This window comes from Pelobates fuscus, chromosome 4 (genome assembly GCF_036172605.1).
Source record: "Pelobates fuscus isolate aPelFus1 chromosome 4, aPelFus1.pri, whole genome shotgun sequence".
Taxonomy (NCBI): domain Eukaryota; kingdom Metazoa; phylum Chordata; class Amphibia; order Anura; family Pelobatidae; genus Pelobates; species Pelobates fuscus.
Window position 1 is genome coordinate 382,832,169 of NC_086320.1, and position 72,089 is coordinate 382,904,257.

The 72,089-nt window shown below is 43.2% G+C and overlaps 2 protein-coding genes across 2 annotated transcripts; one reads left to right on the forward strand and one right to left on the reverse strand.

Annotated features, from left to right (window-relative positions):
- The first annotated feature begins 2,474 nt into the window (after positions 1–2,474).
- Positions 2,475–13,996, forward strand: CCDC12 (coiled-coil domain containing 12). The gene is made up of 7 exons (XM_063450856.1): positions 2,475–2,596; positions 9,842–9,903; positions 11,251–11,330; positions 11,549–11,610; positions 12,053–12,087; positions 12,649–12,725; positions 13,014–13,996. The coding sequence occupies exons 1-7, from the start codon at positions 2,519–2,521 to the stop codon at positions 13,106–13,108; spliced, it is 489 nt and encodes a 162-aa protein (XP_063306926.1). The 5' UTR covers positions 2,475–2,518; the 3' UTR covers positions 13,109–13,996.
- A 4,274-nt stretch (positions 13,997–18,270) lies between these two features.
- On the reverse strand, positions 18,271–51,315 carry LOC134609232 (cyclic nucleotide-binding domain-containing protein 2-like). Its single transcript, XM_063452846.1, has 14 exons — positions 51,249–51,315; positions 38,995–39,144; positions 38,566–38,643; positions 30,381–30,544; positions 29,642–29,798; positions 29,054–29,205; positions 26,186–26,324; positions 24,192–24,303; positions 23,854–23,938; positions 23,616–23,757; positions 21,292–21,357; positions 20,518–20,678; positions 19,439–19,643; positions 18,271–18,538 (listed from the first exon to the last, which is right to left on the reverse strand). The coding sequence occupies exons 1-14, from the start codon at positions 51,294–51,296 to the stop codon at positions 18,398–18,400; spliced, it is 1,800 nt and encodes a 599-aa protein (XP_063308916.1). The 5' UTR covers positions 51,297–51,315; the 3' UTR covers positions 18,271–18,397.
- Between the last annotated feature and the right edge of the window lie 20,774 nt (positions 51,316–72,089).

Genomic DNA, 72,089 nt, shown 5'->3' on the forward strand with positions numbered 1-72,089 from the left:
AGTGGTAGGTGGAGTCCTACTGATTTTACTGTTGTGTCTACTCCTACCGTGTCTTATACCCTTAGTAGTTAGGTCTGTGCAAAGCCTGATAGGAAGTATAGCAGAGAGGAAGGCTGCCGCACAGATAATGGCGATATATAAGTATAAGGCTCTAGATCAAGGAGAACCAATGCAGGAAGATGAGTGTTAAAAGATTCACATCATAGGATAAGTCTGGTCTGTTTCAAGGTAACTTGCGGTGTAAGCAAAACTAAGGTTAAGTGATGCCTCAAGTAATTGTAAAATATCAAGAGGCATCAAAGGGGGGAATGTGGTGGAATCTCGGTAAAAATAAATTTAGTAGGCCGAGATTACCACGTGGCATGTGTACGTGCATATGCTGACGTATCGATCAGTTGGATGCACGAGGCAAGATACGATCAGTAGTGTACGGAGCATGTGCAAGAATACAGGATATAGTATTCCCCTCCTCCATTGTGCTGGACAAGCCATGCGGTCAAACAGGAAGTTAATTCTTATTTGTGTTGATTGGTTAAGAGAATGTGCGGGTGGAGCTTAATATGGGAGGAGTTATATGCCTATATAAGGAGCCTGCACTATTGTCCGGGGCTCAGACTTTGCTGTATTTTGGTGACATTAGTCCCTCTGAGTCCCGATCGGTGATCCAATAAAGAATCTCTTCCTTCCTGAAGAAACCTGTGTCCATCTCTCTGTGCTTGGCTTCCGTCAGTTTCTCCGGTATCACTCTCTGCACTCTATTTCGTTCCCCTGGTTCTATGTGGTTCCTCTCTGCACTCTATTACTGTCCCCTGGTTCTATGTGGTTCCTCTCTGCATTCTATTACTTTCCCCTGGTTCTATGTGGTTCCTCTCTGCACTCTATTACTTTCCCCTGGTTCTATGTGGTTCCTCTCTGCACTCTATTACTTTCCCCTGGTTCTATGTGGCTCCTCTCTGCACTCTATTACTTCCCCCTGGTTCTATGTGGTTCATCTCTGCACTCTATTACTTTCCCCTGGTTCTATGTGGTTCCTCTCAGCACTCTATTACTTTCCCCTGGTTCTGTGTGGTTCCTCTCGGCACTCTATTACTTTCCCCTGGTTCTATGTGGCTCCTCTCTGCACTCTATTACTTTCCCCTGGTTCTATGTGGCTTCTCTCTGCATTCTATTACTTTCCCCGGTTCTATTTAATTCCTCTTGGCACTCTATTACATTCCCCTGGTTCTATGTGGCTCCTGTCTGCACTCTATTACTTTCCCCTGGTTCTATGTGGCTCCTCTCTGCACTCTATTTCTTTCCCCTGGTTCTATGTGGTTCCTCTCTGCACTCTATTACTTTCCCCTGGTTCTGTGTGGTTCCTCTCTGCACTCTATTACTTTCCCCTGGTTCTGTGTGGTTCCTCTCTGCACTCTATTACTTTCCCCTGGTTCTGTGTGGTTCCTCTCTGCACTCTATTACTTTCCCCTGGTTCTGTGGTTCCTCTCTGCACTCTATTACTTTCCCCTGGTTTTATGTGGCTCCTCTCTGCACTCTATTACTTTCCCCTAGTTCTATGTGGCTTCTCTCTGCATTCTATTACTTTCCCCTGGTTCTATGTGGCTTCTCTCGGCACTCTATTACTTTCCCCTGGTTCTATATGTTTCCTCTCTGCACTCTATTACTTTCCCCTGGGTCTATGTGGCTTCTCTCGGCATTCTATTACTTTCCCCTGGTTCTGTGTGGTTCCTCTCTGCATTCCATTACTTCCCCCTGGTTCTCTGTGGCTCCTCTCTGCAATCTATTACTTTCCCCTGGTTCTATGTGGCTCCTCTCTGCACTCTATTACTTTCCCCTGGTTCTATGTGGTTCCTCTCTGCACTCTATTACTTTCCCCTGGTTCTATGTGGTTCCTCTCTGCACTCTATTACTTTCCCCTGGTTCTGTGTGGTTCCTCTCTGCACTCTATTACTTTCCCCTGGTTCTATGTGGCTCCTCTTGGCACTCTATTACTTTTCCCTGGTTCTATGTGGTTCCTCTCGGCACTATATTACTTCCCCCTGGTTCTATGTGGTTCCTCTCTGCACTCTATTACTTTCCCCTGGTTCTATGTGGCTTCTCTCGGCATTCTATTACTTTCCCCTGGTTCTATGTGGTTCCTCTCTGCACTCTATTACTTTCCCCTGGTTCCATGTGGCTTCTCTCGGCATTCTATTACTTTCCCCTGGTTCTGCGTGGTTCCTCTCTGCATTCTATTACTTTCCCCTGGTTCTATGTGGTTCCTCTCTGCACTCTATTATTTCCCCCTGGTTATATGTGGTTCCTCTCTGTTCTCTATTACTTTCCCCTGGTTCTGTGTGGTGCCTTGCTCTGTGCTCGTCGCTCTGTTACTTTCCCCTTCTTGTCTGTAACTAATGGCAACGCAGTCCTTCCTCCGCTCGGCATTCTGCTTTTCCAGTCTGAATCTAGTGACGTCACGTTCCTGTCAGATTCCGGCCTGTGATTGGCTGGGCTGTCAGAGCTCGCGGAGCATTGTGGGAAGATGGAGAGCAGCGTGGGGAAACTGGAGGAAGCGGCGCTCAAACGGAAAGAGAGACTGAACGAGCTGAGAAAGAAACGGGTGAGGGGCCCCTGGGGGGGCCACAGATAGGGGCAGCAATGGGGTCACTGCTGGGGGTGGAGGGGGCAGTAATGGGGTCACTGCTGGGGGTGGAGGGGGCAGTAATGGGGTCACTGCTGGGGGTGGAGGGGGCAGTAATGGGGTCACTGCTGGGGGTGGAGGGGGCAGTAATGGGGTCACTGCTGGGGGTGGAGGGGGCAGTAATGGGGTCACTGCTGGGGGTGGAGGGGGCAGTAATGGGGTCACTGCTGGGGGGGAGGGGGCAGTAATGGGGTCACTGGAGGGGGCAGTAATGGGGTCACTGCTGGGGGTGGAGGGGGCAGTAATGGGGTCACTGCTGGGGGTGGAGGGGGCAGTAATGGGGTCACTGCTGGGGGTGGAGGGGGCAGTAATGGGGTCACTGCTGGGGGTGGAGGGGGCAGTAATGGGGTCACTGCTGGGGGTGGAGGGGGCAGTAATGGGGTCACTGCTGGGGTTGGAGGGGGCAGTAATGGGGTCACTGCTGGGGGGGAGGGGGCAGTAATGGGGTCACTGCTTGGGGTGGAGGGGGCAGTAATGGGGTCACTGCTGGGTGTGGAGGGGGCAGTAATGGGGTCACTGCTGGGGGTAGAGGGGGCAGTGAGGGGGCAGTAATGGGGTCACTGCTGGGGGTGGAAGGGGCAGTAATGGGGTCACTGCTGGGGGTGGAGGGGGCAGTAATGGGGTCACTGCTGGGGGTGGAAGGGGCAGTAATGGGGTAACTGCTGGGGGTGGAGGGGGCAGTTATGGGGTAACTGCTGGGGGTGGAGGGGGCAGTAATGGGGTCACTGGCGGGGTGGAGGGGGCAGTAATGGGGTCACTGCTGGGGGTAGAGGGGGCAGTAATGGGGTCACTGCTGGGGGTGGAGGGGGCAGTAATGGGGTCACTGCTGGGGGTGGAGGGGGCAGTAATGGGGTCACTGCTGGGGGTGGAGGGGGCAGTAATGGGGTCACTGCTGGGGGTGGAGGGGGCAGTAATGGGGTCACGGAGGTGTGGAGGGGGCAGTAATGGGGTCACCGGGGGGTGGAGGGGGCAGTAATGGGGTCACTGCTGGGGGTGGAGGGGGCAGTAATGGGGTCACGGGGGGGTGGAGGGGGCAGTAATGGGGTCACTGCGGGGGGTGGAGGGGGCAGTAATGGGGTCACTGCTGGGGGGGAGGGGGCAGTAATGGGGTCACTGCTGGGGGTGGAGGGGGCAGTAATGGGGTCACTGCTGGGTGTGGAGGGGGCAGTAATGGGGTCACTGCTGGGGGTAGAGGGGGCAGTAATGGGGTCACTGCTGGGGGTGGAAGGGGCAGTAATGGGGTCACTGCTGGGGGTGGAGGGGCCAGTAATGGGGTCACTGGCGGGGTGGAGGGGGCAGTAATGGGGTCACTGCTGGGGGTGGAGGGGGCAGTAATGGGGTCACTGCTGGGGGTGGAAGGGGCAGTAATGGGGTAACTGCTGGGGGTGGAGGGGGCAGTTATGGGGTAACTGCTGGGGGTGGAGGGGGCAGTAATGGGGTCACTGCTGGGGGTAGAGGGGGCAGTAATGGGGTCACTGCTGGGGGTGGAGGGGGCAGTAATGGGGTCACTGCTGGGGGTGGAGGGGGCAGTAATGGGGTCACTGCTGGGGGTGGAGGGGGCAGTAATGGGGTCACTGCTGGGGGTGGAGGGGGCAGTAATGGGGTCACTGCTGGGGGTGGAGGGGGCAGTAATGGGGTCACTGCTGGGGGTGGAGGGGGCAGTAATGGGGTCACTGCTGGGGGTGGAGGGGGCAGTAATGGGGTCACTGCTGGGGGTGGAGGGGGCAGTAATGGGGTCACTGCTGGGGGTGGAGGGGGCAGTAATGGGGTCACTGCTGGGGGTGGAGGGGGCAGTAATGGGGTCACTGCTGGGGGTGGAGGGGGCAGTAATGGGGTCACTGCTGGGGGTGGAGGGGGCAGTAATGGGGTCACTGCTGGGGGCGGAGGGGGCAGTAATGGGGTCACTGCTGGGGGCGGAGGGGGCAGTAATGGGGTCACTGCTGGGGGCGGAGGGGGCAGTAATGGGGTCACTGCTGGGGGCGGAGGGGGCAGTAATGGGGTCACTGCTGGGGGCGGAGGGGGCAGTAATGGGGTCACTGCTGGGGGCGGAGGGGGCAGTAATGGGGTCACTGCTGGGGGCGGAGGGGGCAGTAATGGGGTCACTGCTGGGGGCGGAGGGGGCAGTAATGGGGTCACTGCTGGGGGCGGAGGGGGCAGTAATGGGGTCACTGCTGGGGGCGGAGGGGGCAGTAATGGGGTCACTGCTGGGGGCGGAGGGGGCAGTAATGGGGTCACTGCTGGGGGCGGAGGGGGCAGTAATGGGGTCACTGCTGGGGGCGGAGGGGGCAGTAATGGGGTCACTGCTGGGGGCGGAGGGGGCAGTAATGGGGTCACTGCTGGGGGCGGAGGGGGCAGTAATGGGGTCACTGCTGGGGGCGGAGGGGGCAGTAATGGGGTCACTGCTGGGGGCGGAGGGGGCAGTAATGGGGTCACTGCTGGGGGCGGAGGGGGCAGTAATGGGGTCACTGCTGGGGGCGGAGGGGGCAGTAATGGGGTCACTGCTGGGGGCGGAGGGGGCAGTAATGGGGTCACTGCTGGGGGCGGAGGGGGCAGTAATGGGGTCACTGCTGGGGGCGGAGGGGGCAGTAATGGGGTCACTGCTGGGGGCGGAGGGGGCAGTAATGGGGTCACTGCTGGGGGCGGAGGGGGCAGTAATGGGGTCACTGCTGGGGGCGGAGGGGGCAGTAATGGGGTCACTGCTGGGGGCGGAGGGGGCAGTAATGGGGTCACTGCTGGGGGCGGAGGGGGCAGTAATGGGGTCACTGCTGGGGGCGGAGGGGGCAGTAATGGGGTCACTGCTGGGGGCGGAGGGGGCAGTAATGGGGTCACTGCTGGGGGCGGAGGGGGCAGTAATGGGGTCACTGCTGGGGGCGGAGGGGGCAGTAATGGGGTCACTGCTGGGGGCGGAGGGGGCAGTAATGGGGTCACTGCTGGGGGCGGAGGGGGCAGTAATGGGGTCACTGCTGGGGGCGGAGGGGGCAGTAATGGGGTCACTGCTGGGGGCGGAGGGGGCAGTAATGGGGTCACTGCTGGGGGCGGAGGGGGCAGTAATGGGGTCACTGCTGGGGGCGGAGGGGGCAGTAATGGGGTCACTGCTGGGGGCGGAGGGGGCAGTAATGGGGTCACTGCTGGGGGCGGAGGGGGCAGTAATGGGGTCACTGCTGGGGGCGGAGGGGGCAGTAATGGGGTCACTGCTGGGGGCGGAGGGGGCAGTAATGGGGTCACTGCTGGGGGCGGAGGGGGCAGTAATGGGGTCACTGCTGGGGGCGGAGGGGGCAGTAATGGGGTCACTGCTGGGGGCGGAGGGGGCAGTAATGGGGTCACTGCTGGGGGCGGAGGGGGCAGTAATGGGGTCACTGCTGGGGGCGGAGGGGGCAGTAATGGGGTCACTGCTGGGGGCGGAGGGGGCAGTAATGGGGTCACTGCTGGGGGCGGAGGGGGCAGTAATGGGGTCACTGCTGGGGGCGGAGGGGGCAGTAATGGGGTCCCTGCTGGGGGCGGAGGGGGCAGTAATGGGGTCCCTGCTGGGGGCGGAGGGGGCAGTAATGGGGTCCCTGCTGGGGGCGGAGGGGGCAGTAATGGGGTCCCTGCTGGGGGCGGAGGGGGCAGTAATGGGGTCCCTGCTGGGGGCGGAGGGGGCAGTAATGGGGTCCCTGCTGGGGGCGGAGGGGGCAGTAATGGGGTCCCTGCTGGGGGTGGAGGGGATAGTAATGGGGTCCCTGCTGGGGGTGGAGGGGATAGTAATGGGTAACATTTTGGCTCAGTCGGACCCTCCGCCGTGGTGGAACGTGTTGGCTCAGATCATTTTACTTATCAAGTTGCTGGGCTGTATCTGATTGGTTTCTGAGTGACTGTCTCTCGTTTTATTCTATAAAAGCTGCAGCTGGTGACATTATATTTTCTAATCAGTCTTACAATCTGTGACTTCATATATATTTTTACTTATTGCCAGCTGGTGTATGCTGTGATATGAATTATTTTATTACAGATAATACTGTAGTTATGCAGATTATAAAACCTCTGCTTACCGTAGAGCTAGCAATCTAATATTCATTGCTTTACGGCTGTTCTTACTATATTACGATATTATTTTATTTATATAGCGTATGGGGAAAGTTCAGTGTCTCCATGCAGAGCAGCACTTTCCTGATTATTGCTGACAATATGCGATTATGTCTCCATATTTATCATTCTGCCGGTTGTCTCGCTGTTTAAATCTTCATCCTGTTTATTAATGTTGGGTTGTTTTATTCTTTTAGTTTTTGATTCTGTGCACATGTTCCTACCTCCCCCGACAAGCTGCACAGTTATCCCGTATCGGAGAATTAATATTCTGTGCTCAGCGCAACGACTGCATTTTTGGTCAGACGGCTGTGCCTGTAGTTGGAACTGGCCTCGTCTGCTCTGGGTCTCCAGGGAGAGGTTTTTTGACGAGCTTGCAGATCTGTTTTTGCTGGGGTACATCTCGTTCCCCAGCTCAACCCTGATACAAATAGATTTTCCTTTCTGGCACTTGCGCCTTTGAGGTTGCAGGAGCTGTTTATATTTGGTGCACGGGAGGAAGTGTGCAGAAAGTGATAGCGTTCCCAGCTCATTGTCTGCTTGCTCTCTGTATAACACGTTACATGATCACTGCTGCTGTTAAACAGAGAGCGAACATCAGTTTATTCCGGAGACACGGCTATCTCTTTCCTTCCGCCAAGTCCGTCATTGTTCGTCTTGGCAGCACACTCTGCAGTGAAGGATCTTTGAATATTTCGCAGTTAATTTTTATTTGCTGCCGGGCCCTTCAAGGTTATAGGACAGTTTACCTGCCACAGGAGAGCGGCAATCGTACCATAACCACAACATGCACTTTTTCCTGTTGTGTTGTAGCTGATATATCAAGCTGGACAGTGTGTTCATCCTCTGTGTAAATGTTTACAAATTCCTGCTATTTTTCTATAATGTGAGCGTAATCCTCATTAATCTTTTTATTTGCAATAGTTTGCCTCTAATTTGCTGTTTTTTGGGTTTTTTTACGCAGCAGAATATGTTGGTGTCGTATTAATGATGATATTTATAATAAGGTAATCAGGGTGTTACAGCCATCACATGAAATATAACTTAATATAGGGGCTCCCAAAGGTAGATCCCCAGATGTTTTAGAACTACAACTCCCATGATGCTTTGCATGACAGACATGGTGGGAGTTGTAGTTCTACGTGGACACAATCTATGGCTCAAAGCATCAATAAGAAAGCCCCTTTCTATACTAAGTACTGGGGAAGTATGTTTCTGTAAACTGTAAGTGTCCCAGGAAATTTACTAAACTTTGATCTTGCCAAACTTGCCCTGAAACGACTATAATTCGGCCAAGTTCACTGTTTGCATGTATTAAATCCTACACAGTTTGTCTCGAGGAAGTTGCAGGGGGTCCCCCTCCCATGTTTTGTTGAGCCACAGAGCTTTGGGAATGTTACCCCCCCTCCTGTGCCCCATTTATCTGCAGATTCAAGGTAGGGCTACCTACCTCTTGTACCGTCTATTTGGGCAGAGTCGAGGATGGGCAACCCCCCTCCCGTACCACGTATAGCTGCAGAGTTGAGGGTGGGCTGCTCCCCTCCTGTGCCACGTTTAATTGAGGAGGTGAGTGTGCACCGGCCCTCTCTCTCATGCCACGTATAGCTGCAGAGTTGAGGGTGGACTGCTCCCCTCCTGTGCCACGTTTAATTGAGGAGGTGAGTGTGCACCGGCCCTCCCTCTCATGCCACGTTTAGTTGCAGCGTTGAGGGTGAGCTGCTCCCCTCCTGTGCCACGTTTAGTTGAGGAGGTGACTGTGCACCGGCCCTCCCTCTCATGCCACGTTTAGTTGCAGAGTTGAGGGTGGACTGCTCCCCTCCTGTGCCACGTTTAATTGAGGAGGTGACTGTGCACCGACCCTCCCTCTCATGCCACGTTTAGTTGCAGAGTTGAGGGTGGACTGCTCCCCTCCTGTGCCACGTTTAGTTGAGGAGGTGACTGTGCACCGGCCCTCCCTCTCATGCCACGTTTAGTTGCAGAGTTGAGGGTGGACTGCTCCCCTCCTGTGCCACGTTTAATTGAGGAGGTGACTGTGCACCGGCCCTCCCTCTCATGCCACGTTTAGTTGCAGAGTTGAGGGTGGACTGCTCCCCTCCTGTGCCACGTTTAATTGAGGAGGTGACTGTGCACCGGCCCTCCCTCTCATGCCACGTTTAGTTGCAGAGTTGAGGGTGGACTGCTCCCCTCCTGTGCCACGTTTAATTGAGGAGGTGAGTGTGCACCGGCCCTCCCTCTCATGCCACGTTTAGTTGCAGCGTTGAGGGTGGGCTGCTCCCCTCCTGTGCCACGTTTAGTTGAGGAGGTGACTGTGCACCGGCCCTCCCTCTCATGCCACGTTTAGTTGCAGAGTTGAGGGTGGGCTGCTCCCCTCCTGTGCCACGTTTAGTTGAGGAGGTGACTGTGCACCGGCCCTCCCTCTCATGCCACGTTTAGTTGCAGAGTTGAGGGTGGACTGCTCCCCTCCTGTGCCACGTTTAGTTGAGGAGGTGACTGTGCACCGGCCCTCCCTCTCATGCCACGTTTAGTTGCAGAGATAAGGGTGGTTGTTTATCATTTTGGTGGATATTGAGCATGTTACCATAACTCGTGAACTGGTGTGAGGTTTAGTAGGCTGAAACTCCATTTATTGAGTGCTATATGTTGAATATAGCTTTGAATGCTCTGTGTAGCAAGGTTACATAGAGCAATGTAGGTTGTAGTCTCAAACTCTGTTTACATATGCGGTAGCCCTGCCTTAAACCAGTCTTCCCAGGAATCCAGGCCAATTGCTTCTCTGAACAAATAATCTAACCCTTTCACTGCTGTGCATGACCATAAATGTTTAGCTTAATCTATTTAAACCATTCTGACTGCTATGGGTTTGTTTTAAATTGGCACTATAACCACTGCACAGCCCAGAGAGGATAGTTACTGAACCGGTTACATCTATTCGTCTGCAGTGGCCTTGCCTCGCCGAGGAACCGGTTTTAGAAATGCCACCCATTGCAGGTCCATGGAGGTGTAGAGTCTAACCACACATCTGGGGCTTGAGGGCTTGTTGTGCTGTGTGGCAGACACGCTGTATTTTTGTTTCTGATGCCATTTCTCTGAATTTCCTTTTAGGTAAAAGATGACGACGAGCCGGAGAATAAGGTACTGATCGGGGAAGAGGAGGAAAAGCACAAGTAAGATCCATTCATCTGATTTTCTTCAGTAAAAAGTGTTTTTCAGTAATGCTAATTTCACACAGTGTCCGTTTAGTTACATTACTGGCAGATCCATAGATTACATTTAATCAGATTTAATCCGCCACCAGAAGCACTGATGGATAAATCACCGTTCTGGCCTCCCATTCATGTGGTTGCACAATGAATTCCTTCCAATGTTGGGGTGTGGGCATCCCGTGACCTGTCGAGTGCACAGTGCAATCATATTGACTGCGGAGGTATTTATAATTACAATATCTCCTGGTATATGCTCACATTTAAATGTGTGTTGGTGGCTTACAAATGATAAAAATAATGTTATCCCATAGATGAAGCCGCATGACGCATTGACACATGCAATGACTGTCTATTGATTGTATTTCACTTTCCATGAGGGTTCCTGTTTGAGATTTTTGGCCAAACGACAGCTCCCATAATGCCTTGCCTACCTTTACACTCTCACGCATCACAAAGAAAAGACAGTTGTCCCTTTAAGATCTCTAGTGGTGTTGTGTCCTCTTTTCTCTTCTGTAGGTTTTACCAGGTTAACACAGTTTTATCGCTAATTGATTTTGAGCAGTTTTTTGTAACACTAAATCAATTCATTGCTTGCCGCTCCTAAAAAATCATTATTTACTCAGCCCTTGACTAAATAAAGCTTGCTAATCAGTTTAGCCTTTAGAAATGTCAGTGTGATAAGGATACGCATTGACAGGGCTGCAGGCCAGGCTCGCAGTGAGAACTTACCTGTAAGTGACCTAGTCGTGGTCAAAATACTCACCTTGGGCACAGCTGGCTGGACACCTAGAATTCTACATTACACTGCCATCTACCTGTGAACAGTTGGCATTGCTGCTTCCAGTGTGAGAGCTGGTATATCATAATAAAAATACACAGGCACATAGCAGTCAAAATACTCTGAAAACTTGCTTTCTGGGAGCTTTTAAAAGTAATTAAACGAATGCCTTGCTTTTTTGTTTCTAATGACATGTTCCTGCCCCTAGTGTAACGTTACGTTACACTAATACTAATTATATTGTGCAGATATTCTGCCTCACTTGCTACACCGGTAACCACCAGAAAATGCAATACTGTAAAATGGAATCGTAAATTGAGAAATTTTACAGAAAACCTGCTGATTATTCTGCGATAATTGGTGAATCTCCTCATACTGGTTAATACATGTAAACACTGATGTGAGTTGCACTTTGTCTGTTTATATTTATTTGGTTGTCTTTTTCTCTTTATGGGGAATTCAGAAATGAGATTGTTATTGAAGTTCTTTCACTGACCTCTAGAATCGTTAATCCTCTTGTCCTTTGCCAGGGAGCTGAAACTGAGGAATTATACCCCCCAGGATGACGAACTCAAACAGCGACAGGTGCCGCAAGCTAAACCAATCTCAGGTGAGTGGCACTCCCAGTAAGGACACTTTATACAGCCACTTGACCAAGTCATTTTCATGCTGATTGATAATGTGATGTCAGTGTAAGGTGTTCATGTTATATATCATTGAGCGAGACTGGCCTGTTAATTCTAATGTAGAGCAAGTATGGGGATGGAATGTTAGATCCGGTCCTGACATCATCTTGTCTTATTTGTGTTGTCTCTTTCTGCCCTCTAGTGGAGGAGAAGGTGAAGGAGCAGCTTGAAGCAGCCAAGCCAGAGCCGATAATCGAGGAAGTTGTAAGTCTGTGTAGTTTGTATTGAACATGAATTACTAGCAGTTTGGGGGCAATCGCCCGACAGACCAATGGAATGATCTGGCTGATTATTCCAAAATTAGTATAACTTTGTTTTTGTTTAAGGAAGTGGCCATTTAAATTAATTACCACTTGTTGTTGGGTTTAAAATTTACTTAATCCTGCTTCAGGGAAGCATCCAGTTAACTATTTTGTATACTTTGACCGTATTACCCTAACTGCTAGGACCTGCGTGTCCAATCTCCATACCACACCTATTGCATGTTGCCTAATGTTTCTTAATCCGTTCAATAAACCGCTTTGAACACTAAATATTGACTTAATCCATTTAAAACTGGGTCTATTTTCCTTCATGACTGTTACTGAGCCCTGTCTGCTGCCACCGTCTATGTGTATTTAGGCTTTCTCTGTGTTTTATTATACAGGACCTGGCTAATCTTGCTCCAAGGAAGCCGGACTGGTGAGTTGCCGAACGAACATACAGACATATTATCTACACGTACTGTGTGGCTGTAACATCTGCCAATATTCAGAAAGGCTCACAGAGGGCATTTTTATTTAATGTCCATCAGCAATTGAAAATAGCATACAGTACTGAATCTCCAGACTCTGGATTAGCGATGGCTTTGGTTTTTGTAAAATGTTTAATTTCTTTAATTCTGTCAGTGAGTGTATATGTTGGTGCTTTTTGTTTGTTCTGTAAATGAAACTGTAAGGGTACATATGGCTCATCAGAATGTTCATTAGTGTCCAGTGTGGAACCTCCTCTGTCTGGTCACAACATACAACGTTCTCATACTGCCAACAAAAAGGCATATCACACAATTAGAAATACTTCTGTACATTTTATAACGTGATAACAAAATGCATTGCAAAAAATACAGACAGAATTAAGAGCAGAATTGTTTTATTGAAAATTTTTTATTTTATTTGTCTTCATAAATCCACATAAAATTGTATTGAGCGAGTTCTAAAGAAAATCGCTGTTGAATGTTTGCCGTGACCTCTGCATTATTTCCAGGGATCTTAAGAGAGATGTTGCCAAGAAGCTGGAAAAGTTGGAGAAGAGAACCCAACGAGCAATTGCTGAATTAATACGTGAGTGAAGACAGAGAATGTTTTTAGATTTCAAACACTGCAGGGAATCTGATAGGAGAACAATTCCTGACAGTTTGGGTTTAGATCTGTTCCGGGTAGCTTCTTATATTTAACAAGCTGTGAATCCTCACAATCCTTTTTTGGAAACCTTCGTATTAATGATGAGATTGGTAAACGCTGTATGTTTTATAGCTTCTGATAAGGTTTGTAACTTCTTCCCTATCTCTTAGTGTATCGTGGTAAACGTGCTAGATTCTGCTAGTTACCGACCATTCTTTGTCTTGGCAGGTGAAAGGTTAAAAGGACAGGAGGAGAATCTGGCAACAGCGGTGGAATCGGGCATCAGCAGTGGAATCAGGCAGGAAAATTCGGACTCTGACTGATGATGTTATGAAATGCGTGAAATGTATTGCGGTGGCTTTTGGAAGGGGATGGCACAGCAACAAAAAACCTTCAACACGCTGACCTTTAACCTCCTCTAATGTTTAGGGAAAACACCAGCCTATATTTCGATGGCGTGGGAGGCCCATAGCTGCTGTATAAATGAATTCTGAGACTTGTTTATAGAATGGATGACCCTTCCAGATGGGTTGGATCAGCCAGTCATAGATTCACATTATTTTGGGAGGTATAGTTCCAGCACAGCTGGGCAGCTGTTGGTTAGGGTGCACACTGTAAATGTTAGTGAATTACAATAAACGTGGGCAGTGTGGCTTTTTTTTTTTTTTTTTTTTTATAATAAATGCACATTTTTATTTTTATAAACTGTGGTTGGAATATTTGCTGTGTATCACAATGTCACTAAGAGATCTGGTAGTAACAATGTCTCGTGTCCGTTGTCCTCTCTTCCCCACTTCACTGATTCATTCACTAGTCCCTCAGAAGAGGCGCTTGGACCAAATGTTAATGTTTCAAGATCAACGTTTTGTTCTTTTAATCTGCTCCACTAATATTACCGTTTGGTGAGATTTAAAGCGGCAGTATTGACATATTTGAGAAGCCTAAACTTTCGATTGAAATATAAAATGCATTGCAAACCGTAGCAGATTTTGCTGTTGCTACTCATATGTGTTATATATATTATTAATAAAGCCTTAACACAGTGAACGTGTGAGCATTTCCTATGTGTTGCCTTCAAGCTTGGACCGTTCCGGCGCACCGTGTGTTAAAACATAAATTCATCCCTTTCTAATCATCTACAAGTGACATTTTTTTTCTCCTCTCAATTCAAAGTACTAATCCACACCTATAAAGCACTGAACGATTCTAACCCCTCCTATATCTCTTCACAGATCCATAGTATGCCCCTTCTCGGTCTCTCCACTCTGCCCACGACCTTCTCCTGTTCGCTGCTCGCACCCGTAGGGCTAACTCACACTTGCAGGACTTCTTGCGGGCGGCTCCTTTCCTTTGGAATAGCCTGCTAACCACCATCACACTCTCCTCTAGTCTGCAATTGTTTAAGAAGTCCCTCATAGCCCATCTCTTTAGGAAAGATTATGGCCTCCCAGAGTAACCTCTACCTCACATACCTGTCCCTTGCTCTCGCCTAAAGGGCAGCACTCTACCCTCTCCTCCAGCTCTACTCCACTCCTACCTTATTTGATTGCTATTTCCTGTCCTGTTGTTTTATACCCCACCCCCTATAGACTGTAAGCTCGTTTGAGCAGGGTCCTCTTCAACCTATCGTTTCTGTAAGTTTTTTTGTAATTGTCCTATTTATAGCTAAATCCCCCCTCTCATAATATTGTACAGCGCTACGGAATCTGTTGGTGCTATATAAATGGCAATAATCATTTATACCCACCCTTTTGGACAATTTCACATGTCTTACAGTTTGTACCTGTCCTGTTTTATTATTTCTCGATGATGTTTGTAATATGCTTATACAGTAAAACAAATTCTGAGAATGAAAATGTAAATAGAATAAATACAGCATTGTTTAATTAAGTGCTGTAATTAAACAGGATAACAGCGCTTTATTTGCCTGACGGCGGGAGGAATTAAGGCACTAGACTTTCAGTCTCCATACAGTCGTTTTCTTTTTGGACAAGCTGCAAGCAGCAGTAAAGGTGGCCAAACACAGAATCCTGGTTAAAGGGACACTATAGTCACCATAAAGTCAGCTGCCTATAGTCAGCTGCCTAAAATGCATCCAAACATTCAGTATCTCCTCCCTCTGCATGCAGACACTGAACTTTCCTCATAGAGATTCATTGATTCAATTCATCTCTATGAGGAGATGCTGATTGGCCAGGGACATTTGGCTTGTTCTAGCTCTGCCCCTGATCTACCTCCTTCATAGTCTTAGCCAAACCTATGGGGAAGCATTGTGATTTGCCCAGAACAATACTTCTGATGATGTCAGCAGACAGCTTGCTATTCTGAGGCAGACAGGGGCAGAACCAGCAGCTTCAGGCTTGAATACAGTTAGATTTTGCTATATTTATGGAGGCATAAGAGGGCCCAGGGGGGGCTAGATGGTGGTGTTAACACTAAAGGCTCAGGAATATGCCAGTAAAAGTGACGTTTTTTGCATTTTTCACGCACAAACAGCACTTACACGGACGATATTATTGCTGTGATACTTTTTACTGTTTTGAAACACAAATATTCAGCGAAGTCTCCCGAGTACAACAGTACCCCTCATGTACAGGTTTTATGGTGTTTTCAAAAGTTACAGCGTCAAATATAAGGCTTGTATTTCATTTTTTTCACATTAAAATTCGCCTGATTGGTTACGGTGCCTTTGAGACCCTATGGTAGCCCAAGAAAGAAAATTACCCCTATGATGGCATACCATTTGCAATAGTAGACAACCCAAGATATTGCAAATGGGGTCTGTCCAGTCTTTTTTTAGTAGCTACTTAGTCACAAACACTGGCCAAAATTGGCGTTTTTTGCATTTTTCACACACAAACAAATACTAAAGCTAACTTTGGCCAGTGTTTGTGACCAAATGGCTACTAAAAAAGACTGGACATACCCCATTTGCAATACCTTGGGTTGTCTACTATTGCAAATGGTATGCCATTATGGGTGTAAATTTAATTCCTGGGCTACTATACAGTCTCAAAGGCAACGTAACCAATCTGGCGAATTTCAATTTTCAAATGTAACGTGCCATATTTGACCCTGTAACATCCCAAAACACCATAAAACCTGTACATAGGGGGTACTGTTTTACACGTGAGACTTTGCTGTCACAAGCCATCCAATCACAGTGCTCTGTGTCATTTTACACAGCGTGGGAAAGTTCTTTGGAATTTTCCCACGCTGTGTAAAATGACACAGAGCACTGTGATTGGATGGATTTCAAGCCATCCAATCACAGTGCTCTGTGTCATTTTACACAGCGTGGGAAAGTTCTTTGGAATTTTTCCATGCTGTGTAAAATGACAAAGAGCACTCTGATTGGCTTAAACCCACCAATCAGAGTGTTCTTAGCCTAATTGCAGGGCGGGGCAAGGCTTTATAAGCCTTCCCCCGCCCTGCGGAGCTCAGTCTGCGCGGAGCCCTCCATGGGTGAAGATGGATTATTTTTTTTTTGCGCTCGGGTTTTTTCTTTTTCGTCTGGGTTTTTTTTTTGCGCTCGGGTTTTTTTTATTTTAAGTTCGACAGGTATAATGGCTTTTTATTTGGCCTTTTTGGGGGCTGAAAAATGAAGATTTTAGAAAAAAGAAGATGTCGAATGGTAAGTTTAATTTTACTTTACAGGGTAGTAATTTTATTCCCCCCTCACTATTTTTTAGGGTGAGGGGGGTAGGTAGGGGCTTTTTTATTTGGGTGGGTGACTAGGGGCTTGGGGACCCCTAGTCGCCTTTGATGGGGGGAGAGGGGTTATTTGATTTAGGGCCCCCACCCTCCACCCAGGGGTGGGGGCCGGGGGGGAGGACAGTAGGTGTCCCCCCCCTCCCTCATTATCATTATGGCCCCCACCCGCCGCCGCCCAGGGGTGGGGGCCGGAGAGGGGGAGGACAGTAGGTCCCCCCTCGTTATCTTTATGGCCCCCACCCGCCGCCCAGGGGTGGGGGCCAGAGAGGGGGAGGACAGTAGGTCCCCCCCTCGCTATCTTTATGGCCCCCACCCGCCGCCCCGGGGGGGGAGGACAGTAGGTCCCCCCCCTCGTTATCTTTATGGCCCCCACCCGCAGACGTATGCATGCCTAGCCAGCACTGTGTACACTAACAGGCATGGCAGACGTATGTATGCCTAGCCAACACTGTGTACACTAACAGGCATGGCAGACGTATGCATGCCTAGCCAACATTGTGTACACTAACAGGCATGGCAGACGTATGCATGCCTAGCCAACACTGTGTACACTAACAGGCATGGCAGACGTATGCATGCCTAGCCAACACTGTGTACACTAACAGGCATGGCAGACGTATGCATGCTTAGCCAGCACTGTGTACACTAACAGGCATGGCAGACGTATGCATGCCTAGCCAACACTGTGTACACTAACAGGCATGGCAGACGTATGCATGCCTAGCCAACACTGTGTACACTAACAGGCATGGCAGACGTATGCATGCTTAGCCAGCACTGTGTACACTAACAGGCATGGCAGACGTATGCATGCCTAGCCAACACTGTGTACACTAACAGGCATGGCAGACGTATGCATGCCTAGCCAGCACTGTGTACACTAACAGGCATGGCAGACGTATGCATGCCTAGCCAGCACTGTGTACACTAACAGGCATGGCAGACGTATGCATGCCTAGCCAACACTGTGTACACTAACAGGCATGGCAGACGTATGCATGCCTAGCCAGCACTGTGTACACTAACAGGCATGGCAGACGTATGCATGCCTAGCCAGCACTGTGTACACTAACAGGCATGGCAGACGTATGCATGCCTAGCCAGCACTGTGTACACTAACAGGCATGGCAGACGTATGCATGCCTAGCCAGCACTGTGTACACTAACAGGCATGGCAGACGTATGCATGCCTAGCCAGCACTGTGTACACTAACAGGCATGGCAGACGTATGCATGCCTAGCCAGCATTGTGTACACTAACAGGCATGGCAGACATATGCATGCCTAGCCAGCACTGTGTACACTAACAGGCTGGGTCAGTTGTCTGTCCTATCTGAAAGGAACACGTCAAGTACCATAACCACAGAGTGCATTGTATTTTACTAGACAATACTGCCATCTGCTGGAGATTAAATGAGATTCATCTTAAAGTACTAGAAACTTAGTGACCTGCCGGCAATACCATCTAGGGAGCATAATGCAATTGTATCATATAAGTCACAATTTTTGTATGTTTTTTGGTTTTTTTTTGTATCTTTTTACATTTCTTGTACACCTAACAGAGCAGGTGTGTGAATAAAGTCAAATATCAATATTTAATTGAAAAAAATTATATTTTAAATTTACTTCAATAGGCAACCCTATTTTTAGTATAAAGCCAACACATTTTTCCATCATTATATTTGATGCAGTTTTCCTGTAGGTGAAAGTTTTATAATTTGGTAAAGTGCTATATAAAGGCTGGTCACATTACACAGTGATGGGTCTTTCAATAAAGCCATTTTAAGTTGGAATTGTCCCTGGAAGCAATTTACAGTGTGATTAGGATAACATTTCCTCTACAGCTTAATCCAGAGATGCCGTCTTTCTGGGGTATCCGTTAGTATCAGCAGCCACCATCACCACATCACCCTCTTCCCACACAATTTAGGAATATCGATCCCGTGGATCAACCGGATGGACCCTTGGGTGGAATTATGTTGCTTATGGTCCTTTCTGCCCGGTTCGGGGGCTTTGGGGTTTATAGGCGTTGTCCAGAACTAGAATAAAAAGAATGAGAATGATCAGACTGGCTGACGTAATAACGTGAAATGATGTACAGCGCTACGGAGTCTGCTGGCGCTATATAAATAAAATAATAATAATGACTGCGTTCATTAAAGTAATTTGGATTGATAAGTATATATTTGGAAGATCTAAGCTATCACAGCAGGTTCCTTGACTATATAGCTGCATATTTTAATTGGTACATAATGATCTCGTTAAACTTGTCTTTGTGGATATGCCAGACAGATTGGTGTTTGTGTTAATGCCAATTCTCTCATACCTATAATAAGTAACGACCATTATATTTCAAATATACTGAGCAAATGTATGAGGATCCTGCTCTAAGCTGAGACTAAATTTAATGAAGAATGTTTCATTTAAGGAGAAAATCCCACGCAACAGTCTTTGTCAGCGTTGCATACAGTCTGGTATGGTGCAAATTTGAATTAAAAATACCAATTTCATCTGAATTACAGACTTGGCTCGTTAGGCCTTCATTCCGTTTTCAACTCACCACTAGCCGATAAAGTGCTATTTAACGCTCCCACATTACCTCGGTTCAATAGGAAGAATTAACAAGGTTTCCCTACCGAATTGTGACAATCATGTAATATGTGGATCATGATCCATGAGATCAATCACTTGTTTCATGAAACTCTGTATCCGGGATAATCAAACTCCGGGCATTACGTGAGTAGCAGACTACAACACCCATACAGCTCTACCAGCCCTCAGAGGTTTATTGGAGATGTCGTACGCTAACAGATCGACTTAGCTGCTCTTGTTTAATATCTAGACATTGTTCGTGACAATAATCTGTGTTCCTTGGTCTTGCTGGGTAACTGTCTTATCGCTCCATAGTCTGACCTAGGGGTTACCAAAGGGATACCCACCTTTGCAGAGCGTGTTTTGCGGGTGCCCAGTTGTAGAATCCCACTCCTGTCTGCGCACGGTCGATTCCGATCGCCCTTCCCTTTCTCGATGTTGGGGTACAGCTTTGGGTGAAGGCTTGGAGTGGAGCTTAGACAATTGACCAGGTCTGACTTAAACACCTTCCATTTGTTCTGCTCAAGGAAGACTCTGCAGAGGTCATTGTCACTGGGGAGGAAAGCATTCAAGATCAGTTTAGAAATGAGAACAGGTGCTTTTGGGACTTTACCTAAAAATTAGAAATTTCTACACAACAATATCTGAAATGAAAACTGGATCTTACACGATAACTATGGGTATCGCCTCACGTAGAGAATCATGACCTGAAACAGCTTTAAATCTTTGTATTGAAAGTCCAGTTTGCTTATTGGACTTTCCGTTCCCCCATCCATTTATTTAAAGTAAATATTTTGTTTCAGTTTTCTAGTTTTCATTAAATTATGGACTGAATATACAATTAACCTTAATCTCATTGATGTATTGTTTAAAAACCTTTTTAATGAAATATTTGGCTCTTTTTTTAGCCCTGTCACTGTCCCCATTATTACATTTTTGTAAGTGTTCCCGCATTTCCGCACTGCCCACCTCCTTTCTAACAGCGCGTTCCAATGCAAACCACTTCCTCCATATGATGCCAACCGCCAGGGTCAATGCCAACATTTCAGCTTGTGAATAAAGTGAAGCCTCTAGCTAGGAATGGGGCTCTTCCAATCTCACAGTCAGCAGGGAATAATCACAGCAACTACACTGTATTGTCACACATGTGCTGTAGTTGCTTTCAAGGTGAGCTGAAGCTGCATTAGAGAAGACTTCTCCTACTTAGTACACATACTGATCTTAGAAAATACACTTTTACTAAATCAGTATAATGGCCTATGCTGAAGTAGGATTGTCGGGACTCTATTCAATGCAATGGATGGGCAGTGAACAGACACTTATCTATCAACCTTTTCTCTGTCGCTATATTGCAGTGTCCGCTTCGAGTCACAGCTGCTCACACTGACAGAGCTATAAGGAATGAGTCTGATGTGACGGACCTCACCTGGGATATCCGGTCATTTCTGACTTGAGTTTCTTTAAAGTCTTGAGATCTGCCAATTCTGTGAATTTATCCAATTTAATCCGAATGATATCCGCGCCCTGGCTGACGATGACCATGGATCTGGGATCTCTGGGGCTGTCGGTGGGGACGAAGGTCAGAGTCTGGAGAAGCAGTAATTGCTCAGTTAGTAATCTGGAAATAAACTGTGTATTGTGTCAGGTGGTGCCCTCTGCTATGGTTTCATTGAGACACAATACGTGAGATTTGACGTGTGGGATTGGCATTTGTTAATATTGAGTTATAGCCATTTTCCCCTGTGGTGTGCCCCCAGGGAATTCCCTACATACAGGAATTGTGGCTTCTGACAAGGGATCGCCCATTGCATGCGCATAGCATAGCTCTAAACAGCTACGTTGGGGGATTTTTCCAACTTTACTTACATTTTGAAATTCCAGTTTACCTCATTGTATTTTCAATATTAGTGACTATTTTCCAGAAAATGTGGCTCATAGATGGCTAATGACACAGCTTATTCCCTACTGGGGGTAGTTTTAGCACGGGCTAAGATTTAACTTTAGCCATTTGCCCACGTTGGATGGGATATTGATATTGTAGTTTGTTTTATAACATTTTATATTATTTTGTACATTATCTCCATAATGCATTAGAATGCGTGACAGGGGCAATGCTTTCCTGGAGTATGTTTTTATTTTCCATATGAAAAGCCCCCTGACACTATGTGTCTCCCCCCACCACACCCAATCTGCACCGTACCTGCTCCGGGATCAGTCTACCTTCTCGTTCCAAACAGGATTCAATGTAGTCCACGTCCACACCTCTCTAAGGGTTAAATATATACATAGATAGTGGGTGTCAGTGCCTCTCTATAAAGCTCTGTGTATGGTGTCAGTACCTCTCTATAAAGCTCTGTGTATGGTGTCAGTACCTCTCTATAAAGCTCTGTGTAAGGTGTCAGTACCTCTCTATAAAGCTCTGTGTAAGGTGTCAGTACCTCTCTATAAAGCTCTGTGTATGGTGTCAGTACCTCTCTATAAAGCTCTGTGTATGGTGTCAGTACCTCTCTATAAAGCTCTGTGTATGGTGTTAGTACCTCTCTATAAAGCTCTGTGTATGGTGTCAGTACCTCTCTATAAAGCTCTGTGTAAGGTGTCAGTACCTCTCTATAAAGCTCTGTGTATGGTGTCAGTACCTCTCTATAAAGCTCTGTGTATGGTGTCAGTACCTCTCTATAAAGCTCTGTGTATGGTGTCAGTACCTCTCTATAAAGCTCTGTGTATGGTGTCAGTACCTCTCTATAAAGCTCTGTGTAAGGTGTCAGTACCTCTCTATAAAGCTCTGTGTATGGTGTCAGTACCTCTCTATAAAGCTCTGTGTATGGTGTCAGTACCTCTCTATAAAGCTCTGTGTATGGTGTCAGTACCTCTCTATAAAGCTCTGTGTATGGTGTCAGTACCTCTCTATAAAGCTCTGTGTATGGTGTTAGTACCTCTCTATAAAGCTCTGTGTAAGGTGTCAGTACCTCTCTATAAAGCTCTGTGTATGGTGTCAGTACCTCTCTATAAAGCTCTGTGTAAGGTGTCAGTACCTCTCTATAAAGCTCTGTGTAAGGTGTCAGTACCTCTCTATAAAGCTCTGTGTATGGTGTCAGTACCTCTCTATAAAGCTCTGTGTATGGTGTCAGTACCTCTCTATAAAGCTCTGTGTATGGTGTCAGTACCTTTCTATAAAGCTCTGTGTAAGGTGTCAGTACCTCTCTATAAAGCTCTGTGTATGGTGTCAGTACCTCTCTATAAAGCTCTGTGTATGGTGTCAGTACCTTTCTATAAAGCTCTGTGTAAGGTGTCAGTACCTCTCTATAAAGCTCTGTGTATGGTGTCAGTACCTTTCTATAAAGCTCTGTGTAAGGTGTCAGTACCTCTCTATAAAGCTCTGTGTATGGTGTCAGTACCTCTCTATAAAGCTCTGTGTATGGTGTCAGTACCTCTCTATAAAGCTCTGTGTATGGTGTCAGTACCTCTCTATAAAAGCTTGGTTTATTATTATGTTATTATTTATATAGCGCCAACAAATTCCGCAGCGCTTTACAATGGGTGGACGAACAAACATGTAGTTGTAACCAGACAAGTTGGACACACAGGAACAGAGGGATTGAGGGCCCTGCTCGGTGAGTTTACATGTTAGAGGGAGTGGGGTATAGTGACACAGGAACAGAGAGATTGAGGGCCCTGCTCAGTGAGTTTACATGCTAGAGGGAGTGGGGTATAGTGACACAGTAACAGAGGGATTGAGGCCCTGCTCAGTGAGTTTACATGTTAGAGGGAGTGGGGTATAGTGACACAGTAACAGAGGGATTGAGGGCCCTGCTCAATGAGCTTACATGCTAGAGGGAGTGGGGTAAAGTGACACAAAAAGGTAAGGACAGTATTAGACTAGTGACAGTTGCAAGAGAGCAATCAGTCTGGAGCTATTAACAGTTTAGTTGATATGCTTTTATGAAGAAGTGGGTTTTTATGATTTTTTGAAGGAGTGGAGACTGGGTGAGCATCTAATGAAGGAGGGAAGGGAGTTCCACCGGAACGGAGCAGCCCTCGAGAAATCTTGAAGGTGAGCATCAGAGGTGGGAGTATGGACAGAAGATAGACGTAAGTCTTCAGCAAAGCGTAAGGGCCTAGATGGGACATAGTTGTGTATTAGGGAGGATAGATAGGTGGGAGCAGCATTATGTAGAGATTTTTTTATGATGTTGCACCAATATTTCAGAAACAGACTAAATAAATATTATTTACTAAACTGATTTTCTAGGAATTAAGTGGGATATATCCAATATTAGATCAAAATGGTCAGAATAATGGAACAATCTCCTATGAAGGCCTTAATTAAATATTGATTGGACAAGCTATATATATATATATATCTTTCTCAGAATATTAAATCATTGCATTTATTGATTGCATAAACATTCATATAAAATATGAATTTGAGACCATAGTTTCCATATGAGCGATTTTGGCCTCGTATTGTAATTCTCTGATCAATTATGCTCAGTTTCTGTCTGTGAATAAACCAAAATAACTCACAAAGTATTGCCCCGGGTGGATCGAGTCAATACGCAGGTAGACACCGGCCACCAGATCTTCGGGTAGAACAAGACCTTTGAGGGTTTCAGAATAGGACAACGGGAGCCCATTCCTCTGGGCTATATTCTCCACAGATATGGACCTATGGAAGCAGAACCATAAATTGTATCCACCAAGCCGTGCTTTCAAACCTTAGGAATCAGTGTGATGTTGCCACAGCTACCGACCAGGAACTAACCTTGAGTCTGAAATTAAACCACCTCCAGCATCCGTTTTGCCATGTGATGTGTCTCCTTGGACCCTGGTGTTTTGCACGGACCTTCCTGAAAAAAAAAAGACACCAAGGGTTTAACCAAATTTTGTTTATCTTGTGTATCATTTTATTAAAGAAAATGTATTCTTATTATTTTAAAAGTCAGTTTCATTCTGTCCAATTAAGCCGACCTCCCTCTTTTGGGTGACCTCAGGTGTGACCTTTCTGTATTTTGACCACATGGCCTTATTGAAGTGCTAATTGGTGAGAGGATAAGTGGATGAAGTTGGTTTGCAGATCTTCCATCCAATCACAGCTCTTACCTGTGTGAGTGAGCAGTGAGGACGGTCCTAGTAGAACATCATGCTGTTTGAGCCATTTTAAGAAGGAAGGACATTGGCTGAGATCGACCAAACGCAGGACTTCACATCGGCCCTGGGGAAATTAAGCCATTCGTACTGTTATATTAGCAACAGGAGAAATATTAAAGAAAGAATTCACAGAATCACAGAATTTCCATTAAACGTAGGATTTTATATAGCAATTCTATAAGCTATGGCAATAAAAGTCCCAGTAATGTATCTTTAAGCCAATGTGTTTAGAAATCAGTCTGTAAATAAAGTACTTTGCTCTTTATGTAGATCACATTTACAGTTACATTAATGGTTATCACTAGGTCATTAAGTCTCCTAAAATGTTATTGAAAAGCCAGTCCTTGGCAACCGTCATTGTCGATTTGCAGCAACCAGTTATCTTTTTTTAAAGATTCTTTATTTGTGGGTATTCATTTACTGTAAGTACAGTGAGATAGTTAGGTACAGAAATACAGAAGTACAGAACTAACTTGTTACATTAGTTTATGACGTAGTCTGGAGCTACAAGTTTCTGGGACATTCATGTCTCATATTGTTACAGTACCCTTCGGATAGACCTGTTCAGTGTCTATGGGGGTCCCTTGTTTTCCCTCGAGGACCAGTTGTTTTGTCTTTCGTTGGCCAGGGCACCTTCAGGGGCGTTGATCTAGTGGCTTTTGGAATCCTGACTTCCGGGTGGGAGGGTACCATTATAGTTTTATGGTGGTAGCCACTTTGGGTAGAGGCACGGCCGGTTCATCCATAAGGCCGCAAGGCGCACCGGCCCTGGGGGCGCTAGATGATAGTGAACAGCAGAAGGTGGGTGCACAGATTCTACTGCCCACTACCAGTCTCTTTACCATCAAGAATTAGCACCTCACCAAAACATAATAATCCCTCGAGGGAAATACATGCATCCCAATCACTCTAAAATATTTGTTCAAAATTTGGTGGGTATGTTAATGCAGCATGGGTGTTTATTTCTATCTAAGGGGGGTGGGAGGGGAGAGGAACACATAGGGACAGAGAAAGGAGGGGAGAGGAACACTTAGGGACAGGGGAGGGAGGGGAGAGGAACACTAAGGCACAGGGAAGAGGACCACTAATGGATATGGAGGGAGAGTGGCACACAGGGGGCCCTGAGTGGGGAGAAAGACACACAGAGACGCACAGGGCCTGGGGGTGAGAAAGATGCACAGAGGGGCTAGGGATGAAAGCGACACACAGAAGGGCCGGGGGGTGGAAATACAAAGGGGCCGGGGGTGAAAAAGACACAGAGAGGCTGGAGAAGAGGAAAAAGAGAAAGAGGGCCTAAGAGGAGATAGACGGGCTGGGGTGAAAGAGAAACACACAAAGGAGCTGGAAAGAGTAAAATACACAAATGGTCTGGGAGATAAGCAGACACACAAAGGGGCTGGGGGGAGTAAGATACACAAAGGTTTTTTTTGAGAGATACACAAGGGAGGTGTAAGACACACAATGGGGAAAAATAGGGCATAATATACACTAAAGGGGGTAACACATTTAAAAATGGGATAAGAAACAAAAGGCAGGTTAAGGGCCACACAGGTGAAGATGCTTTTTGGGGGGGGGAAGTGGGATGGAGGGGCGCCAAAATAATCTTCGCCTGTGTACCCAAAAAGCCTTGCACAGGCCCTGGGTAGAGTCGTTTGTTGGGGAGATATGCTTGAGGTGTAGCTACTCTGGTATTTTCACTTAGCTTGTGTGGGGTAAAATGTGGCGTGTTTTGTACGGTTCCTGACTGCGGTGTGTTAGATACTCTTAAGGGGGAGTAACCAATTATCTTAATTTAAAATATCTAAACTCTATGGCCATATTATAGTCTCAGTGGCCCACATCATAAGATATCCCTGATAACTGTTACAAGGGACGTCCGATAATTGAGTTCCATTGTATCTGTAATACGTAACACCCAATAGTGGGTCTGGTTTCAGAGTGGTTACCTTAGTGACAAAGATAATATTTTTTGTTTCACTGGTGTCATTGACGATGACCTGGCTGTGGGTACATTCTTCAATCTTGCAATGATCAGCCAAGGTCTCCAGGGACTCATCAGACCAGCTTGAGAACAGGTCCAGGGATCTAGAATAGGACACACAGTGACTCACTAATTCAATTCAATCAGCTAGATCAAGGGTAGCCAAAAGATAGAGCTCAGCTGCAAAACTACATCTTCCATGATGCTTTGCCAGTTTGAAGTTAAACACTTGTGGTTCTAAAGATAATAATATGTGAAATGTGATACTATATCAAATGTGTATCCCCCATATTACACATATTAATGTAATCGATAATTACATTAATATGTGTAATATGATCTATTAATTTGTGTATTATATTAATATGTGTAATATGATATTAATACTTGTAGTAATATATCAATATGTGTAATATGATATTGTATTAATAGGTGTAATAATACGTGTATTATAATATTGTATTAATAGGTGTAATAATTGTAATAATGTAATAATACGTGTATTATAATATTATATTAATAGGTGTAATAATTGTAATACAGGGAGTGCAGAATTATTAGGCAAGTTGTATTTTTGAGGATTAATTTTATTATTGAACAACAACCATGTTCTCAATGAACCCAAAAAATCATTAATATCAAAGCTGAATATTTTTGGAAGTAGTTTTTAGTTTGTTTTTAGTTTTAGCTATTTTAGGGGGATATATGTGTGTGCAGGTGACTATTACTGTGCATAATTATTAGGCAACTTAACAAAAAACAAATATATACCCATTTCAATTATTTATTTTTACCAGTGAAACCAATATAACATCTCAACATTCACAAATATACATTTCTGACATTCAAAAACATAACAAAAACAAATCAGTGACCAATATAGCCACCTTTCTTTGCAAGGACACTCAAAAGCCTGCCATCCATGGATTCTGTCAGTGTTTTGATCTGTTCACCATCAACATTGCGTGCAGCAGCAACCACAGCCTCCCAGACACTGTTCAGAGAGGTGTACTGTTTTCCCTCCTTGTAAATCGCACATTTGATGATGGACCACAGGTTCTCAATGGGGTTCAGATCAGGTGAAAAAGGAGGCCATGTCATTAGATTTTCTTCTTTTATACCCTTTCTTGCCAGCCACGCTGTGGAGTACTTGGACGCGTGTGATGGAGCATTGTCCTGCATGAAAATCATGTTTTTCTTGAAGGATGCAGACTTCTTCCTGTACCACTGCTTGAAGAAGGTGTCTTCCAGAAACTGGCAGTAGGACTGGGAGTTGAGCTTGACTCTATCCTCAACCCGAAAAGGCCCCACAAGCTCATCTTTGATGATACCAGCCCAAACCAGTACTCCACCTCCACCTTGCTGGCGTCTGAGTCGGACTGGAGCTCTCTGCCCTTTACCAATCCAGCCACGGGCCCATCCATCTGGCCCATCAAGACTCACTCTCATTTCATCAGTCCATAAAACCTTAGAAAAATCAGTCTTGAGATATTTCTTGGCCCAGTCTTGACGTTTCAGCTTGTGTGTCTTGTTCAGTGATGGTCGTCTTTCAGCCTTTCTTACCTTGGCCATGTCTCTGAGTATTGCACACCTTGTGCTTTTGGGCACTCCAGTGATGTTGCAGCTCTGAAATATGGCCAAACTGGTGGCAAGTGGCATCTTGGCAGCTGCACGCTTGACTTTTCTGAGTTCATGGGCAGTTATTTTGCGCCTTGGTTTCTCCACATGCTTCTTGCGACCCTGTTGACTATTTTGTATGAAACGCTTGATTGTTCGATGATCACGCTTCAGAAGCTTTGCAATTTTAAGAGTGCTGCATCCCTCTGCAAGATATCTCACTATTTTTAACTTTTCTGAGCCTGTCAAGTCCTTCTTTTGACCCATTTTGCCAAAGGAAAGGAAGTTGCCTAATAATTATGCACACCTGATATAGGGTGTTGATGTCATTAGACCACACCCCTTCTCATTACAGAGATGCACATCACCTAATATGCTTAATTGGTAGTAGGCTTTCGAGCCTATACAGCTTGGAGTAAGACAACATGCATAAAGAGGATGATGTGGTCAAAATACTCATTTGCCTAATAATTCTGCACTCCCTGTAATGTAATAATACGTGTATTATAATATTATATTAATAGGTGTAATAATATGTGTATTATAATATTATATTAATAGGTGTAATAATTGTAATAATGTAATAATACGTCTATTATGATATTATATTAATAGGTGTAATAATACGTGTATTATGATATTATATTAATAGGTGTAATAATTGTAATAATGTAATAATACGTCTATTATGATATTATATTAATAGGTGTAATAATACGTGTATTATAATATTATATTAATAGGTGTAATAATATGTGTATTATAATATTATATTAATAGGTGTAATAATTGTAATAATGTAATAATACGTGTATTATGATATTATATTAATAGGTGTAATAATACGTGTATTATGATATTATATTAATAGGTGTAATAATACGTGTAGACGACTATGACAGTAACTACCCATCACATTAAGCTGCCTGTTTGCATTGCTGAGTTTTGTAAAAAATATTTTCTTTTTAGCGAAAGTGACAGATTATCTTGTTTAAACAGTGATTCCTGGTTATAGAGACGGTAGGAGTGTGAAGGAACAGAGGGCGGTCTCCTCAATAACCTGCTCTATCACACTGAGCACACACCACATAAACCACGTCACTCAAGGTACCAGCTGTGCTGGGATTCCAGGTTTATAACGTCATTAGAATTAATAAATGATGGGAACGTATGGGCCAGCTGTGCTGGGGTACAACGTGCCCCTTCCCTCCAGTACCTGAAGAACTGGAACCGAAACTGCAGCTCTTTCTGGAGTTCCTGGTCCAGTTTGTTCCTGAAGAATTCCTTTCTGTCCACCACGAGAAACTCGGTGTCTTCCATACAGATAAGCGTCGCGTTTCGCCTCAAACCTTTCAGCAGAGCCACTTCCTGAGAAACAAATTCCACATTTTTATAGCAGAGTGAGTAAGGAGACTGAAAACAAAGTGCTCACATAATGTACGGGTCAAGATAGTTTTACACTGGGATCAGCATTTTATGGGGGTGTCCCTTGGTAGATTCTGTACCCCAAGTATATAATAATAATAATAATAATAAAGGATAAGCTAGATATTGGTATGTTACAATAAGTGCCTAGTGGTGTTTGATTATATTTCTACTTGAAATAAATGGAGGTTTTAGCCTGAATATTAGAAGTAAATTGTTAATTTTCTGCGCCATGAGTACACAGCTGAGGTGATGTGGGTGCAGACACTTCAAATAACCAGGATGAAATTCATGTAATTCAATATAACTGTCCCCTCCTGTCAGACAAGTGAGGTAGTTCATTAACGATCCCTCATTGCTCCTCATTTATAGTACGTACCCCAAAACTGGTTCCTTTGTGAAGCAGGATGGGTTCCGGGTCCAGCAGCGCACTCCTGCCATCCACATCCTGCGTTACAGCAATGACCCCCGAGAACACAAAGTAAAAACTATCCCCTCGATGTCCCTTCCGCACAATGACTCGCCCTCGGCCAAACCTGGAAATAGATTGTTACATTCATGTTAGTATAAAAAGTTCACATAAGAATATACAATTGTACATTCATGGATTTTGGCTACGTGTGCTACTATTACAATATCTTACGTTTTAGAGATCCGATGCAGTGAGAATCAAAGTCAAAATCCAAATAAAATAAATCCTTAAATGGAGATTGCAGCCAATAGGAATCCAGTGCCCCAAATATCCCCAGATGAGTATAATAGTGGCACCCTCAGCGTGCTGTGCAATGCAGACTGGGACAATAACTGGGGCCTTTTCTATGACTTTCACATAGGTATGTATTTGTGTGTTTGTAAATACATTTATAGATTTGTATATATTTGTTGTGTACTTTTTTGATTGCAAATATCTTTATTGTGGACACACAGTGCAGCAATACAAAACCTAAACAATTACATACAATTGGCACATCTTTACTATATCTTAGATTCTGTTTCATCGAGCTTTTGTTGTTTGTTTTTTATTGTATGTTGTCTATGTCGGCTGTGAGCAATCTCCATCAGCCGTGATATTGATATATATAATGGTGGATTAATTTACGGCTCTGCTTCTCACTGACCTCCTGTAATACACGACTCTGGCTAACATGAGCTGCATGTGTGTGCTGTATCTGCGGAAGCTGAGAATTCCCATCATCATGCTGCGGATAAAGCGAATGTCTTGCGGTGAGCGCTCCTCGGGCCGGCGCAGTGCCACCGCTATGGCTTTCTCCGGGAAAGTGAACTGCAAACAACAGATAGGATTATCATATCTTCAGCCCTCACCCCCTATCTCCATCACAGCCTGGGGCAGAGCCCATGGACGTGCTCCGTACTTTATATTACAGTGTGCATCCACAGAAACACACCATCTGGACTTTACCTTACAAATACTCATTTAAAATACCTGATGTTTGGATAACCAGGTGTTAGACTGGGATAGCCACCACTTATTCTTCAAATACATAAAAATGCTACCCAAGTGGCACAGCGAGGACAAACTAGCCCTTATTACGGTGTGCTCACGTTGGGGTCGGCGGTTTGTAGTCATTTGGACACGCAGTAAAACAAATAAAATGTAAATTATCCATTAATTAATAACGAGACAGCAAAGAGACACTTACTCCTTATCTCTAGCAACCTTTAAAGATTCCTAATTCCTAAGTCTCTTTAATCAAACTACTCATAACGAAACTACTCTTTAACCCCTCAAGGACATATGACATGTGTGACATGTCAGGATTCCCTTTTATTCCAGAAGTTTGGTCACCAAGGAGTTAAAAAAAATTACTCCTAACTTATAACTAAACTACTCCTTAACTATAAACCAAACTACTCCTAACTTATAACTAAATTACTCCTTAACTAGAAACCAAACTACTCCTAACTTATAACTAAACTACTCCTTAACTATAACCCAAACTACTCCTAACTTATAACTAAACTACTCCTTAACTATAAACCAAACTACTCCTAACTTATAACTAAAGTACCCCTTAACTAGAAACCAAACTACTCCTAACTTATAACTAAACTACTCCTTAACTAGAAACCAAACTACTCCTAACTTAGAACTAAACTACTCCTTAACTAGAAACCAAACTACTCCTTAACTAGAAACCAAACTACTCCTAACTTAGAACTAAACTACTCCTTAACTAAAGTACCCCTTAACTATAAACCAAACTACTCCTAACTTATAACTAAACTACTCCTTAACTAGAAACCAAACTACTCCTAACTTAGAACTAAACTACTCCTTAACTAGAAACCAAACTACTCCTAACTTAGAACTAAACTACTCCTTAACTATAAACCAAACTACTCCTAACTTATAACTAAAGTACCCCTTAACTAGAAACCAAACTACTCCTAACTTATAACTAAACTACTCCTTAACTATAAACCAAACTACTCCTAACTTATAACTAAAGTACCCCTTAACTAGAAACCAAACTACTCCTAACTTATAACTAAACTACTCCTTAACTAGAAACCAAACTACTCCTAACTTAGAACTAAACTACTCCTTAACTAGAAACCAAACTACTCCTAACTTAGAACTAAACTACTCCTTAACTAGAAACCAAACTACTCCTTAACTAGAAACCAAACTACTCCTAACTTAGAACTAAACTACTCCTTAACTAAAGTACCCCTTAACTATAAACCAAACTACTCCTAACTTATAACTAAACTACTCCTTAACTAGAAACCAAACTACTCCTAACTTAGAACTAAACTACTCCTTAACTAGAAACCAAACTACTCCTAACTTAGAACTAAACTACTCCTTAACTATAAACCAAACTACTCCTAACTTATAACTAAAGTACCCCTTAACTAGAAACCAAACTACTCCTAACTTATAACTAAACTACTCCTTAACTAGAAACCAAACTACTCCTAACTTAGAACTAAACTACTCCTTAACTAGAAACCAAACTACTCCTAACTTAGAACTAAACTACTCCTTAACTAAAGTACCCCTTAACTATAAACCAAACTACTCCTAACTTAGAACTAAACTACTCATTAACTAGAAACCAAACTACTCCTAACTTATAACTAATCTACTCCTTAACTATAAACCAAACTACTCCTAACTTATAACTAAACTACTCCTTAACTATAAACCAAACTACTCCTAACTTATAACTAATCTACTCCTTAACTAGAAACTAAACTACTCCTAACTTATAACTAATCTACTCCTTAACTAGAAACTAGACTAATTATAACTTTGCTACTCATTAAATAGTAACCAAACTACTTCTAACCTAGTAACTAAACTACTCCTTAACTAGAAACCAAACTATTTATAACTTATAAATAAGCTACTCCTTAACTAGAAACCAAACTACTCCTAACTTATAACTAATCTACTCCTTAACTAGAAACCAAACTACTCCTAACTTATAACTAAACTACTCCTTAACTAGAAACCAAACTACTCCTAACTTATAACTAAATTACTCCTTAACTAGAAACCAAACTACTCCTAATTTATAGCTAATCTACTCCTTAACTAGAAACCAAACTACTCCTAACTTATAACTAATCTACTCCTTAACTAGAAACCAAACTACTCCTAACTTATAACTAAACTACTCCTTAACTAGAAACCAAACTACTCCTAACTTATAACTAAACTACTCCTTAACTAGAAACCAAACTACTCCTAACTTATAACTAATCTACTCCCTAACTAGAAACTAGACTAATTATAACTTTGCTACTCATTAAATAGTAACCAAACTACTTCTAACCTAGTAACTAAACTACTCCTTAACTAGAAACCAAACTATTTATAACTTATAAATAAGCTACTCCTTAACTAGAAACCAAACTACTCCTAACTTATAACTAATCTACTCCTTAACTAGAAACCAAACTACTCCTAACTTATAACTAATCTACTCCTTAACTAGAAACCAAACTACTCCTAACTTATAACTAAACTACTCCTTAACTAGAAACCAAACTACTCCTAACTTATAACTAAATTACTCCTTAACTAGAAACCAAACTACTCCTAACTTATAACTAAATTACTCCTTAACTAGAAACCAAACTACTCCTAACTTAGAACTAAACTACTCCTTAACTAGAAACCAAACTACTCCTAACTTAGAACTAAACTACTCCTTAACTAGAAACCAAACTACTCCTTAACTAGAAACCAAACTACTCCTTAACTAGAAACCAAACTACTCCTAACTTAGAACTAAACTACTCCTTAACTAAAGTACCCCTTAACTATAAACCAAACTACTCCTAACTTATAACTAAACTACTCCTTAACTAGAAACCAAACTACTCCTAACTTATAACTAATCTACTCCTTAACTAGAAACCAAACTACTCCTTAACTAGAAACCAAACTACTCCTAACTTATAGCTAATCTACTCCTTAACTAGAAACCAAACTACTCCTAACTTATAACTAATCTACTCCTTAACTAGAAACCAAACTACTCCTAACTTATAACTAATCTACTCCTTAACTAGAAACCAAACTACTCCTAACTTATAACTAATCTACTCCTTAACTAGAAACCAAACTACTCCTAACTTATAACTAAACTACTCCTTAACTAGAAACCAAACTACTCCTAACTTATAACTAAACTACTCCTTAACTAGAAACCAAACTACTCCTAACTTATAACTAAACTACTCCTTAACTAGAAACCAAACTACTCTTAACTTAGAACTAAACTACTCCTTAACTAGAAACTAGTCTAATTATAACTTTGCTACTCATTAAATAGTAACCAAACTACTTCTAACCTAGTAACTAAATTACTCCTTAACTAGAAACCAAACTACTCCTAACTTATAACTAAATTACTCCTTAACTAGAAACCAAACTACTCCTAACTTATAACTAAACTACTCCTTAACTAGAAACCAAACTACTGCTAACTTATAACTAAATTACTCCTTAACTAGAAACCAAACTACTCCTAACTTATAACTAAATTACTCCTTAACTAGAAACCAAACTACTCCTAACTTATAACTAATCTACTCCTTAACTAGAAACTAGACTAATTATAACTTTGCTACTCATTAAATAGTAACCAAACTACTTCTAACCTAGTAACTAAACTACTCCTTAACTAGAAACCAAACTATTTATAACTTATAAATAAGCTACTCCTTAACTAGAAACAAACTACTCCTAACTTATAACTAAACTACTCCTTAACTAGAAACCAAACTACTCCTAACTTATAACTAATCTACTTCTTAACTAGAAACCAAACTACTCCTAACTTATAACTAATCTACTCCTTAACTAGAAACCAAACTACTCCTAACTTATAACTAAACTACTCCTTAACTAGAAACCAAACTACTCCTAACTTATAACTAAATTACTCCTTAACTAGAAACCAAACTACTCCTAACTTATAACTAAACTACTCCTTAACTAGAAACCAAACTACTCCTAACTTATAACTAATCTACTCCTTAACTAGAAACCAAACTACTCCTAACTTATAACTAATCTACTCCTTAACTAGAAACTAGACTAATTATAACTTTGCTACTCATTAAATAGTAACCAAACTACTTCTAACCTAGTAACTAAACTACTCCTGAACTAGAAACCAAACTATTTATAACTTATAAATAAGCTACTCCTTAACTAGAAACCAAACTACTCCTAACTTATAACTAAACTACTCCTTAACTAGAAACCAAACTACTCCTAACTTATAACTAATCTACTCCTTAACTAGAAACCAAACTACTCCTAACTTATAACTAATCTACTGCTTAACTAGAAACCAAACTACTCCTAACTTATAACTAAACTACTCCTTAACTAGAAACCAAACTACTCCTAACTTATAACTAAACTACTTCTTAACTAGAAACCAAACTACTTCTAACTTATAACTAAACTACTCCTTAACTAGAAACCAAACTACTCCTAACTTATAACTAAACTACTCCTTAACTAGAAACCAAACTACTCCTAACTTATAACTAAACTACTCCTTAACTAGAAACCAAACTACTCCTAACTTATAACTAAACTACTCCTTAACTAGAAACCAAACTACTCCTAACTTATAACATAATTACTCCTTAACTAGAAACCAAACTACTCCTAACTTATAACTAAACTACTCCTTAACTAGAAACCAAACTACTCCTAACTTAGAACTAAACTACTCCTTAACTAGAAACCAAACTACTCCTAACTTATAACTAAACTACTCCTTAACCTGAAACCAAACTACTCCTAACTTATAACGAAACTACTCCTTAACTAGAAACCAACCTACTCCTAACTTAGAACTAAACTACTCCTTAACTAGAAACCAAACTACTCCTAACTTAGAACTAAACTACTCCTTAACTAGAAACTAGACTAATTATAACTTTGCTACTCATTAAATAGTAACCAAACTACTTCTAACCTAGTAACTAAACTACTCCTTAACTAGAAACCAAACTACTCCTTAACTAGAAACCAAACTACTTCTAAACTAGTAACTAAACTACTCCTTAACTAGAAACCAAACTATTTATAACTTATAAATAAGCTACTCCTTAACTAGAAACAAACTACTCCTAACTTATAACTAAACTACTCCTTAACTAGAAACCAAACTACTCCTAACTTATAACTAATCTACTTCTTAACTAGAAACCAAACTACTCCTAACTTATAACTAATCTACTCCTTAACTAGAAACCAAACTACTCCTAACTTATAACTAAACTACTCCTTAACTAGAAACCAAACTACTCCTAACTTATAACTAAATTACTCCTTAACTAGAAACCAAACTACTCCTAACTTATAACTAAACTACTCCTTAACTAGAAACCAAACTACTCCTAACTTATAACTAATCTACTCCTTAACTAGAAACCAAACTACTCCTAACTTATAACTAATCTACTCCTTAACTAGAAACTAGACTAATTATAACTTTGCTACTCATTAAATAGTAACCAAACTACTTCTAACCTAGTAACTAAACTACTCCTGAACTAGAAACCAAACTATTTATAACTTATAAATAAGCTACTCCTTAACTAGAAACCAAACTACTCCTAACTTATAACTAAACTACTCCTTAACTAGAAACCAAACTACTCCTAACTTATAACTAATCTACTCCTTAACTAGAAACCAAACTACTCCTAACTTATAACTAATCTACTGCTTAACTAGAAACCAAACTACTCCTAACTTATAACTAAACTACTCCTTAACTAGAAACCAAACTACTCCTAACTTATAACTAAACTACTTCTTAACTAGAAACCAAACTACTTCTAACTTATAACTAAACTACTCCTTAACTAGAAACCAAACTACTCCTAACTTATAAGTTAGGAGTAGTTTGGTTTCTAGTTAAGGAGTAGTTTAGTTATAAGTTAGGAGTAGTTTGGTTTCAGGTTAAGGAGTAGTTTAGTTATAAGTTAGGAGTAGTTTGGTTTCTAGTTAAGGAGTAGTTTAGTTCTAAGTTAGGAGTAGTTTGGTTTCTAGTTAAGGAGTAGTTTAGTTATAAGTTAGGAGTAGTTTGGTTTCTAGTTAAGGAGTAATTATGTTATAAGTTAGGAGTAGTTTGGTTTCTAGTTAAGGAGTAATTATGTTATAAGTTAGGAGTAGTTTGGTTTCTAGTTAAGGAGTAGTTTAGTTATAAGTTAGGAGTAGTTTGGTTTCTAGTTAAGGAGTAGTTTAGTTATAAGTTAGGAGTAGTTTGGTTTCTAGTTAAGGAGTAGTTTAGTTATAAGTTAGGAGTAGTTTGGTTTCTAGTTAAGGAGTAGTTTAGTTATAACTAAACTACTCCTTAACTAGAAACCAAACTACTCCTAACTTATAACTAAACTACTCCTTAACTAGAAACCAAACTACTCCTAACTTATAACTAAACTACTCCTTAACTAGAAACCAAACTACTCCTAACTTATAACATAATTACTCCTTAACTAGAAACCAAACTACTCCTAACTTATAACTAAACTACTCCTTAACTAGAAACCAAACTACTCCTAACTTAGAACTAAACTACTCCTTAACTAGAAACCAAACTACTCCTAACTTATAACTAAACTACTCCTTAACCTGAAACCAAACTACTCCTAACTTATAACGAAACTACTCCTTAACTAGAAACCAACCTACTCCTAACTTAGAACTAAACTACTCCTTAACTAGAAACCAAACTACTCCTAACTTATAACTAAACTACTCCTTAACTAGAAACCAAACTACTCCTAACTTATAACTAAACTACTCCTTAACTAGAAACCAAACTACTTCTAACCTAGTAACTAAACTACTCCTTAACTAGAAACCAAACTACTCCTTAACTAGAAACCAAACTACTTCTAACCTAGTAACTAAACTACTCCTTAACTAGAAACCAAACTATTTATAACTTATAAATAAGCTACTCCTTAACTAGTAACCAAACTACTGCAAGCTGGTAACTAAACTACTCCTTTACTAAAACCACACTATTTCCAACTTATAATTGAATTGCTCCTTAATCAGAAATCACCTGCTTATAACCACAAAACAAAATAATTAATGACCTAGTAATTAAATCTACTCATAATCTGAAAACTCAAAACAAACTACTTTGTAACTAGTAATCACCAAATTACTCCTGACTCATAGCTAAACTACTCTTTAACTAGTAACCAAACTAATCCTAGCTTAACTAATCATTATTATGTAGTTAACTACTTGTAGCTCATAACTCCACTTCTCCTTAAAGGGACACTCCAGGCACCCAGACCACTTCTGCCCATTGGAGTGGTCTGGGTGCCAACTCCCACTACTCCTAACCCTGTAAGTGTAATTATCGCAGTTTTTTATAAACTGCAATAATTACCTTGCAGGGTTAACTCCACCTCTAGTGGCTGTCTACTAGACAGCCACTAGAGGGCACTTCCTGGTTTTCCTGTGCTAGAGCGTCGCTGGAGGTCCTCACGCTGTGTGAGGACCTCCAGCGTCGCTCATTTCCCCATAGGAAAGCACTGAAATGCATTTTCAATGCTTTTCTACGGGGAGCGCTAATGCGCATGTGCGGCCGACGCAGTCAGAAGGAGGAGCGGCGCAGAGGGAGAAGCAGCGACGTGGGACATCGTCGTTGCCTCAGGTAAGTTACTGAAGGGGTTTTCACACCTTCAGTAACCGGGGATTGGGGGGTGGGAGGCTGAGGGAACGGATAGTTTTCCTGGCACTGAAGTTTCCCTTTAACTTGTTAGAGAGCTTTCCCTTACCTCGTACTGGGTTTTAAAGAAACTCGTGTCAAATGCCAGTTCGATATTTTCGGTATGTTTTTGGTGGCTGGTTTTGTCCTGGGAACATGAACACAGATTATTATTAGAAGAAATGCATAATAAATTTTTATTTTAAAAGTCACTTGGCCCCTTTCCCAAATATTAACTCTTAATAGGACACAAACGGCGGTGTGACATGGCTATGTAATATAAATTCAGACATACAGGCTTTGAGAACAGGAGTCAATGTTGTGTGTTTGTGCAGGTTAACATTAATAAATCTTACTTAGCAACCGATATTTGGTGATTTAATAGCCGAACATTAAATGGTCGACAGTCTCATCCTCAGTCTCCGTAATCACCATGAAACAAGAAGCTTTGTTTAGTATTACTTTATTTATCGGATAATCTCCAGGGAGAAGTCATTACCTCTTCCTCATAAGAGGACACCTCGGTTGGCAAGCTGGAAAGTACCACATTCCCCCAAAATGATGTGCCCAGCGCCTCCTCTGCATTGTGGATAAAGCAACGGGTGGCAGACTGTAACGCCATGACCTTGTGAACCACATCGCGCAGGCTCTGCTGAGAAAATAAGGCATGGGATAATTAGCATACTGTGCCAGAGAATCCTGGGAAAATGTAAAAAAATCTATAAAAATGTTTAACACGTGAAATCACCATTTACACCTTCCCTCCCTGACAGCGTCCCTAGCTCGTTCATAGTAATTAACATACGGCTTCCGGCAGCCATAACGCACCCTTTACCTCACAGTATTGGCAAATGGTTTGTTTCAATGAACGTCCTGACACCGCCATAAATGTGTTATACACACAAGACATGTTATTATGTCAGAAGGCATGGAAATCACATGTTTTACCAACAAATACAGGTATTACTATGTAAATTCAGATTCATTGGTGGACAGAAATAAAAATAAAGTTAAAGATTAGAGAACAGGCAAGATTTGTGCCATTTTCTGCACTCCAAACCAACGCTAACGCACTCCCCACAAGGCTAATAATATCACTATGACCACATTCAAATTATACTATTCTGGAACTATTAGATGGAATCTAAATATTAACTTGTTCAATAACAACCAATCTGCTCAAAAAAAATGTTTTCCAGGTTTTTTCAATTTTTATTGAATTTTTTTCTTAAATACTGGGATTTTTAATGATGGAGTTGAAAGGTCATAAAATGCTTTAAACCCATGAAGTATTTGGATAAAGTATCCCTCCCTCTCACACATGTTATAATATGATGTAGTCATGCAGAACCTTATTACCCCAAACGGGCGCAAGACCCGTTATGTCACATTACCGATCGTTAATTGTCCGGAGAATTTCTTCTTTAAACTCCCTTTCAGCTGTGCTGACACAAATCAAATGCTTATTAATCTATAGGCGAATAAACTGATTGGTTATGCAAATCCGAACATATCAACTTGTTCATCCATCGTTTGACAGGTATTTAATTAATGGAAGGGCACTAATTAATGGCAAAATTATCATTAAAACTCTGTTGTTGCAGAATGATTCAATCTGCTATGATACCGTGATACCGTGTTTAAAAGACGCTGTATGGTAACTCCTGGTGCCCGTTCTACAGATTATGGTGAGAGTTTATCCAAGTTAGTCCAATTCACTGTAATACAGCTATTTGCAATATGTATGGCTGGCAATATTCTGTACCACACAATTAACACACATACAGTTAATATATATTCCAACGTTCTAGGCCGTAGTGTTTGTTTATTCAAAGCTTAAGAGGCTTACAACAATAATTTCATAACAAGAAACATATTTACATAAACGTTTACCTTTCACAGCCACCATATTGCCAGCCAGTCTTAACTAACCTGACCGCCTTTTATTTCAAAACATTTACCGCCGTATCCTTCCTCAGAACTCCACCCAGATTTTTACCCCAATGCTTTATAACACCACGGCAATAATTATAAAGAAATAAATTAATATAGGGTGACGGCGGGCGGACCGGCTGCTCCTCACCTGGAATATGGCTGACGGTTGCGCCTCCAGCTGCTTGATTTTATTCTTACCTTGCATCCCGCTCTTTGCTCGCTCACGGATTGCGTCCAATCCTCTTGTTACCCAGCAACAGCCATGTCACCACCTCTGCCCAACAACTTAAACATTGGTCATGATGGTCACCTGACTTTTATAACTATACAGCAAGGGCAACCCTTCAGTGTCTCCATACATATATACCACAGTGCTTAATACCTGGGGCATTTATATCTATTTCAGTAATACCTAAACCCTCAGCCAACCATATCATCTCAACCCTCAGCCAACCATATAATTTCAGCCAACCATATCATCTCAACCCTCAGCTAACCCTCAGCCAACCATATCATCTCAGCCTACCATATCATCTCAACCCTCAGCCAACCATATAATCTCAACCCTCAGCCAACCATATCATCTCAGCCAACCATATAATCTCAACCCTCAGCCAACCATATCATCTCAGCCAACCCTCAGCCAACCATATGCTAACCATATAATTTTAACCCTCAGCCAACCATATCATCTCAGCCAACCATATAATCTCAACCCTCAGCCAAGCATATAATCTCAGCCAACCATATCATCTCAACCCTCATCCAACCATATCATCATCTCAACCCTCAGCCAACCATATCATCTCAACCCTCAGCCAACCATAACATCTCAGCCTACCATATCATCTCAACCCTCAGCCAACCATATAATCTCAACCCTCAGCCAACCATATAATTTCAACCCTCAGCCAACCATATCATCTCAGCCAACCATATAATCTCAACCCTCAGCCAACCATATCATCTCAGCCAACCATATAATCTCAACCCTCAGCCAAGCATATAATCTCAGCCAACCATATCATCTCAACCCTCATCCAACCATATCATCATCTCAACCCTCAGCCAACCATATCATCTCAACCCTCAGCCAACCGTTTCACAGTTTTCTACCCTTTTAGTTGTGCATGCTGTATAACTCCTAAATAACCACCACCACTTCTATTGTGAGTCTGTAAGTAGCTTCATTCATGAAAAACATGAAAGTGACGTCGTTCGGCATAATAATAGAAGTCAGTTTGCAGCTTGTTCCATATATGTCTTTTAGCAATACAGACTGTTTCCACTTTAAATGTTTCCAGTAGTGTATCCATATTTTTTATATTTTTATTTATTTGTTTTTCCGTAATATTTCTAATATGCTTGTGCTCAAATTCTTTTCCTGCGACAAACTGATCAAATTGCAGTTAATCTCCTCCCAATCAACCTGTCCAGGAATTATGTGACGGATCGATTTGTTCAGTGTAGATTAATAGAAATCTGATCCGTGCGACAAAGGAGGAAAAGGAGTTGAGCACAATTCTAGTAAATCATAATCTCTGTGATATAAATTGGGATTTAGTGTGTCCAAATCCGCTAATTAGAAAGCACACCCAACACGCTAATTACAAAGCACACCCAACACGCTAATTAGAAAGAACACCCAATACGCTAATTAGAAAGCACACCCAACACGCTAACTAGAAAGCTCACCCAACATGCTTTGAAAGCACACCCAACACGCTAATTACAAAGCACACCCAACACGCTAATTAGAAAGAACACCGAACACGCTAATTAGAAAGAACACCCAATACGCTAATTAGAAAGCACACCCAACACGCTAATTAGAAAGAACACCCAACACGCTAATTAGAAAGAACACCCAATACGCTAATTAGAAAGCACACCCAACACGCTAATTAGAAAGAACACCCAACACGTTAATTACAAAGCACACCCAACACACTAATTAGAAAGCACACCCAACACGCTAATTAGAAAGAACACCCAACACGCTAATTAGAAAGCACACCCAACACGCTAATTACAAAGCACACCCAACACGCTAATTAGAAAGAACACCCAATACGCTAACTAGAAAGCACACCCAACACGCTAACTAGAAAGCTCACCCAACATGCTTTGAAAGCACACCAACACGCTAATAAGAAAGCACACCCAACATGTTTAGAAAGCACACCCAACATGCTAATTAGAAAGCACACCCAACACGCTAATTAGGAAGCACACCCAATACGCTAACTAGAAAGCACACCCAACACGCTAACTAGAAAGCTCACCCAACATGCTTTAAAAGCACACCAACACGCTAATAAGAAAGCACACCCAACATGTTTAGAAAGCACACCCAACATGTTTAGAAAGCTCACCCAACACGTTAATTAGGAAGCACACCCAACACGCTAACTAGGAAGCACACCCAACATGCTTTGAAAGCTCACCCAACACGCTAATAAGAAAGCACACCCAACACGCTAACTAGAAAGCTCACCCAACATGCTTTGAAAGCACACCCAACACGCTAATTACAAAGCACACCCAACACGCTAATTAGAAAGAACACCCAACACGATAATTAGAAAGAACACCCAATACGCTAATTAGAAAGCACACCCAACACGCTAACTAGAAAGCACGCCCAACACGCTAATTAGAAAGAACACCCAATACGCTAATTAGAAAGCACACCCAACACGCTAATTAGAAAGAACGCCCAACACGCTAATTAGAAAGAACACCCAATACGCTAATTAGAAAGCACACCCAACACGCTAATTAGAAAGAACACCCAACACGCTTATTACAAAGCACACCCAACACGCTAATTAGAAAGCACACCCAACACGCTAATTAGAAAGAACACCCAACACGCTAATTAGAAAGAACACCCAACACGCTAATTAGAAAGCACACCCAACACGCTAATTACAAAGCACACCCAACACGCTAATTACAAAGAACACCCAATACGCTAATTACAAAGAACACCCAATACGCTAACTAGAAAGCACACCCAACACGCTAACTAGAAAGCTCACCCAACATGCTTTGAAAGCACACCAACACGCTAATAAGAAAGCACACCCAACATGTTTAGAAAGCACACCCAACATGCTTTGAAAGCACACCCAACACGCTAATTACAAAGCACACCCAACACGCTAATTAGAAAGAACACCCAACACGATAATTAGAAAGAACACCCAATACGCTAATTAGAAAGCACACCCAACACGCTAACTAGAAAGCACGCCCAACACGCTAATTACAAAGCACACCCAACACGCTAATTAGAAAGAACACCCAACACGATAATTAGAAAGAACGCCCAACACGCTAATTAGAAAGCACACCCAACACGCTAATTAGAAAGCACACCCAACACGCTAATTACAAAGCACACCCAACACGCTAATTACAAAGAACACCCAATACGCTAACTAGAAAGCACACCCAACACGCTAACTAGAAAGCACACCCAACATGTTTAGAAAGCACACCCAGCACGCTAATTAGGAAGCACACCCAACATGCTTTGAAAGCTCACCCAACACACTAATTAGAAAGCTCACCGAACATGCTTTAAAAACACACCCAACACGCTAATTAGAAAGAACACCCAACACGCTAATTAGAAAGCACGCCCAACACGCTAACTAGAAAGCTCACCCAACATGCTTTGAAAGCACACCCAACACGCTAATTACAAAGCACACCCAACACGCTAATTACAAAGCACACCCAACACGATAATTAGAAAGAACACCCAACACGCTAATTAGAAAGAACACCCAACACGCTAATTAGAAAGCACACCCAATACGCTAATTACAAAGAACACCCAATACGCTAACTAGAAAGCACACCCAACACGCTAACTAGAAAGCACACCCAACATGTTTAGAAAGCACACCCAGCACGCTAATTAGGAAGCACACCCAACATGCTTTGAAAGCTCACCGAACATGCTTTAAAAACACACCCAACACGCTAATTAGAAAGAACACCCAACACGCTAATTAGAAAGCACGCCCAACACGCTAACTAGAAAGCTCACCCAACATGCTTTGAAAGCACACCCAACACGCTAATTACAAAGCACACCCAACACGCTAATTACAAAGCACACCCAACACGATAATTAGAAAGAACACCCAACACGCTAATTAGAAAGAACACCCAACACGCTAATTAGAAAGCACACCCAATACGCTAATTACAAAGAACACCCAATACGCTAACTAGAAAGCACACCCAACACGCTAACTAGAAAGCACACCCAACATGTTTAGAAAGCACACCCAGCACGCTAATTAGGAAGCACACCCAACATGCTTTGAAAGCTCACCGAACATGCTTTAAAAACACACCCAACACGCTAATTAGAAAGAACACCCAACACGCTAATTAGAAAGTGCTCGCAAATCCGTTAATTGGAAAGAACAACTTTCGTTAACCAAGTCCGTTTTAAGGAAGGCTTTTTGTTTTCCCAAAGTACCTTCTCAATCACTGGCTCTGAGAGAGTTAATGGAGACTCCTTCCCCCCCCCCTCCCACGTCTCCCCCAGCTGACAATGTTGGGTATTGTTGCCATGGATACATATCTTATCACACCTATCCCCCCCAGCCTGTGTCTCTGTCCCCTACAGTAAGTTAGCAACTGTCTACTGATTAACTCTGTTTGATGATTCGGGTCACGTCTACACATAGCACACACAGCACGGTGCAGCTTAACACACCCTGCCACGGCCAGATTCTCAGAGTGCATGGGCAGATTCACAGAGTGCATGGACAGATTCACAGAGTGCATGGACAGATTCACAGAGTGCATGGATAGATTCTCAGAGTGCATGGGCAGATTCACAGAGTGCATGGACAGATTCTCAGAGTGAATGGGCAGATTCTCAGAGTGCATGGACAGATTCTCAGAGTGCATGGACAGATTCACAGAGTGCATGGACAGATCCTCAGAGTGAATGGGCAGATTCTCAGAGTGAATGGGCAGATTCACAGAGTGCATGGATAGATTCTCAGAGTGCATGGGCAGATTCACAGAGTGCATGGACAGATTCACAGAGTGCATGGACAGATTCACAGAGTGCATGGACAGATCCTCAGAGTGAATGGGCAGATTCTCAGAGTGAATGGGCAGATTCACAGAGTGCATGGACAGATTCTCAGAGTGAATGGACAGATTCTTAGAGTGAATGGGCAGATTCACAGAGTGCATGGACAGATTCTCAGAGTGAATGGGCAGATTCTCAGAGTGAATGGGCAGATTCACAGAGTGCATGGACTAATAACAGGCCGCGTTGTAACAATAACACCCTAAAAATAGCTGAATTCAGGAGAGAACATTCGAAATCCGACCTCACAGGATTTACTCGCACACGTGCTGCTAGCCTGCGTGCACTGACAGCAGAAACGGCGAATATCTCAGATATTTATCAATTGTTAATTGTGAGGAATGCGAAATCTGTCATATGATATCACTAAGCCTGAAACGCCATCACTGCGGGATTTATTCACTAAACATGAATTATAGAGACCCAGGAACTGGACGCAGGATGGAAACTAAAACAGCGGATACAGGAAGATTATATCATTCACCTGCCGGCACAGATTAGCAATGAGAGCCGCCGTTTGTAGATTGGATTTTCGATTCTCCACAATTTTAGTGTTTAGTTAATAAATCTCAAAGTATAGCTTTGTACATCGTTTATGGTTACCTCACATATTCTCTATTTAGTGCGATTTTACATACTTGCCAACAGTTCCGACTTTATTGATACAGTCCTGACCTGACATCAGAAAATAGTCCCATAGCACTGTGCACTGTGTGCAGGTACAGTAACCTCCCTTCCCCTCCAAAATTAGTTTATCAGAAAGATAAAATATTTCTGAAACACTCACACTGGCTGTGTTGAAATTTCACAGAAAAGTAAATTCTCCAGTATACATCTGTGCAAAAATATCAGGAAATAGCCGCCTCAAACACTGTCTTTATGCCACTCTCCCAGAATGCCGCGGTGGGACATATGCAAATTAGCACAAACAGCATGGTCTGTCTGAACCCTAATCCAAATTAACATGGGCTTCCTCCGCATACTCCCGCTGAGCTATTTAATGATCTCTTTATGCCAGTGTTTGTGTTATTATCTGAAAGACCCACCCCAGTCAGAGGCTGCACACACTGTCATTTTATCCTGGATTTGAGAATTGTATCCGTATACATGACTTTATGTATTTTAGCCTTAATAACTGAAATGGGATCTCAGCGCTCAGTTTAATTCTGGGATTTCGCACAGTGAATGCGAGCTGGTACCAATAGGGCAGGTTGAGCAGTCCATTGCCAAGCCCTGAGCCTGTTCGTCGAGATAACGACTGGAGTCTAGTCCCTGTGTGGTCATGGATTGGAGTCGTTAGGCCTGGCCGGTCAGGCAGAGCGTATGATTGCCTGCGGCATTGGAAGAGGCCACGCCGTGATACTTAATGTCATGCAATCTCTCCGAGATCTCCTCAGAGAGTCTCACCCGCCTATAGCTGATATTGCAGGCACCATGGAGGCAGCAGCCAAGCAACTAACATGGGCTCCAGAATGCCCAAACTGTAAAATCAAAACTGAAATAGCAAAAATCATCAAAAATATGGAGTCCCTGGCTGCCATTTTAATGATTTCACCAGCAAAGCTTGTCCAATAGAATCCCATATCATCAACATACTAATAGCTCCACATAAATGATAATGACCATTGCAGCTCCCTACACCTCCTATAACCCACACTACCTGAGCAGCACGCTAACTGCAGCTCCCCACAACTCCTATAACACACACTACCTGAGCAGCACGCTAACTGCAGCCCCCCACATCTCCTATAACCCACACTACCTGAGCAGCACACTCATTGCAGCTCCCCACAGTTCCTATAACACACACTACCTGAGCAGCACTCACTGCAGCTCCCCACACCTCCTATAACCCACACTATCTGAGCAGCACACTTACTGCAGCTCCCCACACCTCCTATAACACACACTACCTGAGCAGCACACTCATTGCAGCTCATTAGCACGCTAACTGCAGCCCCACACCTCCTATAACCCACACTACCTGAGCAGCACACTTACACACATTGCAGCTCCCCACAGTTCCTATAACACACACTACCTGAGCAGCACTCACTGCAGCTCCCCACACCTCCTATAACCCACACTACCTGAGCAGCACACTTACTGCAGCTCCCCACACCTCCTATAACACACACTACCTGAGCAGCACACTCATTGCAGCTCATTAGCACGCTAACTGCAGCCCCACACCTCCTATAACCCACACTACCTGAGCAGCACACTTACTGCAGCTCCCCACACCTCCTATAACACACACTACCTGAGCAGCACACTCATTGCAGCTCATTAGCACGCTAACTGCAGCCCCCCACATCTCCTATAACCCACACTACCTGAGCAGCACACTCATTGCAGCTCCCCACAGTTCCTATAACACACACTACCTGAGCAGCACACTTACTGCAGCTCCCCACACCTCCTATAGCACACACTACCTGAGCAGCACACTCACTGCAGCTCCCCACACGTCCTATAACAAACACTACCTGAGCAGCACTCACTGCAGCTCCCCACACCTCCTATAACCCACACTACCTGAGCAGCACACTTACTGCAGCTCCCTACACCTCCCATAACACACACTGCAAGAGCAGCACACTCACTGCAGCTCCCCACACCTCCTATAACACCCACTGCCTGAGCAGCACACTTACTGCAGCTCCCTACACCTCCCATAACACACACTACCTGAGCAGCATGCTCACTGCAGCTCCCCACTCCTCCTATAACCCACACTATCTGAGCAGAACACTCACTGCAGCTTCCCACACCTCCTATAACTCACACTACCTGAGCAGAGCACTCACTGCAGCTCCCCACACCTCCTATAACACACACTACCTGAGCAGCACACCCACTGCAGCTCCTCACACCTCCTATAACCCACACTACCTGATCAGCACACTCACTGCAGTTCCCCACACCTCCTATAACACACACTACCTGAGCAGCACACTCATTGCAGCTCCCCACAGTTCCTATAACACACACTACCTGAGCAGCACACTTACTGCAGCCCCCCACACCTCCTATAACCCACACTACCTGAGCAGCACACTTACTGCAGCTCCCTACACCTCCAATAACACACACTAGCTGAGCAGCACACTTACTGCAGCTCCCCACACCTCCTATAACTCACACTACCTGAGCAGCACGCTCACTGCTGCTCCCCACAGGTCCTATAACACACACTACCTGAGCAGCACGCTCACTGCTGCTCCCCACAGGTCCTATAACACAGACTACCTGAGCAGCACACTTACTGCAGCTCCCTACACCTCCCATAACACACACTGCAAGAGCAGCACATTCACTGCAGCTCCCCACACCTCCTATAACACACACTACCTGAGCAGAACACTCACTGCAGCTCCCCACAACTCCTATAACTCACACTACCTGAGCAGCACGCTCACTGCAGCTCCCCACACCTCCTATAACCTACACTACCTGAGCAGCACGCTCACTGCAGCTCCCCACACCTCCTATAACACACACTACCTGAGCAGCACACTCACTGCAGCTCCCCACACCTCCTATAACCCACACTACCTGAGCAGTATGCTCACTGCAGCTCCCCACATCTCCTATAACACACACTACCTAAGCAGCACACTTACTGCAGCTCCCCACACCTCCTATAACACACACTACCTGAGCAGCACACTCACTGCAGATCCCCACACCTCCTATAACACGCACTACCTGAACAGCACACTTACTGCAGCTCCCTACACCTCCCATAACCCAAACTACCTGAGCAGCACGCTCACTGCAGCACCCCACACCTCCTATAAAATACACTACCTGAGCTCACTGCAGCTCCCCACACCTCCTATAACCCACACTACCTGAGCAACACGCTAACTGCAGCTCCCCACACCTCCTATAACACACACTACCTGAGCAGCACGCTCACTGCAGCTCCCCACACCTCCTATAACCCACACTACCTGAGCAACACACTCACTACAGCGCCCCACACCTCCTATAACACACACTACATGAGCAGCACACTCACTCCAGCTCCCCACACCTCTTATAACACACACTACCGGAGCAGCACTCACTACAGCTCCCCACAACTCCTATAACCCACACTACCTGAGCAGCACTCACTGCAGCTCTCCACACCTCCTATAACACACACTACCTGAGCAGCACGCTCACTGCAGCTCCCCACACCTCCTATATCCCACACTACCTGAGCAGCACACTAACTGCAGCTCCCCACACCTCCTATAACACACACTAGCTGAGCAGCACAGTCACTGCAGCTTCCCACACCTCCTATAACACACACTACCTGAGCAGCACACTCATTGCAGCTCCCCACACCTCCTATAACTCACACTACCTGAGCAGCACACTCACTGCAGCTCCCCACACCTCCTATAACACACACTACCTGAGCAGCACGCTCACTGCAGCTCCCCACACCTCCTATAACTCACACTACCTGAGCAGCACACTCACTGCAGCTCCCCACACCTCCTATAACACACACTAGCTGAGCAGCACAGTCACTGCAGCTTCCCACACCTCCTATAACACACACTAGCTGAGCAGCACGCTCACTGCAGCTCCCCACACCTCCTATAACACACACTACCTGAGCAGCACTCACTGCAGCTCCCCACAACTCCTATAACCCACACTACCTGAGCAGCACACTCACTGCAGCTCCCCACACCTCCTATAACACACACTGCCTGAGCAGCACACTCACTGCAGCTCCCTACACCTCCTATAACACACACTACCTGAGAAGCACGCTCACTGCAGCTCCCAGCACCTCCTATAACTCACACTACCTGAGCAGCACACTCACTGCAGCTCTCCACACCTCCTATAACACACACTACCTGAGCAGTACGCTCACTGCAGCTCCCCACACCTCCTATATCCCACACTACCTGAGCAGCACACTAACTGCAGCTCCCCACACCTCCTATAACACACACTACCTGAGCAGCACTCACTGCAGCTCCCCACACCTCCTATAACACACACTACCTGAGCAGCACACTCACTGCAGCTCCCCACACCTCCTATCACACGCACTAGCTGAGCAGCACAGTCACTGCATCTTCCCACACCTCCTATAACACACACTACCTGAGCAGCACACTCACTGCAGCTCCCCACACCTCCTATAACACACACTAGCTGAGCAGCACAGTCACTGCATCTTCCCACACCTCCTATAACACACACTACCTGAGCAGCACACTCACTGCAGATCCCCACACCTCCTATAACTCACACTACCTGAGCAGCACACTCACTGCAGCTCCCCACACCTCCTATAACACACACTAGCTGAGCAGCACAGTCACTGCAGCTCCCCACAGTTCCTATAACCCACACTACCTGAGCAGCACTCACTGCAGCTCCCCACACCTCATATAACCCACAGTGATGGACGTCTTATTTATTCAGAAAGATTTGGAAAAAATCAAATATTCCACTAGACTAAAATCTCTGAAAAGATTGTTTTCATAAATAAGCCAACCTGCAATAAATTCACTTTAATTCCTTTTAAACACATGTGAAATATAGAACCCTATAACTTTATTTGTTTTCTTAATGCCTGAAAACAAGACAAATCTCATAGTATTCTTAATAAAGGTGTAAATAATAAAATATCCGGTTTCCTTGACTCGATGTCCATTCCTTACCTTGTATTTGGAGCGTGCAACCGTGTTCTGGGTCGTATTGTGCGGCATGATGCAGCCACTCTCTCTGTGTCAGTCCTTGACACCGTACGCCCGGGGCTGTCTGTCAGCTGAGGAAAGCCATGGAAACTTAAACTGTCCATTCGAGTTTTACAGGACGATTCCCGAGCAACACACACAGACACACACACAGACACACACACACACAGTGTCTAATATCTCAAATCTACTCCCTCCTACCGAGCCTGTCAGTACCTGATCACAGAGATAACCCCAATCCCTTCCGTTACCGCAACAAAGAATATACGCAACATATTTCTGGGAAGTGGACTCTAGTTTATCTTGCATCAATTTTTTTTACAATCTAGTTTGAATGCAGAATTGCACGATTTACAAAGAAAGCAATATTCATTTCTCAATGTATTTCTTTTTTTATATATCTTTTGTCTAAATACACGTAAATAAGTCATCTGCATAGGTGGAGACATATTTTAAATTCATTCTATTTTAAGAAGATGTCCGGATAAAATCATAAAGCTAAGATCAGAAGCAGATTTCAGTAGCGCACCTCCCGCTTTAAAATTAAAGTGTCCCTCTGGGAGTCCTAACATTTCAAATGGACAAAGATGGACACTAATTATAGGGGTGTGAGTGAAGGGGAGCCAGGGGTGGGACTGAAATAAGATATTTTGGGTTACTTAATAATGACAATTTGTGTAGCTAAAATGTACTCTATAACAAGAACAAAGTATCTCATATACACAGAGTGTTCTCTAAACACATTTACTGTAACACATTACTGGGAGTATTATTGCTGTGGAGCTCTGTTATACACTCAGACACATTACTGGGAGCATTATTGCTGTGGGGCTCTGTTATACACTCAGACACATTACTGGGAGTATTATTGCTGTGGAGCTCTGTTATACACTCAGACACATTACTGGGAGTATTATTGCTGTGGGGCTCTGTTATACACTCAGACACATTACTGGGAGTATTATTGCTGTGGAGCTCTGTTATACACTCAGACACATTACTGGGAGTATTATTGCTGTGGAGCTATGTTATACACTCAGACACATTACTGGGAGTATTATTGCTGTGGAGCTCTGTTATACACTCAGACACATTACTTGAAGTATTATTGCTGTGGAGCTCTGTTATACACTCAGACACATTACTGGGAATGTTATTGCTGTGGAGCTCTGTTATACACTCAGACACATTACTGGGAGTATTATTGCTGTGGAGCTCTGTTATACACTCAGACACATTACTGGGAGTATTATTACTGTGGAGATCTGTTATACACTCAGACACGTTACTGGGAGTATTATTGCTGTGGAGCTCTGTTATACACTCAGACACATTACTGGGAATATTATTGCTGTGGAGCTCTGTTATACACTCAGACACGTTACTGGGAGTATTATTGCTGTGGGGCTCTGTTATACACTCAGACACATTACTGGGAGTATTATTGCTGTGGAGCTCTGTTATACACTCAGACACATTACTGGGAGTATTATTACTGTGGAGCTCTGTTATACACTCAGACACGTTACTGGGAGTATTATTGCTGTGGGGCTCTGTTATACACTCAGACACATTACTGGGAGTATTATTGCTGTGGAGCTCTGTTATACACTCAGACACATTACTGGGAGTATTATTACTGTGGAGCTCTGTTATACACTCAGACACGTTACTGGGAGTATTATTGCTGTGGAGCTCTGTTATACACTCAGACACATTACTGGGAGTATTATTGCTGAGTATTATTGCTGTGGAGCTCTGTTATACACTCAGACACATTACTGGGAGTATTATTACTGTGGAGCTCTGTTATACACTCAGACACGTTACTGGGAGTATTATTGCTGTGGGGCTCTGTTATACACTCAGACACATTACTGGGAGTATTATTGCTGTGGAGCTCTGTTATACACTCAGACACATTACTGGGAGTATTATTACTGTGGAGCTCTGTTATACACTCAGACACGTTACTGGGAGTATTATTGCTGTGGAGCTCTGTTATACACTCAGACACATTACTGGGAGTATTATTACTGTGGAGCTCTGTTATACACTCAGACACATTACTGGGAGTATTATTGCTGTGGAGCTCTGTTATACACTCAGTCACATTACTGGGAGTATTATTGCTGTGGAGCTCTGTTATACACACAGACACATTACTGGGAGTATTATTGCTGTGGAGCTCTGTTATACACTCAGACACATTACTGGGAGTATTATTGCTGTGGGGCTCTGTTATACACTCAGACACATTACTGGGAGTATTATTGCTGTGGAGCTCTGTTATACACTCAGACACATTACTGGGAGTATTATTACTGTGGAGCTCTGTTATACACTCAGACACGTTACTGGGAGTATTATTGCTGTGGGGCTCTGTTATACACTCAGACACATTACTGGGAGTATTATTGCTGTGGAGCTCTGTTATACACTCAGACACATTACTGGGAGTATTATTACTGTGGAGCTCTGTTATACACTCAGACACGTTACTGGGAGTATTATTGCTGTGGAGCTCTGTTATACACTCAGACACATTACTGGGAGTATTATTGCTGAGTATTATTGCTGTGGAGCTCTGTTATACACTCAGACACATTACTGGGAGTATTATTACTGTGGAGCTCTGTTATACACTCAGACACGTTACTGGGAGTATTATTGCTGTGGGGCTCTGTTATACACTCAGACACATTACTGGGAGTATTATTGCTGTGGAGCTCTGTTATACACTCAGACACATTACTGGGAGTATTATTACTGTGGAGCTCTGTTATACACTCAGACACGTTACTGGGAGTATTATTGCTGTGGAGCTCTGTTATACACTCAGACACATAACTGGGAGTATTATTACTGTGGAGCTCTGTTATACACTCAGACACATTACTGGGAGTATTATTGCTGTGGAGCTCTGTTATACACTCAGTCACATTACTGGGAGTATTATTGCTGTGGAGCTCTGTTATACACACAGACACATTACTGGGAGTATTATTGCTGTGGAGCTCTGTTATACACTCAGACACATTACTGGGAGTATTATTGCTGTGGGGCTCTGTTATACACTCAGACACATTACTGGGAGTATTATAGCTGTGGGGCTCTGTTATACACTCAGACACATTACTGGGAGTATTATTGCTGTGGAGCTCTGTTATACACTCAGACACATTACTGGGAGTATTATTGCTGTGGAGCTCTGTTATACACTCAGACACATTACTGGGAGTATTATAGCTGTGGGGCTCTGTTATACACTCAGACACATTACTGGGAGTATTATTGCTGTGGAGCTCTGTTTTACACTCAGACACATTACTGGGAGTATTATTGCTGTGGAGCTCTGTTACACACTCAGACACATTACTGGGAGTATTATTGCTGTGGAGCTCTGTTATACACTCAGACACATTACTGGGAGTATTATTGCTGTGGAGCTCTGTTATACACTCAGACACATTACTGGGAGTATTATTGCTGTGGAGCTCTGTTATACACACAGACACATTACTGGGAGTATTATTGCTGTGGAGCTCTGTTATACACTCAGACACATTACTGGGAGTATTATTGCTGTGGAGCTCTGTTATACACTCAGACACATTACTGGGAGTATTATTGCCGTGGAGCTCTGTTATACACTCAGACACATTACTGGGAGTATTATTGCTGTGGAGCTCTGTTATACACTCAGACACATTACTGGGAGTATTATTGCTGTGGAGCTCTGTTATACACTCAGACACATTACTGGGAGTATTGTAGCTGTGGAGCTCTGTTATACACTCAGACACATTACTGGGAGTATTATTGCTGTGGGGCTCTGTTATACACTCAGACACATTACTGGGAGTATTATTGCTGTGGAGCTCTGTTATACACTCAGACACATTACTGGGAGTATTATTGCTGTGGGGCTCTGTTATACACTCAGACACATTACTGGGAGTATTATTGCTGTGGGGCTCTGTTATACACTCAGACACATTACTGCGAGTATTATTGCTGTGGAGCTCTGTTATACACTCAGACACATTACTGAGAGTATTATTGCTGTGGAGCTCTGTTATACACTCAGACACATTACTGGGAGTATTATTGCTGTGGAGCTCTGTTATACACTCAGACACATTACTGAGAGTATTATTGCTGTGGGGCTCTGTTATACACTCAGACACATTACTGGGAGTATTATTGCTGTGGAGCTCTGTTATACACTCAGACACATTACTGGGAGTATTATTACTGTGGAGCTCTGTTATACACTCAGACACGTTACTGGGAGTATTATTGCTGTGGAGCTCTGTTATACACTCAGACACATTACTGGGAGTATTATTGCTGTGGAGCTCTGTTATACACTCAGACACATTACTGGGAGTATTATTACTGTGGAGCTCTGTTATACACTCAGACACATTACTGGGAGTATTATTGCTGTGGAGCTCTGTTATACACTCAGTCACATTACTGGGAGTATTATTGCTGTGGAGCTCTGTTATACACACAGACACATTACTGGGAGTATTATTGCTGTGGAGCTCTGTTATACACTCAGACACATTACTGGGAGTATTATTGCTGTGGGGCTCTGTTATACACTCAGACACATTACTGGGAGTATTATAGCTGTGGGGCTCTGTTATACACTCAGACACATTACTGGGAGTATTATTGCTGTGGAGCTCTGTTATACACTCAGACACATTACTGGGAGTATTATTGCTGTGGAGCTCTGTTATACACTCAGACACATTACTGGGAGTATTATAGCTGTGGGGCTCTGTTATACACTCAGACACATTACTGGGAGTATTATTGCTGTGGAGCTCTGTTTTACACTCAGACACATTACTGGGAGTATTATTGCTGTGGAGCTCTGTTACACACTCAGACACATTACTGGGAGTATTATTGCTGTGGAGCTCTGTTATACACTCAGACACATTACTGGGAGTATTATTGCTGTGGAGCTCTGTTATACACTCAGACACATTAGTGGGAGTATTATTGCTGTGGAGCTCTGTTATACACACAGACACATTACTGGGAGTATTATTGCTGTGGAGCTCTGTTATACACTCAGACACATTACTGGGAGTATTATTGCTGTGGAGCTCTGTTATCCACTCAGACACATTACTGGGAGTATTATTGCCGTGAAGCTCTGTTATACACTCAGACACATTACTGGGAGTATTATTGCTGTGGAGCTCTGTTATACACTCAGACACATTACTGGGAGTATTATTGCTGTGGAGCTCTGTTATACACTCAGACACATTACTGGGAGTATTATTGCTGTGGAGCTCTGTTATACACTCAGACACATTACTGGGAGTATTATTGCTGTGGGGCTCTGTTATACACTCAGACACATTACTGGGAGTATTATTGCTGTGGGGCTCTGTTATACACTCAGACACATTACTGGGAGTATTATTGCTGTGGAGCTCCGTTATACACTCAGACACATTACTGGGAGTATTATTGCTGTGGAGCTCCGTTATACACTCAGACACATTACTGGGAGTATTATTGCTGTGGAGCTCCGTTATACACTCAGACACATTACTGGGAGTATTATTGCTGTGGAGCTCTGTTATACACTCAGACACATTACTGGGAGTATTATTGCTGTGGGGCTCTGTTATACACTCAGACACATTACTGGGAGTATTATTGCTGTGGAGCTCTGTTATACACTCAGACACATTACTGGGAGTATTATTGCTGTGGGGCTCTGTTATACACTCAGACACATTACTGGGAGTATTATTGCTGTGGGGCTCTGTTATACACTCAGACACATTACTGGGAGTATTATTGCTGTGGAGCTCTGTTATACACTCAGACACATTACTGGGAGTATTATTGCTGTGGAGCTCTGTTATACACTCAGACACATTACTGGGAGTATTATTGCTGTGGAGCTCTGTTATACACTCAGACACATTACTGGGAGTATTATTGCTGTGGAGCTCTGTTATACACTCAGACACATTACTGGGAGTATTGTAGCTGTGGAGCTCTGTTATACACTCAGACACATTACTGGGAGTATTATTGCTGTGGAGCTCTGTTATACACTCAGACACATTACTGGGAGTATTATTGCTGTGGAGCTCTGTTATCCACTCAGACACATTACTGGGAGTATTATTGCCGTGAAGCTCTGTTATACACTCAGACACATTACTGGGAGTATTATTGCTGTGGAGCTCTGTTATACACTCAGACACATTACTGGGAGTATTATTGCTGTGGAGCTCTGTTATACACTCAGACACATTACTGGGAGTATTATTGCTGTGGAGCTCTGTTATACACTCAGACACATTACTGGGAGTATTATTGCTGTGGGGCTCTGTTATACACTCAGACACATTACTGGGAGTATTATTGCTGTGGGGCTCTGTTATACACTCAGACACATTACTGGGAGTATTATTGCTGTGGAGCTCCGTTATACACTCAGACACATTACTGGGAGTATTATTGCTGTGGAGCTCCGTTATACACTCAGACACATTACTGGGAGTATTATTGCTGTGGAGCTCCGTTATACACTCAGACACATTACTGGGAGTATTATTGCTGTGGAGCTCTGTTATACACTCAGACACATTACTGGGAGTATTATTGCTGTGGGGCTCTGTTATACACTCAGACACATTACTGGGAGTATTATTGCTGTGGAGCTCTGTTATACACTCAGACACATTACTGGGAGTATTATTGCTGTGGGGCTCTGTTATACACTCAGACACATTACTGGGAGTATTATTGCTGTGGGGCTCTGTTATACACTCAGACACATTACTGGGAGTATTATTGCTGTGGAGCTCTGTTATACACTCAGACACATTACTGGGAGTATTATTGCTGTGGAGCTCTGTTATACACTCAGACACATTACTGGGAGTATTATTGCTGTGGAGCTCTGTTATACACTCAGCACATTACTGGGAGTATTATTGCTGTGCAGCTCTGTTATACACACAGACAGATTACTGGGAGTATTATCACTGTGGGGCTCTGTTATACACTCAGACACGTTACTGGGAGTATTATTGCTGTGGAGCTCTGTTATACACTCAGACACATTACTGGGAGTATTATTGCTGTGGAGCTCTGTTATACACTCAGACACATTACTGGGAGTATTGTAGCTGTGGAGCTCTGTTATACACTCAGACACATTACTGGGAGTATTATTGCTGTGGAGCTCTGTTATACACTCAGACACATTACTGGGAGTATTATTGCTGTGGAGCTCTGTTATATACTCAGACACATTACTGGGAGTATTATTGCTGTGGGGCTCTGTTATACACTCAGACACATTACTGGGAGTATTATTGCTGTGGAGCTCTTTTATACACTCAGACACATTACTGGGAGTATTATTGCTGTGGAGCTCTGTTATACACTCAGACACATTACTGGGAGTGGTATTGCTGTGGAGCTCTCTTATACACTCAGATACATTACTGGGAGTATTATTGCTGCGGAGCTCTGTTATACATTCAGACACATTACTGGCCGTATTATTGCTGCGGAACTCTGTTATACACTCAGACACATTACTGGGAGTATTATTGCTGCGGAGCTCTGTTATACACTCATACACATTACTGGGAGTATTATTGCTGTGGAGCTCTGTTATACACTCAGACACATTACTGGGAGAATTATTGCTGTGGGGCTCTGTTATACACTCAGATACATTACTGGGAGTATTATTGATGTGGAGCTCTGTTATACACTCAGACACATTACTGGGAGTATTATTACTGTGGAGCTCTGTTATACACTCAGACACATTACTGGGAGTATTATTGCTGTGGGGCTCTGTTATACACTCAGACACATTACTGGGAGTATTATTGCTGTGGAGCTCTGTTATACACTCAGACACATTACTGGAAGTATTATTACTGTGGAGCTCTGTTATACACTCAGACACATTACTGGGAGTATTATTGCTGTGGGGCTCTGTTATACACTCAGACACATTACTGGGAGTATTATTGCTGTGGAGCTCTGTTATACACTCAGACACATTACTGGGAGTATTATTGCTGTGGAGCTCTGTTATACACTCAGACACATTACTCAGAGTATTATTGCTGTGGAGCTCTGTTATACACTCAGACACATTACTCAGAGTATTATTGCTGTGGAGCTCTGTGATACACTCAGACACATTACTGGGAGTATTGCTGTGGGGCTCTGTTATACACTCAGACACATTCCTGGGAGTATTATTACTGTGGGACTCTGTTATACACTCAGACACATTACTGGGAGTATTATTGCTGTGGGGCTCTGTTATACACTCAGACACATTCCTGGGAGTATTATTACTGTGGGACTCTGTTATACACTCAGACACATTACTGGGAGTATTATTGCTGCGGAGCTCTGTTATACACTCAGACACATTACTGGGAGTATTATTGCTGCGGAGCTCTGTTATACACTCAGACACATTACTGGGAGTATTATTACTGTGGGGCTCTGTTATACACTCAGATACATTACTGGGAGTATTATTGCTGCGGAGCTCTGTTATACACTCAGACACATTACTGGGAGTATTATTACTGTGGGACTCTGTTATACACTCAGACACATTACTGGGAGTATTATTGCTGCGGAGCTCTGTTATACACTCAGACACATTACTGGGAGTATTATTGCTGCGGAGCTCTGTTATACACTCAGACACATTACTGGGAGTATTATTGCTGTGGAGCTCTGTGATACACTCAGACACATTACTGGGAGTATTATTGCTGTGGGGCTCTGTTATACACACAGACACATTACTGTGAGTATTATTGCTGTGGGGCTCTGTTATACACTCAGACACATTACTGGGAGTATTATTGCTGTGGAGCTCTTTTATACACTCAGACACATTACTGGGAGTATTATTGCTGTGGAGCTCTGTTATACACTCAGACACATTACTGGGAGTGGTATTGCTGTGGAGCTCTCTTATACACTCAGATACATTACTGGGAGTATTATTGCTGCGGAGCTCTGTTATACATTCAGACACATTACTGGCCGTATTATTGCTGCGGAGCTCTGTTATACACTCAGACACATTACTGGGAGTATTATTGCTGTGGAGCTCTGTTATACACTCAGACACATTACTGGGAGAATTATTGCTGTGGGGCTCTGTTATACACTCAGATACATTACTGGGAGTATTATTGATGTGGAGCTCTGTTATACACTCAGACACATTACTGGGAGTATTATTGCTGTGGAGCTCTGTTATACACTCAGACACATTACTGGGAGTATTATTACTGTGGAGCTCTGTTATATACTCAGACACATTACTGGGAGTATTATTGCTGTGGGGCTCTGTTATACACTCAGACACATTACTGGGAGTATTATTGCTGTGGGGCTCTGTTATACACTCAGACACATTACTGGGAGTATTATTGCTGTGGAGCTCTGTTATACACTCAGACACATTACTGGAAGTATTATTACTGTGGAGCTCTGTTATACACTCAGACACATTACTGGGAGTATTATTGCTGTGGAGCTCTGTTATACACTCAGACACATTACTGGAAGTATTATTACTGTGGAGCTCTGTTATACACTCAGACACATTACTGGGAGAATTATTGCTGTGGAGCTCTGTTATACACTCAGACACATTACTGGGAGTATTGTAGCTGTGGAGCTCTGTTATACACTCAGACACATTACTGGGAGTATTATTGCTGTGGAGCTCTGTTATACACTCAGACACATTACTGGGAGTATTATTGCTGTGGAGCTCTGTTATATACTCAGACACATTACTGGGAGTATTATTGCTGTGGGGCTCTGTTATACACTCAGACACATTACTGGGAGTATTATTGCTGTGGGGCTCTGTAATACACTCAGACACATTACTGGGAGTATTATTGCTGTGGAGCTCTGTTATACACTCAGACACATTACTGGAAGTATTATTACTGTGGAGCTCTGTTATACACTCAGACACATTACTGGGAGTATTATTGCTGTGGAGCTCTGTTATACACTCAGACACATTACTGGAAGTATTATTACTGTGGAGCTCTGTTATACACCCAGACACATTACTGGGAGTATTATTGCTGTGGGGCTCTGTTATACACTCAGACACATTACTGGGAGTATTATTGCTGTGGAGCTCTGTTATACACTCAGACACATTACTGGGAGTATTATTGCTGTGGAGCTCTGTTATACACTCAGACACATTACTCAGAGTATTATTGCTGTGAAGCTCTGTTATACACTCAGACACATTACTCAGAGTATTATTACTGTGGGACTCTGTTATACACTCAGACACATTACTGGGAGTATTATTGCTGTGGGGCTCTGTTATACACTCAGACACATTACTGGGAGTATTATTGCTGTGGAGCTCTGTTATACACTCAGACACATTACTGGGAGTATTATTGCTGTGGAGCTCTGTTGTACACTCAGACACATTACTGGGAGTATTATTGCTGTGGGGCTCTGTTATACACTCAGACACATTACTGGGAGTATTATTGCTGTGGGGCTCTGTTATACACTCAGACACATTACTGGGAGTATTATTGCTGTGGAGCTCTGTTATACACTCAGACACATTACTGGGAGTATTATTGCTGTGGGGCTCTGTTATACACTCAGACACATTACTGGGAGTATTATTGCTGTGGGGCTCTGTTATACACTCAGACACATTACTGGGAGTATTATTGCTGTGGAGCTCTGTTATACACTCAGACACATTACTGGGAGTATTATTGCTGTGGAGCTCTGTTATACACTCAGACACATTACTGGGAGTATTATTGCTGTGGAGCTCTGTAATACACTCAGCACATTACTGGGAGTATTATTGCTGTGCAGCTCTGTTATACACACAGACAGATTACTGGGAGTATTATCACTGTGGGGCTCTGTTATACACTCAGACACATTACTGGGAGTGGTATTGCTGTGGAGCTCTCTTATACACTCAGATACATTACTGGGAGTATTATTGCTGCGGAGCTCTGTTATACATTCAGACACATTACTGGCCGTATTATTGCTGCGGAGCTCTGTTATACACTCAGACACATTACTGGGAGTATTATTGCTGCGGCGCTCTGTTATACACTCATACACTTTACTGGGAGTATTATTGCTGTGGAGCTCTGTTATACACTCAGACACATTACTGGGAGAATTATTGCTGTGGGGCTCTGTTATACACTCAGATACATTACTGGGAGTATTATTGATGTGGAGCTCTGTTATACACTCAGACACATTACTGGGAGTATTATTGCTGTGGAGCTCTGTTATACACTCAGACACATTACTGGGAGTATTATTACTGTGGAGCTCTGTTATATACTCAGACACATTACTGGGAGTATTATTGCTGTGGGGCTCTGTTATACACTCAGACACATTACTGGGAGTATTATTACTGTGGGGCTCTGTTATACACTCAGACACATTACTGGGAGTATTATTGCTGTGGAGCTCTGTTATACACTCAGACACATTACTGGAAGTATTATTACTGTGGAGCTCTGTTATACACTCAGACACATTACTGGGAGTATTATTGCTGTGGAGCTCTGTTATACACTCAGACACATTACTGGGAGTATTATTGCTGTGGAGCTCTGTTATACACTCAGACACATTACTCAGAGTATTATTGCTGTGGAGCTCTGTTATACACTCAGACACATTACTCAGAGTATTATTGCTGTGGAGCTCTGTGATACACTCAGACACATTACTGGGAGTATTGCTGTGGGGCTCTGTTATACACTCAGACACATTCCTGGGAGTATTATTACTGTGGGACTCTGTTATACACTCAGACACATTACTGGGAGTATTATTGCTGTGGGGCTCTGTTATACACTCAGACACATTCCTGGGAGTATTATTACTGTGGGACTCTGTTATACACTCAGACACATTACTGGGAGTATTATTGCTGCGGAGCTCTGTTATACACTCAGACACATTACTGGGAGTATTATTGCTGCGGAGCTCTGTTATACACTCAGACACATTACTGGGAGTATTATTACTGTGGGGCTCTGTTATACACTCAGATACATTACTGGGAGTATTATTGCTGCGGAGCTCTGTTATACACTCAGACACATTACTGGGAGTATTATTACTGTGGGACTCTGTTATACACTCAGACACATTACTGGGAGTATTATTGCTGCGGAGCTCTGTTATACACTCAGACACATTACTGGGAGTATTATTGCTGCGGAGCTCTGTTATACACTCAGACACATTACTGGGAGTATTATTACTGTGGAGCTCTGTGATACACTCAGACACATTACTGGGAGTATTATTGCTGTGGGGCTCTGTTATACACACAGACACATTACTGTGAGTATTATTGCTGTGGGGCTCTGTTATACACTCAGACACATTACTGGGAGTATTATTGCTGTGGAGCTCTTTTATACACTCAGACACATTACTGGGAGTATTATTGCTGTGGAGCTCTGTTATACACTCAGACACATTACTGGGAGTGGTATTGCTGTGGAGCTCTCTTATACACTCAGATACATTACTGGGAGTATTATTGCTGCGGAGCTCTGTTATACATTCAGACACATTACTGGCCGTATTATTGCTGCGGAGCTCTGTTATACACTCAGACACATTACTGGGAGTATTATTGCTGTGGAGCTCTGTTATACACTCAGACACATTACTGGGAGAATTATTGCTGTGGGGCTCTGTTATACACTCAGATACATTACTGGGAGTATTATTGATGTGGAGCTCTGTTATACACTCAGACACATTACTGGGAGTATTATTGCTGTGGAGCTCTGTTATACACTCAGACACATTACTGGGAGTATTATTACTGTGGAGCTCTGTTATATACTCAGACACATTACTGGGAGTATTATTGCTGTGGGGCTCTGTTATACACTCAGACACATTACTGGGAGTATTATTGCTGTGGGGCTCTGTTATACACTCAGACACATTACTGGGAGTATTATTGCTGTGGAGCTCTGTTATACACTCAGACACATTACTGGAAGTATTATTACTGTGGAGCTCTGTTATACACTCAGACACATTACTGGGATTATTATTGCTGTGGAGCTCTGTTATACACTCAGACACATTACTGGAAGTATTATTACTGTGGAGCTCTGTTATACACTCAGACACATTACTGGGAGAATCATTGCTGTGGAGCTCTGTTATACACTCAGACACATTACTGGGAGTATTGTAGCTGTGGAGCTCTGTTATACACTCAGACACATTACTGGGAGTATTATTGCTGTGGAGCTCTGTTATACACTCAGACACATTACTGGGAGTATTATTGCTGTGGAGCTCTGTTATATACTCAGACACATTACTGGGAGTATTATTGCTGTGGGGCTCTGTTATACACTCAGACACATTACTGGGAGTATTATTGCTGTGGGGCTCTGTAATACACTCAGACACATTACTGGGAGTATTATTGCTGTGGAGCTCTGTTATACACTCAGACACATTACTGGAAGTATTATTACTGTGGAGCTCTGTTATACACTCAGACACATTACTGGGAGTATTATTGCTGTGGAGCTCTATTATACACTCAGACACATTACTGGAAGTATTATTACTGTGGAGCTCTGTTATACACCCAGACACATTACTGGGAGTATTATTGCTGTGGGGCTCTGTTATACACTCAGACACATTACTGGGAGTATTATTGCTGTGGAGCTCTGTTATACACTCAGACACATTACTGGGAGTATTATTGCTGTGGAGCTCTGTTATACACTCAGACACATTACTCAGAGTATTATTGCTGTGAAGCTCTGTTATACACTCAGACACATTACTCAGAGTATTATTACTGTGGGACTCTGTTATACACTCAGACACATTACTGGGAGTATTATTGCTGTGGGGCTCTGTTATACACTCAGACACATTACTGGGAGTATTATTGCTGTGGAGCTCTGTTATACACTCAGACACATTACTGGGAGTATTATTGCTGTGGAGCTCTGTTGTACACTCAGACACATTACTGGGAGTATTATTGCTGTGGGGCTCTGTTATACACTCAGACACATTACTGGGAGTATTATTGCTGTGGGGCTCTGTTATACACTCAGACACATTACTGGGAGTATTATTGCTGTGGAGCTCTGTTATACACTCAGACACATTACTGGGAGTATTATTGCTGTGGGGCTCTGTTATACACTCAGACACATTACTGGGAGTATTATTGCTGTGGGGCTCTGTTATACACTCAGACACATTACTGGGAGTATTATTGCTGTGGAGCTCTGTTATACACTCAGACACATTACTGGGAGTATTATTGCTGTGGAGCTCTGTTATACACTCAGACACATTACTGGGAGTATTATTGCTGTGGAGCTCTGTTATACACTCAGCACATTACTGGGAGTATTATTGCTGTGCAGCTCTGTTATACACACAGACAGATTACTGGGAGTATTATCACTGTGGGGCTCTGTTATACACTCAGACACATTACTGGGAGTGGTATTGCTGTGGAGCTCTCTTATACACTCAGATACATTACTGGGAGTATTATTGCTGCGGAGCTCTGTTATACATTCAGACACATTACTGGCCGTATTATTGCTGCGGAGCTCTGTTATACACTCAGACACATTACTGGGAGTATTATTGCTGCGGCGCTCTGTTATACACTCATACACTTTACTGGGAGTATTATTGCTGTGGAGCTCTGTTATACACTCAGACACATTACTGGGAGAATTATTGCTGTGGGGCTCTGTTATACACTCAGATACATTACTGGGAGTATTATTGATGTGGAGCTCTGTTATACACTCAGACACATTACTGGGAGTATTATTGCTGTGGAGCTCTGTTATACACTCAGACACATTACTGGGAGTATTATTACTGTGGAGCTCTGTTATATACTCAGACACATTACTGGGAGTATTATTGCTGTGGGGCTCTGTTATACACTCAGACACATTACTGGGAGTATTATTGCTGTGGGGCTCTGTTATACACTCAGACACATTACTGGGAGTATTATTGCTGTGGAGCTCTGTTATACACTCAGACACATTACTGGAAGTATTATTACTGTGGAGCTCTGTTATACACTCAGACACATTACTGGGAGTATTATTGCTGTGGAGCTCTGTTATACACTCAGACACATTACTGGAAGTATTATTACTGTGGAGCTCTGTTATACACTCAGACACATTACTGGGAGAATTATTGCTGTGGAGCTCTGTTATACACTCAGACACATTACTGGGAGTATTGTAGCTGTGGAGCTCTGTTATACACTCAGACACATTACTGGGAGTATTATTGCTGTGGAGCTCTGTTATACACTCAGACACATTACTGGGAGTATTATTGCTGTGGAGCTCTGTTATATACTCAGACACATTACTGGGAGTATTATTGCTGTGGGGCTCTGTTATACACTCAGACACATTACTGGGAGTATTATTGCTGTGGGGCTCTGTTATACACTCAGACACATTACTGGGAGTATTATTGCTGTGGAGCTCTGTTATACACTCAGACACATTACTGGAAGTATTATTACTGTGGAGCTCTGTTATACACTCAGACACATTACTGGGAGTATTATTGCTGTGGAGCTCTGTTATACACTCAGACACATTACTGGAAGTATTATTACTGTGGAGCTCTGTTATACACCCAGACACATTACTGGGAGTATTATTGCTGTGGGGCTCTGTTATACACTCAGACACATTACTGGGAGTATTATTGCTGTGGAGCTCTGTTATACACTCAGACACATTACTGGGAGTATTATTGCTGTGGAGCTCTGTTATACACTCAGACACATTACTCAGAGTATTATTGCTGTGAAGCTCTGTTATACACTCAGACACATTACTCAGAGTATTATTACTGTGGGACTCTGTTATACACTCAGACACATTACTGGGAGTATTATTGCTGCGGAGCTCTGTTATACACTCAGACACATTACTGGGAGTATTATTGCTGCGGAGCTCTGTTATACACTCAGACACATTACTGGGAGTATTATTACTGTGGGACTCTGTTATACACTCAGACACATTACTGGGAGTATTATTGCTGCGGAGCTCTGTTATACACTCAGACACATTACTGGGAGTATTATTGCTGCGGAGCTCTGTTATACACTCAGACACATTACTGGGAGTATTATTACTGTGGGGCTCTGTTATACACTCAGATACATTACTGGGAGTGTTATTGCTGTGGGGCTCTGTTATACACTCAGATACATTACTGGGAGTATTATTGCTGTGGAGCTCTGTTAAACACTCAGACTCATTACTGGGAGTATTATTGCTGTGGAGCTCTGTGATACACTGAGACACATTACTGGGAGTATTATTGCTGTGGGGCTCTGTTATACACACAGACACATTACTGTGAGTATTATTGCTGTGGGGCTCTGTTATACACTCAGACACATTACTGGGAGTATTATTACTGTGGGGCTCTGTTATACACTCAGATACATTACTGGGAGTATTATTGCTGCGGAGCTCTGTTATACACTCAGACACATTACTGGGAGTATTATTGCTGCGGAGCTCTGTTATACACTCAGACACATTACTGGGAGTATTATTGATGTGGAGCTCTGTTATACACTCAGACACATTACTGGGAGTATTATTGCTGTGGAGCTCTGTTATACACTCAGACACATTACTGGGAGTATTATTACTGTGGAGCTCTGTTATATACTCAGACACATTACTGGGAGTATTATTGCTGTGGGGCTCTGTTATACACTCAGACACATTACTGGGAGTATTATTGCTGTGGGGCTCTGTTATACACTCAGACACATTACTGGGAGTATTATTGCTGTGGAGCTCTGTTATACACTCAGACACATTACTGGAAGTATTATTACTGTGGAGCTCTGTTATACACTCAGACACATTACTGGGAGTATTATTGCTGTGGAGCTCTGTTATACACTCAGACACATTACTGGGAGTATTATTGCTGTGGAGCTCTTTTATACACTCAGACACATTACTGGGAGTATTATTGCTGTGGAGCTCTGTTATACACTCAGACACATTACTGGAAGTATTATTACTGTGGAGCTCTGTTATACACTCAGACACATTACTGGGAGTATTATTGCTGTGGAGCTCTGTTATACACTCAGACACATTACTGGGAGTATTATTGCTGTGGAGCTCTGTTATATACTCAGACACATTACTGGGAGTATTATTGCTGTGGGGCTCTGTTATACACTCAGACACATTACTGGGAGTATTATTGCTGTGGGGCTCTGTTATACACTCAGACACATTACTGGGAGTATTATTGCTGTGGAGCTCTGTTATACACTCAGACACATTACTGGAAGTATTATTACTGTGGAGCTCTGTTATACACTCAGACACATTACTGGGAGTATTATTGCTGTGGAGCTCTGTTATACACTCAGACACATTACTGGAAGTATTATTACTGTGGAGCTCTGTTATACACCCAGACACATTACTGGGAGTATTATTGCTGTGGGGCTCTGTTATACACTCAGACACATTACTGGGAGTATTATTGCTGTGGAGCTCTGTTATACACTCAGACACATTACTTGGAGTATTATTGCTGTGGAGCTCTGTTATACACTCAGACACATTACTCAGAGTATTATTGCTGTGAAGCTCTGTTATACACTCAGACACATTACTCAGAGTATTATTACTGTGGGACTCTGTTATACACTCAGACACATTACTGGGAGTATTATTGCTGTGGGGCTCTGTTATACACTCAGACACATTCCTGGGAGTATTATTACTGTGGGACTCTGTTATACACTCAGACACATTACTGGGAGTATTATTGCTGCGGAGCTCTGTTATACACTCAGACACATTACTGGGAGTATTATTGCTGCGGAGCTCTGTTATACACTCAGACACATTACTGGGAGTATTATTACTGTGGGGCTCTGTTATACACTCAGATACATTACTGGGAGTATTATTGCTGCGGAGCTCTGTTATACACTCAGACACATTACTGGGAGTATTATTACTGTGGGACTCTGTTATACACTCAGACACATTACTGGGAGTATTATTGCTGCGGAGCTCTGTTATACACTCAGACACATTACTGGGAGTATTATTGCTGCGGAGCTCTGTTATACACTCAGACACATTACTGGGAGTATTATTACTGTGGAGCTCTGTGATACACTCAGACACATTACTGGGAGTATTATTGCTGTGGGGCTCTGTTATACACACAGACACATTACTGTGAGTATTATTGCTGTGGGGCTCTGTTATACACTCAGACACATCACTGGGAGTATTATTGCTGTGGAGCTCTTTTATACACTCAGACACATTACTGGGAGTATTATTGCTGTGGAGCTCTGTTATACACTCAGACACATTACTGGGAGTGGTATTGCTGTGGAGCTCTCTTATACACTCAGATACATTACTGGGAGTATTATTGCTGCGGAGCTCTGTTATACATTCAGACACATTACTGGCCGTATTATTGCTGCGGAGCTCTGTTATACACTCAGACACATTACTGGGAGTATTATTGCTGCGGAGCTCTGTTATACACTCATACACATTACTGGGAGTATTATTGCTGTGGAGCTCTGTTATACACTCAGACACATTACTGGGAGAATTATTGCTGTGGGGCTCTGTTATACACTCAGATACATTACTGGGAGTATTATTGATGTGGAGCTCTGTTATACACTCAGACACATTACTGGGAGTATTATTGCTGTGGAGCTCTGTTATACACTCAGACACATTACTGGGAGTATTATTACTGTGGAGCTCTGTTATATACTCAGACACATTACTGGGAGTATTATTGCTGTGGGGCTCTGTTATACACTCAGACACATTACTGGGAGTATTATTGCTGTGGGGCTCTGTTATACACTCAGACACATTACTGGGAGTATTATTGCTGTGGAGCTCTGTTATACACTCAGACACATTACTGGAAGTATTATTACTGTGGAGCTCTGTTATACACTCAGACACATTACTGGGAGTATTATTGCTGTGGAGCTCTGTTATACACTCAGACACATTACTGGAAGTATTATTACTGTGGAGCTCTGTTATACACTCAGACACATTACTGGGAGAATTATTGCTGTGGAGCTCTGTTATACACTCAGACACATTACTGGGAGTATTGTAGCTGTGGAGCTCTGTTATACACTCAGACACATTACTGGGAGTATTATTGCTGTGGAGCTCTGTTATACACTCAGACACATTACTGGGAGTATTATTGCTGTGGAGCTCTGTTATATACTCAGACACATTACTGGGAGTATTATTGCTGTGGGGCTCTGTTATACACTCAGACACATTACTGGGAGTATTATTGCTGTGGGGCTCTGTTATACACTCAGACACATTACTGGGAGTATTATTGCTGTGGAGCTCTGTTATACACTCAGACACATTACTGGAAGTATTATTACTGTGGAGCTCTGTTATACACTCAGACACATTACTGGGAGTATTATTGCTGTGGAGCTCTGTTATACACTCAGACACATTACTGGAAGTATTATTACTGTGGAGCTCTGTTATACACCCAGACACATTACTGGGAGTATTATTGCTGTGGGGCTCTGTTATACACTCAGACACATTACTGGGAGTATTATTGCTGTGGAGCTCTGTTATACACTCAGACACATTACTGGGAGTATTATTGCTGTGGAGCTCTGTTATACACTCAGACACATTACTCAGAGTATTATTGCTGTGAAGCTCTGTTATACACTCAGACACATTACTCAGAGTATTATTACTGTGGGACTCTGTTATACACTCAGACACATTACTGGGAGTATTATTGCTGCGGAGCTCTGTTATACACTCAGACACATTACTGGGAGTATTATTGCTGCGGAGCTCTGTTATACACTCAGACACATTACTGGGAGTATTATTACTGTGGGACTCTGTTATACACTCAGACACATTACTGGGAGTATTATTGCTGCGGAGCTCTGTTATACACTCAGACACATTACTGGGAGTATTATTGCTGCGGAGCTCTGTTATACACTCAGACACATTACTGGGAGTATTATTACTGTGGGGCTCTGTTATACACTCAGATACATTACTGGGAGTGTTATTGCTGTGGGGCTCTGTTATACACTCAGATACATTACTGGGAGTATTATTGCTGTGGAGCTCTGTTAAACACTCAGACACATTACTGGGAGTATTATTGCTGTGGAGCTCTGTGATACACTGAGACACATTACTGGGAGTATTATTGCTGTGGGGCTCTGTTATACACACAGACACATTACTGTGAGTATTATTGCTGTGGGGCTCTGTTATACACTCAGACACATTACTGGGAGTATTATTGCTGTGGAGCTCTTTTATACACTCAGACACATTACTGGGAGTATTATTGCTGTGGAGCTCTGTTATACACTTAGACACATTACTGGGAGTGGTATTGCTGTGGAGCTCTCTTATACACTCAGATACATTACTGGGAGTATTATTGCTGCGGAGCTCTGTTATACATTCAGACACATTACTGGCCGTATTATTGCTGCGGAGCTCTGTTATACACTCAGACACATTACTGGGAGTATTATTGCTGCGGAGCTCTGTTATACACTCATACACATTACTGGGAGTATTA

Bases quoted from the DNA above. Each gene is read 5' to 3' on its own strand.
- LOC134609232 (XM_063452846.1), bottom strand. From the start codon at position 51,296: ATGCCGCACAATACGACCCAGAACACGGTTGCACGCTCCAAATACAAG. The intron at 23,758-23,853 runs GTTAGTTCCTGG...CTGCTTCCATAG, and splicing joins GGTTTAATTTCAGACTCAAG to GTCCATATCTGTGGAGAATA. The intron at 21,358-23,615 runs GTGAGTTATTTT...TTTAACCCTTAG, and splicing joins TCCACCCGGGGCAATACTTT to AGAGGTGTGGACGTGGACTA.
- CCDC12 (XM_063450856.1), top strand. From the start codon at position 2,519: ATGGAGAGCAGCGTGGGGAAACTGGAGGAAGCGGCGCTCAAACGGAAA. The intron at 9,904-11,250 runs GTAAGATCCATT...GTCCTTTGCCAG, and splicing joins GAAGAGGAGGAAAAGCACAA to GGAGCTGAAACTGAGGAATT. The intron at 12,088-12,648 runs GTGAGTTGCCGA...CATTATTTCCAG, and splicing joins GCTCCAAGGAAGCCGGACTG to GGATCTTAAGAGAGATGTTG.